Source organism: Lynx rufus, unplaced genomic scaffold (genome assembly GCF_022079265.1).
Source record: "Lynx rufus isolate CCGP_SWC_20201006 ecotype Redwood Valley unplaced genomic scaffold, mLynRuf1.p SCAF_4, whole genome shotgun sequence".
In the NCBI taxonomy this organism is placed as follows: Eukaryota; Metazoa; Chordata; class Mammalia; order Carnivora; family Felidae; genus Lynx; species Lynx rufus.
The window spans coordinates 223539-289889 of record NW_025814856.1 but is presented as its reverse complement, the minus strand read 5'-3'; the positions used below and the strand labels follow the sequence as shown (position 1 = coordinate 289889).

The following is a 66351-nucleotide window of genomic DNA, read 5'->3' as shown; positions in this document are numbered from 1 at the left end:
TAGTTTCCACTTTTTGGCTACTATGAAAAAAGATGCCATGATCATTTGCCTACAAGTCTGTGTATGGAAATGTGCCTTAATTTCTTCTGGGTAAATCCCTGTGAATTGCTGGTGCATATGGTAAATGTATCTTTAACTTTGTAACAAACCGCTAAGCCATGTTCCAGAGTGGTGGTGCCATTTTGTGTTTACTACAGCCATGCCTGAAAGTTCCAATCGCTAAGCATCTTTGCCAATACTTGGTGTTAATGGGCTTTTAAATTTATTCTTTCTAGGGGCGCCTGGGTGGCGCAGTCGGTTAAGCGTCCGACTTCAGCTCAGGTCACGATCTTGCGGTCCGTGAGTTCGAGCCCCGCGTCAGGCTCTGGGCTGATGGCTCAGAGCCTGGAACCTGTTTCTGATTCTGTGTCTCCCTCTCTCTCTGCCCCTCCCCCGTTCATGCTCTGTCTCTCTCTGTCCCAAAAATAAATAAACGTTGAAAAAAATTAAAAAAAAATAAATAAACGTTTAAAAAAATAAATAAATTTATTCTTTCTAATAGATATATTGTGATAACCCACTGGGGAACATTTCTCTAATGACTAATTCTGCCAAGTATCTTTTCATGTGCTTAAGGGATGGCTATCCATAATCTTCTTTGGTAAAAGCATGTGCTGTTCAAATCTAATTTATTTAAGAAATTGTGTGGCTTATTTTCTTATTATTTCTTAGTATTTTCTTTTCATTTGTCACATGTGTATTGTGAATACTTTCCCCAGGTGGTGCTTGTCTTATCACTTTTTAAACATTTTCTTGAATAGCATTTTTTTTTAATTTTGGTAAAGTCTACCTTATTGCTTTCAAAAAATGGTTTGTGCTTTTTGTATCCGAAAGAAAGAAAGAAAGAAAGAAAGAAAGAAAGAAAGAAAGAAAGAAAGAAAGAAAGAAAGAGAAAGGGAGAAAGGGAGAAAGAAAGAGAGAAAGAGAGAAAGGGAGAAAGGGAGAAAGGGAGAAAGAAAGAAAGAAAGAAAGAAAGAGAAAGAAAGAAAGAAATCCGTGCCCAATCAAAGTCATAAAAACTTTCTCTTATGTTTTCCTCCAGAAGTTTTAAACTTTTAGCCTTTACATTTAGGCCTGTGACCCATTCTGAGTTATATTTGTGTATGTACATTAAGAGTAAAAGGGCACTTGGGTGGCTCAGTTGGTTAAGCGTCCGACTTCAGCTCAGGTCATGATCTCACAGTCCGTGAGTTTGAGCCCCGTGTCGGGCTCTGTGCTGACAGCTCAGAGCCTGGAGCCTGCTTCGGATTCTCTGTCTCCCTTTCTCTCTGGCCTTCCCCTGCTCATGCTCTGTCTCCCTCTGTCTCAAAAATAAATTAAAAAAATAAAAATAAAAAAAATTTAAGAGTAGAGACGCGAGGGCGCCTGGGTGGCTCCGTCGGTCAAGCACCCGAGTTTGGCTCAGGTCATGATCTCATGGTTGGTTTGTGAGTTCGAGCGCCTCATTGGGCTCTGTGCTGACATCTCAGAGCCTGGAGCCTGCTACGGATCCTGCGCGTCCCTCTCTCTCTGCCCCTCCCCCTCTCATACTCTGTGTGTGTGTGTGTGTGTGTGTGTGTGTGTGTGTGTGTGTGTCTGTCTCAAAAATAAATTAATATTAAATCATTAAAAAAAAAAGAATAAAGATAGGGATGCCTGGCCAGCTCAGCCGGTAGAGCATGCAACTCTTCAGGTAGGTCATGAATTCAAGCCCCATGTTGGCTGTTGAGATTACTTACAAAAAAAAAAAAAAGATTAAGGACAACTTTCTTTCTATTTTGATATTCAGGTGTTACAGCAGCAATTGCTGAAAAGGCTATTGTTTCCCACACTGAGTTATTTGGCAGTTTTGTTGCAAATAAATTGACAATATAACTGTGAGTCTACTCCTTGGACTCTCTCTCTCTCTCTCTTTTTTTTTTTATTGTCTTGATTACTATAAGTTTACAATAAATCTAAAAACAGGTGGTCCTCCAGGGGCGCCTGGCTGGGTCCGGGGGTAGAGCATGAGACTTGGAGTCCTGTGTTGGGTGTACAGATCACTAAAAACAATAAATAAGCTTTAAGAAACTTCAGATAGTCCTTCAATCTTGTTCTTTTAAAAATTGTTTTTAAGGCTTTATATTTAAAGCCTTTATATTTAAGCCTTTATATTTAAAGGACAACCTATAGTTGGGGCCATGCGGCCAGTTTCTGTCCCTGGACTAGTGTTTAGACATTTATATTTAATAGAAGTATGGTTATGGCTAGGTTTATTTGTTTATTTTAATGTTTTATTTATTTTTGAGAGCAGAGGAGGGGCAGAGAGAGAGGGAGAGAGGGAGGCACAGAATCTGAAACAGGCTCTAGGCTCAGCTGTGAGCACAGAGCCGGACGTGGGGCTCGAACTCTGACTGCCAAGATCATGACCTGAGCCGAAGTCAGATGCTCAACCAACTGAGCCACCCAGGCACCCCAATATCAGTTTCATTTTTTACCTATAATTGCTTTGTTTTGTTTTATTTTATTTTATTTTATTTTATTTTATTTAAGTAGTTTTTTTTTTTTTTTTTGAGAGACAGAGAGCGAGAGCAGGGGAAGGCAGAGAGAGACAGAGACGGGAATCCAAGCAGTCTCTATGCAGCAGAGAGCCTGATGCAGGCCTTGAACTCATAAACCACAAGATCGTGACCTGAGCCAAAGTCCGATGCTTAACTAACTGAGTCACCCAGGAGCCCCTGTTTTATTTTATTTTAATTTTTTATTTAATCAATTTATTTTTTTAAGTAGTCTTCACCCCCAGCATGGAGCTCGACGCCGGGTTTGAACTCACAACCCCGGGATCAAGAGCTGAGCTGAGATCAGGAGTCAGATGCTCCGGGCACCTGGGTGGCTCAGTTGGTGACGCGACTGACTCTTGGTTTCAGTTCAGGTCATCATCTCACGGTCATGATCTCAGAATCGTGACATTGAACTGTGCTGGGCGCGGGGCCTGCTTGGGATTCTCTCTCTCTCCCTCTTCCTCTTCCCCTCCCCTGCTAGTGTTCTCATTTTCTCTCTAAATAAATAAATAAATAAATAAATAAACTTAAAAAAATGCTCTAGGGGCCCCTGGCTGGCTCAATCAGTTAAGTGTCTGACTCTTGATTTCGGCTCAGGTCATGATCTCACCACTCGTGAGTTCGAGCCCCACGTGGGGCTCTGTGCTGACAGTGCAGAGCCTGCTTGAGATTCTCTTCTCTCTCTCTCTCTCTCTCTCTCTCTCTGCCCCTCCCCACCTCTTATATGCTCTAGAATAAATCTCATGATACATTGCCGTTACTTTTTACGTAGAGTCAACGATCATTTAAAGGAATGAAGAACTAATCCTATTCCCCACGTTTTAAACATTTCTTAGGCTCTTCCTTCCTTTGCGTAGATCCACATTTCTGCTCGCTGTTATTTTCCTTCTGTCCAAAGAACATCCTTTGACATCATTTCTTTCAACGTCAATCCACTGGTCACAAACGTACTTGGCTTTTATCTGTCTGGGAATGTGTGTCGTCTTTGCTGCTAGGTAAAGAATTTTAGCGTTTTTGTTGTGATTGCTTTGTTTCTTTGGGCACATAAAAATATTGTGGCCCAATGTCCTCCAGTGTGAATTGTTTGTTAAAAATTTCAGTCATTCTGGGGCGCCTGGGTGGTTCAGTCGGTTCAGCGCCAGGCTTCGGCTCAGGTCATGATCTCACGGTTCATGAGTTTGAGCCCCGCGTTGGGCTCTGGGCTGACAGCTCAGAACCCGGAGCCTGCTTCGGATTCTGTGCCTCCCTCTCTCTCTGCCCCTCCCCTGCTCGGTCTTGCTCTGTTTCACAAAAATGAATAAATGTTAAAAATTGAAAAAAAAATTCAGTCATTCTTATTTTTGCTTCCATGTATGTAATGTGTCTTTTTCCTCTGATGTTTAAAAAATATTTTTTTCTGTATCTTTGGTTTCTGGTTTATTTTAGTTTTCTGAAATAATCTCCAAACCCCACATGGGACTGCAACGCATGACCCCGAGTCAGAAGTTGCACGCTCCAGGGCCTGAGCTAGACAGATGCCCCCCTAATACTTTTTTTTTAATTTATTTTTTAATTTACATCCAAGTTACTTAGCGTATAGTGCAATGATTTCAGGAGTAGATTCCAGTGAGTCACCCCCTACGTATAACACCCAGTGCTCATCCCAGCGAGTGTCCTCCCTAATGCCCCTTGCCCATTTAGCCCATCCCCCCACCCACAACTCCCCTCCAGCAACTGTTTGTTCTCTCTGTATTTAAGGGTCTCTTAGTGTTTGTCCCCCTCTGTTTTTATATTATTTTGGTTCCCTTCCCTTATGTTCATCTGTTTTGTCTCTTAAAGCCCTCATATGAGTGAAGTCATAGGATATTTGTCTTTCTCTAATTTCACTTAGCATAATACCCCCCAGTTCCATCCACATAGTTGCGAATGGCAAGATTTCATTCTTTTGATTGCCGAGTAATACTCCATTGTATATATATACCACATCTTCTTTATCCATTCCTCCATCGATGGACATCTGGGCTCTTTCCATACTTTGGCTCTTGTCGATAGTGCTGCTAGAAACACGGGGGTGCATGTGTCCCTTCGAAACAGCACACCTGTATCCCTTGGATAAATGCCTAGTAGTGCAATTGCTGGGTCGTAGGTAGTTCTATTTTTAGTTTTTTGAGGAACCTCCATACAGTTTTCCAGAGTGGCCGTACCAGCTTGCATTCCCACCAACAATGCAAAAGAGATCCTCTTTCTCCGCATCCTCGCCAACATCTGTTGTTGCCTGAATTACTGTTAGCCATTCTGACAGGTGTGAGGTGGTATCTCATTGTGGTTTTGATCTGCATTTCCCTGATGACGAGTGATGTTGAGCATGTTTTCATGTGTCGGTTGGCCATCTGGATGTCTTCTTTGGAGAAGACATGTCTATTCATAGCTTTTGCCCATTTCTTCACTGGATTATTTGTGTTTTGGGTGTTGAGCTTGAGAAGTTCTTTATAGATTTTGGATACTAACCCTTTATCTGACGTGTCATTTGCAAATATCTTCTCCCATTCTGTCGGTTGCCTTTTAGTTTTGCCGATTGTTTCCTTCGCTGTGCAGAAACTTTTTGTTTTGATCAGGTCCCAAGAGTTCATTTTTGCTTTTGTTTCACTTGCCTCTGGAGACGTGTTGAGGAAGAAGGTGCTGTGGCCAAGGTCAAAGAGGTTTTGCCCGCTTTCTCCTTGATTTGATGGCTTCCTGTCTTACGTTTAGGTCTGTCATCCATTTTGAGTTTATTTTTGTGTCTGGTGTAAGAAAGTGGTCTAGGTTCATTCTTTTGCATGTCGCTGTCCAGTTTTCCCAGCACCACTTGCTGAAGAGACTGTCTCTATTCCATTGGATATTCTTTCCTGCTTTGTTGGATTAGTTGGCCATATGTTTGTGGGTCCATTTCTGGGTTCTCTATTCTCTAATTCTTTAGTTATAACATGACTGGGTATGCTTTTCCCTATTTTTTAAAAAAAGAATAATACCTTTTTAAAAAATGTTTATTCATTTATTATTTTTTTATTTTTTATTTTATTTTTTTTTCAACGTTTATTTATTTTTCTTGGGACAGAGAGAGACAAAGCATGAACGGGGGAGGGGCAGAGAGAGAGGGAGACACAGAATCGGAAACAGGCTCCAGGCTCTGAGCCATCAGCCCAGAGCCTGACGCGGGGCTCGAACCCCCGGACCGCGAGATCGTGACCTGGCTGAAGTCAGACGCTTAACCGACTGCGCCACCCAGGCGCCCCTCATTTATTTATTTTTGAGAGAGAGACAGAGAACATGAGGGGGAGGGACAGAGAGAGAGAGAATCCAAAGCAGGCTCCAGGCTCCGATCTGTCAGCACAGAGCTTGATTCAGGACTTGAAGTCACCAACCATGAGATTATGACCTGAGCCGAAGTCGGGTGCTTAACCAACTGAACCACCCAGGTGCCCCTGCTTTTCTCTATTTTTTATTATTCTTGGCATTCATTGCGGTTCGTAGACCTGTGGGTTTATGGTTTTCATCAGATTTGGAAATTTTTGGCCATTTGGGTTTGTTTGTTTGTTTACAGAGAGACTGAGCGAGTGAGCCAGTGCTCAGGAAGGGGAAGGATACAGAGAGAAAGAATCCCAAGCAGTATCCACGTTCAGCATGGAGCCCCACTTGGGGCTCAATCCCACAACCATGAAACCACGACCTGAGCTAAAATCAAGGGTTGGATACTTAACCGACTGAGCCACCCAGGAGCCCCTTGTTTGTTTAGTTTCTTTTTCTTTCTTTCTTTCTTTTCTTTTTCTTTTCTTTTCTTTTCTTTTTTTTTTTTTTTTTTTTGGTCCTTCCTTTTCCTCTTTCCTTATGGGGCTCCAATTATATGTATGTTAGATCCTGATATTATCCTGTGGGTCACTGAGGTTCTGTTCATCCTGTAAGCTATTCTTTGTCCTCTGTGTGTTTCACTGTGGATAGTTTTATTATAAAATTTTCTTTTTTAAAAAAAATTTTTTTTAACGTTTATTTATTTTCGAGACAGAGAGACAGAGCATGAACAGGGGAGGGGCAGAGAGAGAGGGAGACACAGAATCTGAAATGGGCTCCAGGCTCTGAGCTGTCAGCACAGAGCCTGACGCGGGGCTCGAACTCACAGTCCGTGAGATCATGACCTGAGCCGAAGTCGGACGCCCAACCGACTGAGCCACCCAGGCGCCCCTAAAATTTTCAATGTCACTAGTGATCTACAATTCCCAATGTCTACTCTATCACTAAGTCCATTCAGGGAGCATTTTTCATACTGTACTTTTTGGATTAGAGGTTTATGTTTCATTCTCCCCCGTTTCTCAGCCGCTGGTTTTTGGCCTGGCCTGGTGGATCTTCACCATATGCACACGCAGTGACATTCAGCCAAAGACTCATGGGGACGCTTATGAAAATTTATAAGTTCTTTCTCGAGATAGCTCTCTGCTCTCTGCTACATTGCTCTGAAAATTCTAGCCACCTGGACCTCCCTCATCTCCCGTCTTTATCCCCTCACTTCATGAAACTGTTGTGCTCTGTTTGGGTTTTCCCGCCTAATCACAGTCTTGATGGTGCCTACAGTATTTTAGCCAGTTCTCCTGCTGTTTAGCGTGGCAGGGCAAGTCCCATAGCATTTACCTACTGTATTCTTTTAACAGTTGGTCAGGAATCTGTTGCATGTATATGCCAGAACTTACACATCCAGTCTCCAGTTCTTCTCTGTACAGTTGGGTAACCTCTAAGGAGTTATGTAATGCTTCTTACCATAGGCCGGTTTTGCCCGTAATTGAACTTGACGTTGATAGGATCATATCATGCACACTCCTTTGTGTTGGGCTGGTTTCCTTCCACATTGTGTCTGTGCAATTTATCCGTTTTGTTCTGTGTATTGGTGATCTGTCCTTTTTCACTGCTGCGCAGTACTCCATGGTGTGGTGGCCGCAAAGTTGTGCATCCATTTTCTGTTGATGGACATTTGGGCTGTTTTGGATTTTGGACTAATAGAAATACAGCTCCTCCCAGCCTTTGGTGGATGTATTTCTGCATTCTTGTTGGGAACAGTAGTGAAATTTCTGGGGCATAGGGTCTACACGTGTTATCTTTAAAACATACAGCCAGGAGTGCCTGGCCGGCTCAGTCTGTGGAGCAGGTGAATTTTGATCTCCTGCGCCCGAGTTCATGCTCCGCGGTGGGGGTAGAGTTTACTTAAAAACAAAACAAACACAGACAGCCAGGCAGATTTCCAAAGAAGCTGTGTAGTATTATATTCCTACCTGGACAGGAAGAGCAAAATTTCAGTTGCTCCACATCATTACAACTCTCGACAGTGTCATTCTTTCTGATTGTAGCCATTCTCATACCGGTACAGAGGCGTCTCACTGTCCTTTAAATTGGCGTTTCTCCGATGACCAGAGAGATAGAGCACCTTTTGCTTTTTATCTTTTGGCCACTGGGGTGTTGCCTTTTGTGAAATGCATGCCATATTTTAACTGGGTTGGTTTTCTCTTCGTGATTTGTAGAAATTTTTGTTTTGCTCTGCCTTTGTGGATTAAAGTCCTTAGTCGGATGTATGAACATTGCAACTATCTCATCCCAGCTGGTGGCTTGCCTTTTTGCTCTGGTAGGGGTGCACGCGGTGCACGCGGAGGGCGGGCGCCGCGTGTCTCGTCGCCTGGCACCCAGTAGGCCCCCACGAATGTGTGCGGAGCCAACCGGCCTCGCTGGACCTCCAGCTCCCGGCCTCCGTTCCTCCACGTGGACATGTTATTCCTGTCCTGCCCGTGTCACGGGGTTTTCAGAGACGCGCTGGAGGCACCGCATCCGCTCCCCGCTGCGTCGGGTTTGGGGCTTCTCGAGCAGTGTCAGCTTTTCGATTCAGGAAAGGCGGAGCTGGATTCCTTCCCAGGAACTTGCCTGAGAAGCTCCACGTGGGAGCCCCGCCCACAGCAGGCCCCACCCACTGCTGTCACTTGGTTCAGGGGCGGGGCAGGGAGGGCGCTCCTGGAGGGCGTGGTTAGAACCCGAAACAAGGAAGTGGGTGGAGTTATGGGGGCCGCTGGCCAATGACAGAGAAGAGTCCTGAGCCGGAGCGTGCGAAGCTAAGCGGACGGTGAGGGCGTTGTCTGCGTTTCCATTGGGCGGCAGGCGTCGCCAGGGAAACGTGGTGGCCTGGAGATGTAGGGGCGGGGCCCTTGGGGGAGGCGGGGCTTCCGGGGGCGGGTCGCCGGGCCTGGGCTCCTGTCGTCAGCTGACCCGCCGCCATCTTGTCCGCCATTTGCCAGCGGCGCGGCGCGGAGCCGGAGGGGAGCGGGAGTGCGAGCGCGGCCTGCGGAGCGGGTCGCCGCCGCCGCCGCCGCCGCCGCCCCGCGGACAGCCGCCGACCTGGCCTGGGAGCCCGCGCCACCGCGGCAGCCGGCAGCGCAGCGCTCCGCGGGCGGCAGGCGCGGCCCCCGGGCCCCCGCACGGTGCCCTGCCGCGGGCCTCCCGGGGCTCGAGCCCGGCGGCGTCCGCCGCGATGGCCCTCAAGATGGTCAAGGGCAGCATCGACCGCATGTTCGACAAGAACCTGCAGGACCTGGTGCGTGGCATCCGCAACCACAAAGAGGACGAGGTGAGCCGGCGCGCCGCACGGGGCCGGCCTGGCTCTGCCCGACCCCGACGCCAGTACCACCCGGGACCCCGACTCCGGCCTCCTGCTCGCCCCCGAGGCCTCGAGCCCCGCCTGCTTGCGACCCGGGCCGCCGCTCGCCTCTTTCTCCCTGAGCCTCAGTTTACCCCTGACAGACGCGAGCCGCGATTCTCAGGACCTCCCGTACCTCCCGTGTGTGTCGGATCACCTGGGGGCCCTGCCGCTGGGTGCCCTTCCCCCCCCCCCGTAGTCTCAGTTTACCCTCTGGGCGATGGAAGCCCGCCTCCCCGTCGCCGCAGGTGGCCCGGGAAGAGACTTTGGAGGGCTCTAACTCCGCTCCAGGCCTCTAGACTCTTGGTTGGGGGGCCCTCCTCTCCGCGGGCCGCTCCCGGAGGAACCCGTAATGGGATTGGTACGCGTCCGGGTGGCCCTCTGGGGCCCGGTCCGGGAATCGGGCCTTGCCTCCTGGGCCCGCGTCCCCGGGAAGGTGGAGCCGCCCCTCTCAGGGAGGGAGGGGAGCCCGCGGGAGCCCTGACTCAAAATAAGGAAGCCGCTGGGGGGTCCTGGAATGGGGAAGCCGGCTTCAACCAGAAAGCCGAAAGTCGGGGCGAGGAAAAGGCTGTCCACAAGTAAAATCGTAACTGTGGGCCCCGTTTCCTTCCCTGCACCCCTCCCCCCAGCCAGTGACCTAGATTTGAGAGGAACGGGGACGGTCAGTGGCCACCAGGCCGCCGGCTTCCTTGAGGAGGTGTCAGCCCACACTTGGCACAGGGGGTCAGGAAGACGCACCCCGCTTTCCCAGGTGGAGGGGGAGGCTGCCCGGTGGCGGGCGGTTGTTGCGTGCGGTGCGGGTCCCACGGGTCCCACTGCCCGACGCCATCCGCCCTCCTCACAATGGCGCCGGGGAAGTCGGGCACGCCAGGGTGGGAAGTGCAGGGAAGGGAGGGAATTTGCCCGAGGCACCCGCAGCCCCCGGGCCGAGTTCCTGCCGCCGGTGCACTTTTTCAGAACGGGCGTGACCTCGCTGGGCAGTCATTTGCAGCCTCCTATCCTTCCTTGGCTATCCCTGGTTTTGCACCGTTAGCCGCTCCCGCTCGCAGGGGTGGTTCCGGTGCGCGTCTCACTGGGTGCTGGCCTTCAGGTTCGGTGACGGGAGAGGGGCTGGTTGGCCTGGGTTTTGTCTCTCCCAGCTGGGAGGGGCCGAGTGAATCTGCAACCTGTTCACCCCGCACGTTTCTTTTGTGCGCTGGTTCTCCTCCTGATTTCCCTGGGTTAGCGGATGTTGCTGGGCCGCCTGTTCTGGGATTGCGAGGAGGCGCCGAGGCCGCTCCAGTTCGGGCGCCTGGTGTTTGGGGGAAGCACGCTGTCCCCGGGCAGTTCCCTGAGCCGTGGTTGATTCATTGAGAATCGCTGGCACCTTTCCGCGGGCTTGGAGCCCTTTCCACGGGGATGCTGGAGGGGGAAGAGTCTTCGAAGGCCGGTGTCTGTGTGGGTCCTGCCCTCCACCTGTGGGTGATTCCCAGAGGACGTGGTGTCTTGGCCCCCCCGGTTTCCTCGTCAACAGATCGGGGTGACCTGGAGGCTGGTTGCTGGGGTGTTCTCCAGTCGCCTCGCCGCTCGGCCGCTTCTGCACCCTCTGGCTGCGCTGGGTCCTCGCCTGCTTCCCCACCGCACCCCAGTGAGGACTCGGCACTAGGCGCTTTCTCCGCGGCAGTTTAGCGCACTCCAGCGTTGGCTTGATAATAGGTTTTAGCCGAAATCTTCGGTGCGGCATCCTACAAATGAGGCTCGACGGGGCCTTGAAAGGCCACGTGGAAACGCAGCGTGATCTGTGGTGATTCAGTCGTGTTGTTGGACATCGGGAGGCTTGCGTCCAAGTTCTCGGGCTTATTGACTGGGTGACGAGGGAAGTGCCTCTGATACAAAGTGGGGGTGACAGCGTCTGGGTGGCTCCGTCCGTTAAGCGTCCGACTTCGGCTAAGGTCGTGATCTCGAGGTCCATGGGTTCGAGCCCTGCATCGGGTCCAGCTCTGTGCTGACAGCTGGGAGCCTGGAGCCCGCTTCGGATCGTTTGTCTCCCTCTCTCTCTGCCCCTCTCCCGCTTGCACTCTGTGTCTCTCTCAAAACAAATAAGCATGAAAAAAATATTTTTGAGTCGGGTGACAGCCACCCCCTTCAAGTGCTTCTGAGGATGCCGTGGGTGACGTAATGCGGGTTTACACCGGGTCACCCATGAAGCTGTCTACTTGGCTATTTCCAGACCTCGGCCTCTGACCCCTTAGTGGGTTGTGAATTCAATTTAACGAGTTATGTTGAAAAAGAAGCTAGAAAATCCCAGTCCTGTGTGCACATAGAGTAACTGCTGTTCATTGAAGCCTATTTCAGCTAAGTGTGTGCATGCACGTGTATTGGGTTACTACGGAAATACGTTGCTCAAAATGAGTCCAAAAAGTTTGAAAACAATGGTTGAATTCATATGTGTCTGGGGTGCTTAGTTTATTTTTAATCCTTAAGATACAGCACGAATAATGTTGGCAGGGAGGGCAGAATCCACTTATGGATATCCTTGCTTCTAAACTTTGGATATGACGGGGGGGGGAACCCCAAATGACTTCTAAAGTTTGTGTTTAAATTTTTTTTAATGTTGATTGTGAGAGAGAGAGAGCAGGAGTGGGCAGGGAGAGAGGGAGAGAAAAAAGCCTAAGGACTTAGGCTCTGCACTGTCGGTTCAAAGCCCGACATGGGACTCAAACCTACAGTGAGGTCATGACCTGAGCCAAAGTTGGATGCTTAACCAAGTGAGCCACCCAGGCACCCCTAAGTTATTCTTCTGGGTACTCTTCATATTTGGGGGAAAGCTGCTTTTCAATCTTTTTAGGTTGTAAAATCACACCATACTTTTAAAAATATACTCGATGTTTATTAAAGAAACGGGGGAATGCTCCTTCCCTGTAAATCAGTTTGGAGTATGTGTTTCGAGTGTTTTTTCTGTGCTGAGAAATGGTGGGCATTTCCGAGTGTTGAGATTTCGTTCTGCATCCTGGGCGCCTGGCCACGCCCAGTGGTGGAGCGGTGACTCTTGATCTCAGAGTTGTGAGTTTGAGCCCCACTTGGGTGTAGAGATTACTTGAAAAAAAGGTTCTGTTGGGGGCGCCCGGGTGGCTCAGTTGGTTGAGGGTCTGACTTCGGCTTAGGTCATGATCTAACGGTTCATGAGTTCAAGCCCCACATCGGGCTCACTGCTGTCAGCACAGAGCCTGCTTTGGACCCTCTGTCCCCTCCCTCTCTCTGCCCCTCCCCTGCTCATTCCCTCTCCCTCCCTCTCTCTCAAAAATAAACAAACATTAAAAAAAAAAAGGTTCTGTGTGCATCTTGCTTGTAGTGTCATGGTCCTTACTGACTGCTTCCCAGGATGTAGTATATGAAGACGCCCCACGGTATTTTTAACATCTCCCTAGTCTGGATGTGCTTTAGTTTATTTGCTTGCCCCCCCCCCCCCATTGAAGTGACTTCACATTGTTAGGCACAGGCCCTGATTGGATCCACTAGTATCTGAGTAGTAGTGTTCTGGCTTGGGTATAAACATTTCCAAACCATTTAACTGGTGTTTCAGAACCTCAAAAATTCACTTTGTGTAGAGTAATATTTTGAAATGAGACGTAACCTAGGATTAAGATTGAGCTGTAGGGGCCTGGGGACTCCTGTCGGTTGAGCGTCTGACTTCAGCTCAGGTCGTGATCTCACAGTTTGTGGGTTCGAGCCTCGCGTCAGGCTCTGTGCTGACAGCTGGGAGCCTGGAGCCTGCTTCCAATTCTGTGTGTGTCTCTCTCTCTCTCTGCCCCTCCCCCGTTCACCCTGTGTCTCTCTCTCTCTCTCAAAAATAAATAAACATTAAAAAAAAAAAGGCTGGGGCGCCTGGGTGGCTCAGTCGGTTAAGTGGCCGACTTGGGCCCAGGTCATGGTCTCACGGTCTGTGAGTTCGAGCCCCGCATCGGGCTCTGTGCTGACAGCTCAGAGTCCGGAGTCTGTTTCAGATTCTGTGTCTCCCGCTCTCTGACCCTCCCCCGTTCATGCTCTGTCTCTCTCTGTCTCAAAAATAAGTAAACGTTAAAAAAAAAAAAAAAAGGCTGAACTGTATGCAAGAGCTCATATTCTGTTGTTTCTCATCTCAAAAATGGCAGTTTCCTGGGGTTCAGCCCAGGAGGTTTGTGGGACCCGTCAGGCTGTGAGGTGCATGTAGAACCAAGATGGGATCTGGTCTTGGGACTGTTGTTGAAGCACGTATCTCGTCTGGCCCAGGGCAGGCACTCCGTTTGTGAGAAATCCTTTTGTTTTAATGACTTGTAGGGAGAATAAAGATACGAAGTTTGAACTGAGTTCTTTTCCTGTTCTTTCTTTAAAAAAAAATTTTTTTTTTGATGTTTGTTTATTTTGGGGGGGTGGGGGAGAGAACAAGTGGGAGAGGCCCAGAGAGCAAGGGAGACACAGAATCCAAAGCAGGGTCCGGGCTCTGAGCTGTCAGCACAGAGCCCGACACGGAGCTCGAACCGACAAGCCATGAGATCATGAACTGAGCTGAAGTTGGATGCGTAACCGACGGAGCCACCCAGGTGCCCCAGTTTTTTTCCTTTTCTTTAATAACATTGGTCATTACCCTAAATCAGGATCTCTCCCTCGGCACTGCTGACATTCAGGACTGGATCATTTTCTGGGGGGCTGGCCCAGACTCTGTGGGGGTTGAGCAGCATCTCTGGCCCCGCCCACTCGAGGCCAGGAGCACCCTCAGTCTGACAACCACAGATGTCCCCAGACATTGCCCAGGAGAATCTCTGACCCAAACTGATAAGAAAAATCTCCCTGAATTCCCTAACGTTCTTCCCTTTTTCCGGGCATCCTGTGTTTCCCACATTGTCACCATGTTGTTGGACCTTGTGGTATTGTGATACAGGAGATCGGAGCTCCTGGGTGGCTCAGTCGGTTGAGCGTCCGACTTCAGCTCAGGTCATGATCTTGTGGTTTGTGGGTTCGAGCCCCGCGTTGGGTTCTGTGCTGACAGCTTGGAGCCTGGAGCCTGCTTCGGATTCTGTGTCTCCCCCCTTCTCTCTCTGCCCCTCCCCTGCTTGCATGCTGTGTGCAACTCTCTCTCTCTCTCAAAAATAAACGTTAAACAAAATTTAATTTAAAAAGAGGAAATATATATTTTGGTCCTCATCCCTGGCTCTAGGCAGAGCTTCTAAAATCTTTGTAATTTCGTAAGCAATAAAAGTACTGGGAACATCCTCGTTTATTTTTTGGTCTCTGACCCTGTTCCTGACCCTGAGCTCCTAGATCTCTCGGCATTTCCTGGGTGACAGGAGTGACTTTCGTCCTAATGAGATGACTTGGTGGCTCCCGGGTGGGCCATCTTCTGGGAGGGGAGATGGGCCAGGGATTGAATTAACGACCTATCCCGCCTGGGTGACGACGCCTCTGCAAACCTCTCCAGACTGTGTGTTGGGGGAGGGTCTTGGTGAAAGCATCCCCGTGCTGGGAGGGCGACGCGGCGGCTGGCCCACTCCTACACTCGGGACCCTCCTGGAGCCCTCCCTGTGTGTGTCTGTCGTTTGTCACACCCTCTGTTACGTACTCGACTGGTAGACGTGACCGTGACCCGGCCACGACCGGGTGCTTCCCTGGGTTCCCTGTGCCGCTTTGGCACCTTAGCCGGGCCCGAGAGGAAGGGGTCATTCAGAGTGCGGGTGACCACGTGGACGGGGTCTGTACTGACCAGGCGGTGTGGCCACCTGACGGCGTCACAGCCGGGTCCGGGTCGTGCGGGGACCCACCCTGCGTGTGGCAGTCGAGGAAGACTGTTCGCGGGCAGACGCAGAGGGTGTGCTTTCCAGATTTGCTTTGCTCCTCATCCTCGTAAGTTGCGGGGTGATGGCACATAGCACGTTACGCGGTTCAGTTAACGTAATTGCCTGAAGTTCTTTGAGTGAACTCTTTGCTGGTGAGTTATCACCTCAACTCGTGTCCCTGCCGGCGCTTGCTCCTGCCTGCACCGAGCTCCCTGCCGCCGGCTTCTGGCCGCTGCTCCGGCTCATCTCGGCTCAGGTCATGGTGTCGTGGTTGTGAGATCGAGCTCTGTGTCAGCCTCCACCCTGAGCGTGGATCCTCCTCTGCCTCTCTCTGTCTCTCTGTCGCCAAAAAACGGTGCATAGCTGTCAGCACAATGTCACTTTGGGACATTTCCGTCACACCCAAAAGAAACCGGTGTGCATCTACAGATACTTCCCCACCCCCTCCCCCAGCCTCCTGGATCTGCTTCTGTCTTCACGGATTTGCATCAAAGCGTTTTGAATAGCGTTCCTGCCCCTTAGGTGGACCTTGGTGCCCCTTGGTCGTCTGTCCTGTGTGAGAGCCGAGGGTGACGCGGGCCATGAAGGTGACAGGAATGACCATGATTGGCCGCCACGCACCACCTGTTGTGTGTGCAGGGTTGGGGGGGGGGTGCTGGGGGCTGGCTGTGGGGGAGGGGAGAGGGGTGGGGCTGGGAGGCTGCCGGAGTCACACTGTCTCCAGCTACTGGGACTGAGTGGGTCTGGGGCGTCGCGGGAGGCCTTCCCCGAGGTTGCCGCGGCTCCTCTTGGCCGCAGGGGCGTTGGAGCCCGTCCAGGGCAGAACGCTAGCGTGGCGTCCTGAGTTGTTGCTGACACGCGAGTGTGGTCGGTAGAACAGCTTCCTTCGTTTCCCAACCGACTTTTCCTACGTTTTGGGGTTAAAACGTATCGAAATGATGGTGATGGTGGTCAGCACCCTGGTTGTTCTTCATAAGGCGGAGAAAGTCGTCCCCACCCTGTCCCAGTTGTCGTGAGGACTTGACATTTTCTGCTCTGAGAAACTCGAGTGGCTCGGAACACTGATTTACACTCCGGCGGAGCATCCCGTGCATGCCAGGCTCTGGGGGTCTCAGCCAGTAAGGGGCCCGGGGCTCACGCTCGTGGACAGGGTGGTGTGGGCTCCAAGACCCTGAGCCGGGGAGCCAGTGGGGCCCGCGGACAGAGCTGACGTGTTTGGGACAGTCCAGAGAACCTTGTGAAAACGTCAAGGGCTGGAGCAAGTGTGCTGCCCCCTCAGCAGGTGAACGGATGGACGAACTGGTCCACGCAGGTGACAGACAGACCGTGGCCCATCCGGCACTAAAAACGGGCCATCGAGCCGCACAGAGACACGGAGGAGCCTCAGACGCACAGCACTGGGTGACAGAAGCCAGGCTGAGGAGGCGACACACGGGGTGGTTCCAAGTCCAGGATGTTCTGGACAAGGCAGGACCACGGAGGCACGGCTGCCGGGGTGGGGGAGGGTGAATGGGGGGAGCACAGGAATTTCGGGGCCGTGGGTCTACTCCGGACGACACCGTGGTGGTGGGCAGGTGTCCGTGACATTCGTCCGAACCCACGGGGTGTGCCGCACCAGGAGTGACCTCGTGTCCGCTGTGGACCGTGGTTCGTCACGTTCGGTGCTGGGTGGGGATGTCGATAATGGGGCCAGCAGTGCGTTTATGGGGAGAAAGTGCTGCAGGGAATCCTGCTAGGTGGCCAGGGTCGAAATGGCTACTTACAATAGACCTGAGGAGTCCTGTAGAAGGGAAGTTTGTGTCCTTTGTTGGAAATTAAATTCTCTAGCGAAGAAGGTGCAGAGAGGGCATCGTCCATTTCAGTGCTTGGTTTGCTGTTTGAGAGTCCGAATCATGCTCACCCCTCGGATTTCTTTCTTTTTTACTAAACGTCAAGGATACGTAGCTATTCGTACCTTAGGCTTTAAGCTCTTTCTAACGTATGTTTTTATTATTTTTTTTTAAATTTTTTTTTTAACGTTTATTTATTTTTTGAGACAGAGAGAGACAGAGCATGAACAGGGGAGGGGCAGAGAGAGAGGGAGACACAGAATCTGAAGCAGGCTCCAGGCTCCGGGCCATCAGCCCAGAGCCCGATGCGGGGCTCAAACCCATAGACGGCGAGATCATGACCTGAGCCGAAGTCCAACGTTTAACCGACCAAGCCACCCAGGCGCCCCTAACGTATGTTTTTAGTAGCGTTGTCTGGACGCAGATCCCGATCCGCCCGCCCACCCTGACCAGGCTGTTCCTTGTTAGTGATGTTGCGTGTAAATGAGAGATTAACGTGGCCACGGGGCTCCGCTTTCCTTCCTTCGGCTTGCTGCGACCCCGTTCGAGGTCAGTACTGAATCCTCCTGCGTGAGCACGTGCTCTCCGGTCCTTCGTCACCTCCCTGCCTTTCCCAGGTGCGCGGGCCGCGAGCCGGGCGCCTCCTCTGTGCCCACAGCTCCAGTTCAAGCAGGCTCACGTGTCCCTCCCCCCGGGAGTGCCCCGAGGTGCGGGGACAGATGTCATCGGCCTGGCCGGTTCAGCCAGTGCAGCACGTGGCTCTTGATCTGCGAGTTTGAGCCCCACGTTGGGCATGGAGATTACCTAAGTAAATAAAGAAATAAAGATGTTCTCCTCATTTTCAGCTTTTGGCCGTTTGACCTGGGGATGTGTGGGTGTGGTTTTCTTTTAGTTTTCTGTTGGTTGGTGCTGAACTTCTTGAACCTGTACGTGTACATCTCTCACTATGTGTGGGGGAGTTTCAGCCGTTCTCGTTTCAGATGTGTTCTCTGTCCCACCCTTCCTTTCCTGGGACACCGGTTACATGCCTGTCCTGCCGCGCGCTCTCGTCCCACAGACCTGGGGCTCTGCCTCTCTTTTCTCGAACTTTTCTCCCCTTCAGACCGGACGGTTACTATTGTCGCACCTCCAAATGCACTGACTTCTCTCTCCAGCTCCCATTTGCCCTTCAGTCCGTTCCGTGCATTCTTTGTTTCAGAAATTATCTTTCTAGAACCTCCGCTGGCTTATTTTATACCACTTGTGTTTGCTGAGATCTGTCCTCCTCCTCTTCTTTGTGAGTGCCTCCTTTTTTCTGGTTCCTGGGAGCACGGTCATAGTGGCCGAGTTGAAACCTTCGTGTGCTAATCCCATCCTTTGGGCTACCTCAAGGCCAGTGTTCGTGGATCGTCTCTTTTTCTTGGGTACAGGTAACATGGTCCTGTTTCTTGTTTTGAGTAGCTTCAGACCGAATCCTGGACGTTGTGACTGACACGTTTTTGGAGGCTCCAGACTGTGTTATCTTCTCAGAGGCGTGTTGATTGGGGGGCAGGGTTACTTTAAGGGGCAGTTAGCTTGTTGTCTGGGCTGAGACTCCAGCTCTGCCCTTCTCGCTGTGGGCAGGGGGCCGGTGCAGTGTGTTCGTTTCTTTTTGCTTTAGCTGGAACGTGCCGTGCGTGCCTAGCTCTGGGGTCAGCCTCGGATTCGGGCTGAGTTTCTATGTTAGCGTGTGGGCAGCGTCACCCCCCCACCAGTCCCCCTCCCCCTGGGATTTCCTTCCTTGAGTGGCAGCTGCCCTGTGTTCTGGTTCTGGAAGCCAGGAGCCCCAGGCCTTGGCTGCTCTGTGGGGTGCTTGAGATAAAAGCCAGGAGAGACATTACCCGGTGCTTTTGTCTCCAGATCGTCGTTTTAAAGCCGTACCTGGGGGAGCCTGGGACTGATGGCAGAAGTGGACTCTGGCAGAAGTGGACTCTGCCTGGCTCTCCCGAAAGCTGGGGCGGGGAGGTCCCTAGACTGTGTGCAAATGCGTCAGCAGCAGCAGAACATTTGAGTTCGTGCTTGGGGGCCGTCACGAGTCCTGCCACTGCACGGTCAGCCCCCCCGTTCTTGAGTGCGCGCCTGGGAGCGCTGCCGGGCCATCACCTGGCCCCGTCTTCCGTGCGTAAGCGTGAGTCCCCCCACACTTGTCACTGTCTGCCTGTCCTTTCCATTTTGTTCATTCGTTCATTCAGAGTAGGCTCCACACCCAGTGTGGGGCTTGAACTCTCGACCCTGGGATCGAGAGTTGGATGCCCCACCCATTCAGCCAGACAGCCCCCTATTTTTTCCCCTTTTAAATGGTTAACGGCCATGATCCAGGATGCAGGAAGGGCCATCTGCGTGCAGGGACAGCAAGTGAAGATTCCCAAGTGGGATTTAGTAACTGGAAGCCTGTTGGAAGGATACAGTGACATCTGCTCCATTGCACCAACTCTCATCGTGAAATATTCATGAGCTCTTCCCTGGCTGACAGAGGGCTCCGATGGCTCCTGTCCCCAGGAGCCCGTGCTTCAGGCAGAGGAGCGTCTCGGGGCCGAGCGGGGTGTGGCCTCGGGGGACGGGAGTGCAGGGTGCACGGCCAGCACACAGGACACTTGGAGCAGGAGTCCGCCATGGGCTTGCCACCCTGGTCTCTCGGGATGCGGTCACCCTGGGGACGGCATCCAGGGGCTGACCACTGAGTCCTGCCGGCAGGTGCCCAACTGGGCACATCCTAGCGGTGGTTGCTGCTGGCCATATAACAGACGGGAGGCTCCTCGTGCTGCATGGAGTGCTGGGCACGTGCGGGGCTGGGGCACTGACCCGACAAACTCGTTCCGAGCCCCGCGGTGGCCACTCGCTTCGTGGCACCTCTCTGAGGCCTCTTCGGGGCAGGGGTGAAAAGGAGCCTTGCACCCCCCCCCCCCCGGGGGGAACGCCAGTGGCTCTTGACTTCGTGTGTCAGTACTGCTTCGGGTCAAGCCCGTTTGAGTGGTAGACGTGCTGAATCAGCAAGGAAACCCAAGGGAGTCCTCAGACCGTGTCCCCACAACCCCTGCGGCGTGACTCCTGGAGTTGAAAAAGTGGGCAGTTTGCAAGTGTCCATCCTTCAAATGGATAAACACGAGGTGGCCTACGTGTGTGGGGGGGAGACAGAGCAAGGCACAGACCCTGTGCTACCGCGGGCACGAGCCCCGACATGGTGCCCGTTGAGAGAAGCCAGCGGGCGCCACGGAGACGCCCAGACGAGCTCGCTGCCGCCAGGGCAGGACCGGACGGGAGAGCTGGGTGTCGAGCAGCCGGCGTCAGCGGGTGGACGGCGGGACCTGGGGGTTACTTCCGGGCCTTGTGCGAGTCTCAGTGCGAGCTGTTAAAACTAGAGGACCCCGTGTCTTAATGTTGTTCTGTGTCGAAGTTCTTTTTTAACTTTTAAAGCGTGGCGACACAGAAAACCACCGCTAGGGGGCGCCTGGACGGCTCAATGAGAAGAGGGCATAGGATTCTTGGTCTCGGGGCTGTGAGTTAAGCCCCGCGTTGAGTGCAGACAGTGCTTAAAAAGAAAGAGAAGGGAAACGTCAGCTGTGCACACAAGTTGCGAAAATGGAATAACGTGTTGCGGCACCTGCTTCCGTGGCGGGGAGTCCGGCTCTCACCGTCGTCGTGTCCTCTCAGGACTGAGGGACCCCCGGGCGTCTTGCCGAAGCGGCTTCTTTAAGTGCCAGCTCTATTAGACGCTCGCGTGCGGTACGAGTCACCCGTGCAGTTTCTCGCCGGTGCGTTCAGGAGTCGGGCAGCCGTCACCGCAGTGAGCTTCAGAGCACTGTGTCACCCCAGCCCCCCTCCCCAGCCCCCGACACCCACCAGCCTGCTTCCTGTGTGTGTGGATGTGCCAGCTCGGGGTGTTTCACGGCAGCGGAATCGCACGGCGGGCGGCCTCTTGCGTTTGCCTGCTTTCTTGACCGTTGTAGACGCTTGCGATTTTCCAACGCTGTCTGCTTCCCTTGTAGGCAAAGTATATCTCTCAGTGCATTGATGAAATCAAGCAAGAGCTGAAGCAAGACAACATTGCAGTAAAAGCCAACGCGGTCTGCAAGCTGACCTACGTAAGTACCGCGGACCGTTTGCTCGGGCGGAGCCCCCCCAACCCCGACGCCGTCAGGCTGGTTGTAGACTCCACCATCCCTCCATCCGTCCTTCTGTCCACCCGTTTATCCGTCCACCGTCCGCTTCTACCCGCCTGCCAGACATGGACACCGTCAGCTCCAGGGGCCGGCCTTGGCACAAAGCTGAGGGAAGGCACGCCGCGACGACCCTGGGGCTCGGGGCATGGCGGGCCCCGCCTGGCCTGGGCCAGGCCCCCCTCTTCTGGCCCCTCTGCTGGTCAGAAGGGAGGTGGAAGGCTTGCCAGGGGCGCCTCGTCGCTTTGGGGGTGTGGGGAATTTTAACCAGTACTCCTGGACGCGAGTATTTCAACCACAGGCCCTCATCCTGTGTTTGTGATTAACGTGGTCCTGTGGTTTTCAATGGGAAGGCAAGCCCGTCAGAAGAAGAAATGAAATGCCCCGGGGTGTGTGCGTGGAGAGGCCCGCCTGTTCGGGAAGCGTGTGGCGGTCCTATAGGAGCTGAGACAGAATGTTGGACGTTGGGGCTCAAGCCTCGGCGTGTGAGTGAAAATCACTGCGCCTGTCTCTTAACAGTTACAAATGTTGGGCTATGACATCAGCTGGGCTGCCTTCAACATCATAGAAGTGATGAGCGCCTCCAAGTTCACGTTCAAGGTGAGGCGGGCGAGCTTGCTTTGAGACCCGAACCGCGTGGTGGCGGAGGGTGAGGGTGTCCGTGGCCGGGGGCCACGCAGAAACAGAGTGTGGGACACGAGCGGCCTGTTCCAATCACACCTCCACGCCTCAAACATCACTAGCTCACGTTTGTCACGTTATTTGTTAACGCCATTTGTGTGATTTCCTTTTTCAACTTCGAGGAATGTCAGTGAAATGAAGGGTCCGTAGGATTATGTCTGCGTATCTTATTTTTAGTGTTTATTTTTGAGAGAAAGCGTGTGCACGGGGGAGGGGCGGGCAGTGGATCTGAAGCAGGCTCTGAGCTGACAGCAGCCAGCCAGATGCGGGGCTCAAACCCATGACCGTGAGATCATGACCTCAGTTGAAGCCAGATGCTCGACTGACTCAGCCACCCTGGCGCCCTGTATTTTTTAACGCCAGTGAAGATAAATGTGTAACCGTCCAAAAAACGAGAAAGCGCTGACGGTCTTGCACAGAGGCCACCACTTGTCACCTGGCCCCAGGGCCTCATGGTCCTTTCTGAGCGTTTTCCTTCACCTCGCAGGGGTCCGGCTTGTGAGGGATCTGGAGCGCTGCCTCCTCACTCGATACCGTAACTCATAAATATTCTGAAAAACGATCGGCCGTCTGTGTGGCCCAGTTGAGGGCATTCCGTAGTTTTCCTGGGGTCTCACCAGCCGGGCAGCTGAGACCATTTCCAGGTCCCCCGGGCCTCGCGCCCGCCTAAGGGTCACTGCCTGGGTCAGCCCCGCGCTCCCTCTGAAGGACACCGTCATCCCGCCCACGGGTTACTCTCGGTGAAGAAACAACATGTTGTGTTGCCAAAATCGGGAGGCGCTCTGCACGTGTACGAGAGCATCTCGTCCGTGTGCCAGCGTGACGTAGGTGTCTGCGTCAGCCTGGCAGAGGGACCCGAGTGCTAGGAAAACCCAGTGCTTGTGATGACTTACGGATTCGAGCGTCAAGGGCGCTCCTGGCTGCCCAGGAGGCTGTCAGGACACGTGCTGGGGAGAGGACCAGCTGGTCTGGCCTGGTCTGGCCGACCTCATGAGAACTTGCATTTCAAAGGCCGGGTCTGGAACTCAGGAGCAGTTTCCTCCTCCCCCTCCTCCTCCTCCTCCTCCTCCTCCTCCTCCTCCTCCTAGAATGACTTTCTGGCACCCGCCCACCAGTGTTCCCGCGGCCAGCTGCAGGCTGTCACTGCCCGACCAGGGGGCTGCTTGGCACAGAGCTCGGGGGGCGGCCTGGGGGCTTCTGCCCAGGGCGCCCGGCCCCTGCCTCGTGTGTGACGCCCTGTGTCTGACTCACAGCGGATCGGCTACCTCGCTGCTTCCCAGTGCTTTCACGAGGGGACTGACGTCATCATGCTGACGACGAACCAGATCCGCAAGGTAGGCCGTCCTTGGCCCTCACCGAGTGCCCTCGAGTCACCCTGTCCCCGTAGTATCCTCCACGCTGGCTTTTCTGCTGCTCCGAACGAGCGGCGAGTCGAAAGCAGCGAGGCCCACAAGCTCTCGCTGTCGTGACCCCCTTCGCAAGCCCATGGCTCGTGAATGTGGCCACGGCATCGGCAGGAGACGCCCAGGAGTGGTGTGGCGGGCCCGTCTCCCTGCCCTCGGGCAGTGGCGAGGCTGGAGGTTGCCAGACGTCCCCCTTCCCTGCCCCAGTGGGGGGGGGGGGGCTCTGGGAGTTGGAGGGCTGTCTCAGGACCCTGTCCCTCTGGGAGTGCTCCTCGAGGCTGCACGCCCTTCCCGCGGGGGCCTCCCTGCCCGCGGGCCCTTTTAGTCACGCTGCGTACACATCTCAGTCATGTGTAAGTTTTTGTGTCTTAGTCTCGAAGATCACCGAGTGGTAACTTTCTTCCTCGGCCTCAGAGCTTCGAGCGTCTTTTGTGCAGTAGTGAGGGGGTGTCAGGGAGAGGCAGAGCTCACCGGCGGTGGGGTTTGCGGGCCGGACCCCGTGAGTTGCGGTCGCCCTCGCAGGGGCACCCAGTGACCCGGGCCGGGCTCCTGGCCGGGGTGTGTGTGGGCGCTTGGCGTGGGCCAGGCCACTAGTCTGAGCACGCGAGCCCGCGGTCGTGAGGAGGTAGCGGTGGTCAGGTTGCATGGCGGAAGCGGACGCCACGGGGCCTCGAGGGGCAAGCCCAGCTGGGAGCGGCCACTGGGGGAGCCTACGGGGGGGGGGGGGTGGCTCCGGCTGCTTGGAGCGCCAGGCGCCAGCCCGCCCGCCCGGCGAGAACGGTCTCTGGCCCAGTGCCAGGACGCAGCCGTGCCCCCACCCACCCCTTTGTAAGGACCTCCGTTCAGACATCTCCGCGTGGACATGTGCTAGAGGCGGGTCGCTTAGGTCTCTGCTGTCAGCACAGAGCCCGACATGGGGCCTGATCTCACAAACCCATGAGATCACAACCTGGGCCGAAATGAAGAGTTGGACATTGAACCGACTGAGCCCCCCTACGTGTGTCATTTAAATAAACCCGTGACTTCTGAAACACGGCTTCCGCAGACCGGCCCCACCCCCGTCCCCTCGGCTGGGGCTCCTCCCACTTAATGGTGACGCAGGCATCCTCCCCAGAAACTTCTATCTCTGAAAAGCCCCGCGTAAGTCTCGCTGAAGTAGGAGCCTGGCCGTCCAGGGCCTGGGCTCCCCCTTGGTTCCGTCCCGTCAGCCTGGGCTGGAGTGGGTTTCTGAAGTTGGCCTCTTCAGGTTGTCCTCACAGTCTGGAAGGTCAACTCCTAAAATGCTTCTCAGTCTGTTTTTACCACGTATAGATGGGGTTTGGGGGGTTCCTTAGGAAAGCATCCCCAGGGCAGGTTTCTGGCACAGACGATGCTTCCCTGGCGTGGAGGCCGGGCCCTTCTGCGCTGTGTAACCAGAGGCCTCTGGCGGCTGCCCGCCCGAAACACGAGCCTTGGGCCGTAGGTGCCGTGCCTTTGGGCGGGGCCGGAGGAGTGGCCCCTGGTTCTGCTCTGGGGACCCCCGCCGCAGGCCTGGGGGGCGGTTAGGGGCGGTTAGGGCCGGCCGGACGTGCCTTCCCCTCACGTCGGGGATCACGAACAGGCGGGCAGCTCGCGAGCCGGGCACTGGTACAGGCTCGGCCCCGCCTGTGGTCACGGCCCTGGGACGCCGGGCTGTGTCTGTGCGGAGGGCGGTGCCCGCCGTGGGCCTCTGTGCCCAGCGGGGCGGGGACGGCTCTCCCACCGTCCCAGCTCTTCGGGGACAGTCCCAGAATGGGCTGCTGCTCGCTACTCCTCAGACAGGCACAGCCCCAGACTGCGGGCCGGGAGCCCGTGATGCCCGGGTGGCACCTGCCCGCTGACCCTCCTCCTTCCCTTTCCAGGACCTGAGCAGCCCCAGCCAGTACGACACTGGCGTTGCACTGACTGGCCTGTCCTGTTTTGTTACCCCAGATCTTGCCAGAGACTTGGCCAACGACATCATGACACTGGTGAGTTTGCGAGAGTACCCGACCCCCCTTGGCCTTTGCCCCGTGACGTGACTTGGTCCGTCCAGGTGCCTGGAAAATGGAGGTTAACCGTCACATCAGGGACACTCGGGCACGTGGGAGTGGGCCGGGTTCCCCCGGAAGACACGGGGAACCGGGTTGCCGTGTCCCCCACCCCCTCACCGGTGGGGCCCCGGGCTCCGGCTGTGTCCACCCTCACATCCCTTCGTCACCTTCTTTCACCGGCCCTGCCCGGGGCCCGGGGCGAGCGCCCACGTCTTCCGGCGCGTCCCTGCCACTTAGCGCCTCCCTGCCCGGTGGTGGCAGTGGCGGTTGTGGCATCAGGCCCCGCACGTGGCTAGCGTGGTTCTTCCGACTCCACCCCTGATGCCGTGTTCTCCTCTGGCCACAACTTGACTTCCGGTGGTTTGGTCCACCTGAAGGGCCAGGACCCCACCCAGGGCTCCTCTCTAGGCTGTTGGAGCATCATTCCAAAACGTAGATGTCCTCTTAGAAATCGTGGTCCTCAGGGGCACCAGCCGTACACCTGAATCTTCAGCTAATTGGGAGGCCTTTTCCCATCCGGTTTTATCTGGGCAGAGCAGAAGGGCGGCTGCGTTCCCCCCGGACGGGTCCGTCCGTCCAGGTCAGCCTGTTTGCCGTGTGGATGGATCAGTCTCAGCCTGTGGTCTCAGACTGTGTGTGCCAGCAGCTTCTAGAACGGGGGCCGGTGCGCCTCGGCCCTGCCCCATGCAGCTGGCCCGGTCGTAACTGACTTTGCCCACACTCGGCCCCGCCCACTTGTTCACATCGTGTCCCTGGTGGCTCTCGAGAGCCGGAGCAAGAGTTCTGCCCTTCCGGCCCAGATGGTGCTGGGTCGTGGGGCTGGGAGCTCTCTCGGGGCAAGGTCGCCAGGGCCCGTGCGTGTCGCAGGCAGGAGGCCTTTCTGGCCAGAGCGGAGTCCCGAAAGGACGAGAGTCCGAGACGGTCACGTGTGGAGGGGGCCCTGCTGTGGGAACGGGCCTCGGCAGCTGGAGGCTCGTGAGGCAGAGGCTTGCTTTCCAGTTCAGGGCCCCGTCCCTCTGTCCCTCATCGGGTTCCAGCCAGTGTATGACAAGGGTCTCAGCCTCCGGAGGGCGGACCTGGGGTCACAGGCACAGGGAAGCAGGTTTCAGTTCTGTCCACGACACTATCATGTGACCCCTGGGCTGGGGGCAGTGGAGCAGGTGAGCAGGCCTGGCTTGGAGGCCAGAAACCAGATGAGCTGGAGAGAGGGCTTTCCTTCGGGTGATGGAGGGGAGACTCGGGCAGATGCGGGACAGGTGAGCAGGACAGGTGAGCTGGGTGGGTGCGGGGAGGGCGACAGGGGCAGCGGGGGAGGTGAGCAGGGCCGGCGCCGGGAGAGTAGCGGTGTGGCGGGGAGGCTGACCGGACCTGTGTCCCTGCAGATGTCGCACACCAAGCCGTACATTCGGAAGAAGGCTGTCCTGATCATGTACAAGGTGTTCCTGAAGTACCCCGAGTCCCTACGCCCCGCGTTCCCCCGCCTGAAGGAGAAGCTGGAGGACCCCGATCCCGGTTTGTCGAGTGGCGAGGGGGTGGCTGGGGGCGCGGGGTTCCGTGGCATCTGTGAGCCCCTGGTGCAGGAAGCTGCAGGGAAAGCGTTGAAGGGGCACTGGGTCCCGGTCTCGCGTCCTGGGATCTCTCCAGACGGCGCCTCCTTCCCTTCTGGCACCTGCTTCCCACGCTCTGGCCTGGAACCCGCCATTTCTCCAAGGAGCCTGGCCCCGTTTGTTGGTGTGGGGTTTAGGCGCCGAGCTCTGGGTGCTGCGGGTCCCCTTGCCGCCGGGCTGCCCTTTTTCCAGCCTCTCAGTAGACCCCCGCCGTCCCCACACTGGGGAGTGCCCGCTGTCTGTTCACACCTTAGCGCTCATGACTTGATGCCGGTGTCTTGGCCCCGGTCCCCACCACGGGGCTCGTGCCTACTTGTCCTCTACAAATCCTTCCCTCGTTGAGGACTCCCCAGGCTGAGCGGTGTCAGGTGGCTTCTGTGACACAAGGCGGGTCCCAGCTTGTCTCTCGGGAGAGCCTGCCTTGTCTTCAGGAGAATCACAGGCCGTGGAAAGTTTTGTCAGGAAAGTAGGAGCGAGGCGGCAGGCGTGGTGGGTGTCCTGAGCCCGGAGTTCCTTGGGACCTGCAGGGGAGCAGCCCACAGACTCAGGCGACGGGCCGTGTCTGTTGCCTTGGCCTTGGCCACTGGGAGCCTAACCCTGACGTGACTGGTACTTCAACCCGGCCCACAGGTGATGGGCAGTGTGCCAGGCACAGAGCAGGGCTCCCTGCGCTTGGGGGGACCAGCCTGAGGAGGACGCCCCTCCTCGAGAAGGCTGTACCTCCCCGTGTTGTTGAGACTCTTAACTGCTGCAGAGGGACTCCCTTGCTGATGGGACACCCCCTTATTTCACAGGGGTCCAGTCGGCCGCAGTCAACGTCATCTGTGAACTGGCCAGGCGTAACCCCAAAAACTACCTTTCCCTTGCCCCCCTGTTCTTCAAGCTGATGACCTCCTCAACCAACAACTGGGTCCTCATCAAGATTATCAAACTGGCAAGTATCCCTCCTGACCTTCCCTTCCTCGCCACACAAAACGGCCCCGGCGTGTCCTAGGAGTCCCCTGGGCGTATGGGCGCGGGTCGGAGTCCGCACGGTTCTGTTCCTGCCACGAGTGACCCCCCGGCTTCTGTCGTCCCTAGTTTGGTGCTCTGACCCCCTTGGAGCCACGGTTGGGCAAGAAGCTGATCGAGCCTCTCACCAACCTGATCCACAGGTGAGCCCTCGACCCCCACGTGACCTCGTCTGCGGCATGCAGCCCTGTGCCCCCTCTGGGCCCTCGGGGGGACCCGGGGAGAGTCTTGGTGGCAGGAAGCAAACACACGCCATGGGACTTGGCTCCGGACCGTGAGCTGTGCCACCGAGGCTCGTGCCGGCCCTCCCGGGACACTGGGGGCTGTGAATCCGTTTTGGAAACAGCACCAGTGAAAACAAAAGGAGGGAAGACCCCTAGCTCACCAGTAGGCCCTGGCCGTCTGGCTGGGTCTCTGGCCAGTTCCGGAATGTTGCAAGAGCTCCCACTCCACTCTGGGTGCCTGTGCTTGAATCACGGACGCTGAGTGGCAGATGGCACCAGAGATCTCTCCAGGGGACCTGGGAGGATGGGCGGCGGGAGGAACGGGGGTTTTGTGGCCACATCAGACCTAGCGCCACGTGCCCTGCGTGAGGCCTTGGGCTCAGAGCATCTTTGGTTTTAAACGACAGGCATCTTTGCATGTGGTGCGGCTCTGTGGTCTTCAGAGGGGATTAACAGGAAGCCATGAGTCTCGTGACGATGGTGTGGACGGGCTGATGGCCCCTGTTCTCTGGGACAGGTGGCGGCCACGCTGTCAGGTTTAGGTGACTCGGGATCAAGAGCGTCACCTCGGAGGATGTCAGAGTGGAGTAGACGCACCTGGTGCCTGCCCTTGGGTGTCACCCTGGGCCGTACTGGACGCCCCCAGGGGTAGCACTGGGGCCACGGACGTCTGTGCTGTGCCCACCTGTGTGTGGGCCCCTGAGGCGGGGCAGGGGGCCGTCCCAGGTCCGGAGAGACATTTAGGGCAGGTGGCATTCCCTCACGGACATCACAGAACGGGCTCTGGGGACATCAGAGGTCACCGCCGGCAGTTAGAAAGGGAGGCTAGTGTCCCCCAAGGACTGCCGCGGACCCAGGCGACGGGAGCGTGCGGGGCCACCAGGCCTGCCTCCGCCTCGGGCCTCCCAGTCCTCACCCTCTGCTCTTCCTCCGCCAGCACATCCGCCATGTCTCTTCTGTACGAGTGCGTGAACACCGTCATCGCAGGTGAGGGGCCCGCCCTCCCCCATCGGGACCCCCGGGGGCCACAACCGGCCGTGGGACACATGCGCCCAGGGCCCCTGCCCGCCTCCGGCCTCCAGTGCCGCGTCCTGCCGCCCTCGGCCATGCACCTCCCCTGCCAGCAAGACTCTCCTTCCTGAGTATTCTAGAGCGAGGCTCCGGCCCCGTGCCGTCCCCCGTGAACTCTCGAGCACAGAACCTACCACGGGAAGGTTTCACCGGGCGGGATCGGAAGGCGCTTCCCTGGCTGGAGTCCGGCTGCGGGCCACACAGAGCGCTGGGGGGTGCGTCTGCCCCTCCACCTGCTGTGTTTGGCGGAGCCAGAGTCGCCCCCAGCCCGGCTGGCCGTGTCCTAGTTTGCCGTCTGGGTCACTTGTTCCTGGATGTAGTGGCCCATGGGTTCACCTGCTCTCTGCCTGATTATCTGGCCAAAGCTTTTGGGAAGGCAGCCTTCTGGTCCCTCCTCACAGCCCCGGGGACAGCCTGAAATTCACTCACAGGAGGCTGGCCCGGGGTCCGCACTTTGTGATTGGAACTGCGTGGGCCGTGGGTGTTCAGAGGCTCAGTGACGCTAGTAGAAAGGGAGGGCGGGCGGGTGGGCATTGGGGTAGGCTGGCACCCAGAGGCAGCCAACGCAGAACGTGGAGAGGTTTCTCTGTGTCTGGAGGGGTCGACGGGGGAAACCGAGGTGTGGCAGGATCAGAGCTATCCTTGGTGACGGGCAGGAGATCGGGGAGGAGTAGGCCAGGGCGGGCCTGGCACGTTGCAGGGTCGTGGGTCTCAGGTGGGGGTGGAGCAGGCTCTGGAAATTTCCCTGGACGGGGGTGCCTGCCTCGGGGCTCTCTGTGTTCTTGGCCACAGAGACCCAGCGCCCAGGTTCTCACCGGGGGTCGGTCAGCAGGCGCCTCTGCCGGGCTCGGGCGGAGACCCCAGACCCCAGGAGGGGAGGAGGTCCTCGGCGCAAACCTCGTGTCTGCACAGACAGCCCCGGGACACGAGCCCCCTGCCGGCAAGGGCGGCGGGAGCCCCGGAGTCAGGTTCCAAACGCGGTCTCATCAGCCGGCCTGTCCTGGGAGAGTGCCAGGCGTGCCCGTGCTGTGTGGCGCCCCGACAACGCCCCCAGAGGACGTGGGGTGAGGACCGGCGAGTCCCTGAGACGAGGTTTTCTGTTTCAGTGCTCATCTCCCTGTCCTCCGGCATGCCGAACCATAGCGCCAGCATCCAGGTACGCCCCCCCACCCCCCTGACTATCCCGACGCGTCGTGCCCTGCGCCAGGCCCTGTGCAGCGCGCGTCTGTGGAGTTGACAAGGGAGCAAGGGGAGCACACGTTCGTGCCCCTGGAGTGTGTACGTGGGCGGTCCCCAAACTATGTCCCGGTTGGAGCCCACAGGCCGCCCTCCTGCCGCGTGGAGTGGAGCCGGGTGTCCCCCTGCCCCTCCTGGTCCCAGGACCTGTGAGCGGGACCAGGGCGCGAGGCAGGCCTGGGGTCATGGGTTCACTGTTGTCTCAGAGGCGTGACCACTGTCGCCTTCCCCTCTGCAGCTCTGTGTCCAGAAATTGAGGATATTGATAGAAGACTCCGACCAGAACCGTGAGTTCCTCTCTGTACCTCCACCCGGAGCCTGTGTGGCGCTGGGGCTCTCGATCCCGCACGAGCACAGGCGCTGGGACTCTTCCACTGTGCCCCCCAGTGTGCGCGGGGTGCCGCGGGCTTCGGCAGCGTTTTAAAGAAGCCAGTCTTTCTCCGCTTGGCCGCAGCCCCTGCCCGCTGCCCTCGTGCGCCGCCGTCTCAGTGTGTGACTCAGTGGTGACGGCCCCTCCCGCGTTCAGCTGGCGGAGTTTGAGACTGTGGGTCGTGTGCCCACGCCCCTGGGGAGGTGCGACCCGGGCGAGGTCCCTGAGCCCCAGTTCCAGCGTGGAGCTGAGGGGGCTGCTGGGGAGACGCAGTCGGGGGGTCAGAGGAGAGCTGCAGGATGAGGCCCGGACGGCACTGATGTCTCCTGCCTGAGGCCTCCCCGGGACCGTCCAGGGGGGCTGGCTCCCCCGTTGGCCTTGCTCGTGCGCCTGCGTGTTCTGTAGACATGCTCCATCAGGGCTTCTGGCCTGTCACGCGCCCCGGAGCCCGGACCGGAGCGTCAGAGGCTCCTGAGGGCCCGGGAGCACTGGCTCCACGTTTTCAGTCCAGATCTGTTGGCAGCAGGGGCTGCCGGACCTGTCCCGCGAAGGGCCAGACAGGGCCCCGTCGCCCCCACCGTCGTGACCACGGGCCACGTGCTCACGCGAGGCTTTTACAGAAACAGGCTCTGTTGGGACCTGGCCCGTGGAGGCCCGCGCTTCACTGCCCTGCTTCGGCGACCCCGTGTGTGGGTTGCTCAGGGGGAGACAGTGGCGCCCGGCGTGCAGGAGGTCACCTGGCCTGCAGCGCCCACTGTTGAGGACACCCGGGGGCCAGCGTGCGGCCCGTCCTGGCGGCGTCCACGTCGTCGCTGTCTCCGCACAGGCCCCGAGGGCTGTGAAGGCGCGTCCGTGCTAACGGTGTCTCGCCGTCTCCGCAGTGAAATACCTGGGCCTGCTGGCCATGTCCAAGATCCTCAGGACGCACCCCAAGTCCGTGCAGGCCCACAAGGACCTCGTCCTGCAGTGTCTGGACGACAAGGATGAGTCCATCCGCCTGCGGGCCCTCGACCTCCTGTACGGAATGGTGTGTGCCCCGCCCCGGTGTGTGCTCCCCGCTCCCCACACCCATCCCCGGGCTCCACCCTCACCGGCTCCTCCCCTCCCCCCAGGTGTCCAAGAAGAACCTGGTGGAGATCGTCAAAAAGCTGATGAGCCACGTGGACAAGGCCGAGGGCACGACCTACCGCGACGAGCTGCTCACCAAGATCATCGACATCTGCAGCCAGTGCAACTATCAGCACATCACCAACTTCCAGTGGTCCGTGCCCCACAGCCCCGGGGGGCGGGCGCCGGCGCGGGGCGCGCTCCTCAAGGGCTCCCTCCCGCAGGTACATCAGCGTCCTGGTGGAGCTGACCCGGCTGGAAGGCACCCGCCACGGCCACCTCATCGCCGCGCAGATGCTGGACGTGGCCATCCGCGTGAAGGCCATCCGCAAGTTCGCCGTGTCGCAGATGTCCGCGCTGCTCGACAGCGCCCACCTGGTGGCCAGCAGCACCCAGCGCAACGGCATCTGCGAGGTGCTCTACGCGGCCGCCTGGATCTGCGGGGAGTTCTCCGAGTGAGTGCGCTCCCCAGGGAGAGGCGTGCCGGTCGACCCGCGTCCCCGGTTCCCTGGCGGCTGCCCCAGGGCCCCCTTCCTGGGCCGCTGTCTCTGGGGACAGCGCGGCTTTAAGTGCACATTTCCGACCACGAGCCCCAGCGAGGAGCCAGTCACGGCGTGGCCCGGGGTGACGGGGTTTCTCTCCAGTGTCCTCTCCTCCCTGCCCGTCGCAGCCGCAGATGTTCTGTCGCTGCAACGATGCTGTCGAGCTGGTTTTGTTTTCTTTTCGTTTTGTTTTGTTTTGTTTTGGGTTTTTTTTTTTTTTTTTTTTTTTTTTTTTTTTTTTGTGCCGCTACTCCGTCGTCGTCCCGTCGTTGCTGTGGGTTCTTCCCTAGAGTCCTGTCCATCTGCCCTGGTGCCTGGGGATGGGGGAGCGCCCACGTGACCCCTGTGGCGGGGCGGCCCGCTCATCAGGCCCTTCTTGTCCGCAGGCACCTGCAGGAGCCCCAGCAGACCCTCGAGGCCATGCTGCGGCCTAAAGTCACCACCCTACCCGGCCACATCCAGGCCGTGTACGTGCAGAACGTGGTCAAGCTCTACGCGTCCATCCTGCAGCAGAAGGAGCAGACGGCGGAGCCGGAGGCGGCCCAGGACGTCACCCAGCTCATGGTGGAGCGGCTGCCCCAGTTTGTGCAGAGCGCGGACCTGGAGGTCCAGGAGCGGGTGAGCGTTTCTCGGGGGTCTGCCTCCGGAAGAGCCTGTGTCTCTCGTTTGTGGCCGCCTTCGCCTTTCCCAGAGGGCATCTTGGAGAAATCTGCTTTCCGGGGCTCCCTCCCGGCCCCGGGGATGTGGGCAGGTTCTGGGCCCCCGCGGCGGGGGAGGCCCCGGTTGGTCCTCCGCGGGTGGAGTGCAGCGAGAAGGGGGCAGGTCGTGAGAGAAAGAACGAGTGGGAGGTGCCGGCCTGCAAGGGAAGTATCGGAATCAAGCCGGTTGGCAGCAGGTTCCTGGGTGGGGTGGCGGGTGGCCGGGGACCGGGCTGCTTGCTGCGGGGAGACTGGTCTGGCACGTGCTGCATATGGCAGGCGGGTGGGAGGGAGCTCGGGGTGGCCGTTTCTGGTGCCCCGGGGGCAGCGGAGGGCTCTCAGTTATCCAGACCTCACAGAAGCGTTCAGTGCCCCGGCCTCGAGCCCTGCGTCAGGCTGGGAGCCGCACTCGAGCCGAGTCCCAGGTCGGAGTCCGCAGAGGACGGGCAGCACGGCGGCGCCCGGTGCCTCCTGGAAGCTGCCGTTTCGGGTTGTCTGGGTCTCGGAGGACGGTGCTGTCTCTGCTTGTGACTCCGTCTTGTTTGGGGGCCCGTTTCATTCTTTGTCTCCTGCAGACTGACACGGCGGCCAGGGCTGGTATCTTCCTCCCCGGGTGCTTCTTTGCGGCCCGTGGCTTCTCTTGGTGCCTTTGGTGTATACGTACACACGTGTATATTTTCTTAACGTTTATTTGTTTTGAGAGAGCGCATGCGCACAGCAGAGGGGCGCAGAGAGAGAGGGGACAGAGGTTGTAAAGCAGGCTCTATGTGGACAGCAGATAGCCCGATGTGGGGCTTGAACTCACCAGCCTTGAGATCAGGGCCTGAGCTGAAACTGGACACTTAACCGAGCCCACTCTTGTGCTGCTCTCGGTGCCTTCTAGATGTTCTCAGTAGGGTCAGACGAGAGGCAGCCACTCTCCTGGGCTGGGCAATGCATTAGGGTGCTAAGTGGCCTACAGGGCCAGTCCTCCGTGACCAAACTGTGACTCCCCTGTGGTCTCCTCAGGCGTCCTGCGTCTTGCAGCTGGTCAAGCACATCCAGAAGCTTCAGGCCAAGGACGTGCCGGTAGCAGAAGAAGTGAGTGCCCTCTTTGCTGGAGAGCTGAACCCAGTGGCTCCCAAGGCGCAGAAGAAGGTTCCAGTTCCTGAAGGGTGAGCTGCGCGGCCTGTCAGAGGACATGGGCCAGGATGGCAGGAAGAGCAGTGAGAGAACCCTAGTGGGGTCTTGACTGGTGTCCCTGTCCCAGCTGCCGCCCCCCGGAAGTAGACGGGGCAGCCCTTGCCTACAGATACCGGGTATGATGAGCCGGCACGGGGTCCCCAGAACACAAGGAGGGTCACGAGGGGCCCGTAGACTCTCACTGGGCAGCCATGATCTCAAGTGGCGGCCTAGCTTTTGCGTCCTCGTCTCCGAGAGGACAGGGGTGTCCCTGTCTCATCTGCCCCATGAGCGTGCGAGGCTGGCACTCGGGCTGGAGCTGCCTTGTGACCTCCCTGCATCTTATAGCCTGGACCTGGACGCTTGGATCAATGAGCCGCCCTCGGACAGCGAGTCTGAGGACGAGAAGCCCAAGGCCATCTTCCACGACGAGGAGCAGCGCCATGCCAAGCAGCGGCAGCCGGAGGCAGAGGAGGAGGAGCTGGCCCGGGTGAGCACCGGGTGCGGGGAGGCCGGGCTTTGTTCCCACTGGGGCCTCCGGGGCGGACGGCCTCGCTCAGAGCAGACCCTGGACCCTGAGCCCCCAGGTGGCTGAGCACGTTCCTGTCCTGTCCGATCTGAGCTTTGTCCCAGTACCCTCAGGGGAGCACTGAGCCAACCTGGGAGGTCTGGGTTGGGTTTTGTGTAAATGAGAAGTGGTTTCTCTTAAGACCTGAGCTTCTCAGAGAGAGTCATGGGGCCTGGTTTGGCATGCAGGGGGTTTCTCTCGTGCCTTCCGGGTAGAGGGTTTTATTGTCTTTTATTTAAAAAAAAACTGTTTTTAATGGTTATTTTGGGGGTAGAGAGAGAGAGAGTGCATGTGCTCATGTGCGTGAGCGGGGGAGGGCAGAGAGAAAGGGAGGCACAGACTCTGAAGCAGCTCCAGGCTCTGAGCTGTCAGCACAGAGCCCAACGTAGGGCTCGAACTCCCAGACCGTGATATCGTGAGCTGAGCCAAAGTTGGACGCTTAACCGACTGAGCCACCCAGGCCGCGCCCTTGGAAGATTTTATTTTACTTTAAAAAATGTTTTTTCTTGGGGCGCCTGGGTGGCTCAGTCGGTTAAGCGTCCGACTTCGGCTCAGGTCACGATCTCGCGGTCCGTGAGTTCGAGCCCCGCGTCCGGCTCTGTGCTGACAGCTGGGAGCCTGGAGCCTGCTTCCGATTCAGTGTCTCCCTCACTCTCTGCCCCTCCCCCATTCACGCTCTGTCTCTCTCTCTCTCTGTCTCAAAAATAAATAAAGCTTAAAAAAAAAAAGTTTCTTCTTAATGTTTATTATCCAGCTGGGAGAGAGAGACTGGGACAGCGTGAGTGGGGGAGGGGCAGAGAGAGAGAGAGAGAGAGAGACAGAATCTGAAACAGGTTCCAGGCTCTGAGCTGTCAGCACAGAGCCTGACACGGGGCTCGAACTCATGAATTGTGAGATCGTGAGCTGAGCCGAAGTCAGATGCTCAACGCACTGAGCCCCGCAGGCGCCCCTCTGGTGGAGGGTTTTATAACAACACGCAGCATTCAGACAGCTCAGGAAAGTCCAGAGATACTGCATGCCCTCAGCTCCCACCACACCATGCCTTATCGTCCTGAAATAAGGGGTCCCCTCGTGGCCTGTCCTGCTCTCCTCCTGCCCATCTGCAGGCTGAGCCTTCAGGCAGTGTGATCTGACCCCCAGCTCAGCTCTTCTTTGTTACTGAGCGACCTCAGACAGCTCACCCAACCTCTCTGAGCTCACATCCTTGAAACAGAAGGCCATCTCCACATCCAGGGGTCTTTTCTGAGCTCTTGCTGTCTCCCCACTTGTTCCTGCTGCGGTCTCCCTATTGGTCAAGGGCCACCAGTAAAGTACTGGGGCATTCCGGGCCCGCCTGGGGCCTGGAACATAGACGCAGTCCGTACCTGGAAGGGAGGGTCTGTTCCACGTGCATTCACTGACTTGCACTTCGAATCCTGTCCCTGCAGCGTCGAGAAGCCCGGAAGCAGGAACAGGCTAACAACCCTTTCTACATCAAAAGTTCCCCATCTCCCCAAAAGGTGAGGCTGGCCCCAAGTCGTCCTTGAGAGACACTCCCCTCCCCCCGAGCCCCACAGTGCCCCCATCCGCTCTCGAGAGGACACCAGGGGCCCCCAGCTCCAGGCCCGTGTTTGGTTGTCACAGTAGGTCCACGTGGCCCAACTGCCAGGTGGGTCTGAGCACCAAGGCCTGGGAGCAGGTGTGGATGTGGGGTGTTCCACATGACTAGAATGTTCTAGATCTTAATCCAGGTGGTGCCTGCTGCCTTCCTCCGTGTCCTCCCCCCGCTGGGCTCCCCCCGGTAGACGCGGCTCCATACGGGTGCTCCGTTGCCCTCCTGTGGGGATTGCCGGGTCACCTCGTGGCTCCGCTCAACTTTCTGAGGGGCCGAGGTGGCCCACACCCGGCGTGCACCCTCACCAGCGCCTGTGATGTCTGACTTTGATTTTAGCGCTCGCGGGGGGTTCGGGCTGCATTGCTTTTCTAACTCGAAGTAGGTGACCCAGACAGAAAGCTGTGCCTCGGCCCTGTGCCTGTTGGTGCTGACGGACCGTTCCCCAGTCTTTAGGGGGCTGTGCTCCCCAGGATGCCCCGTCGCATTTGCAGGGGTCCCGCACACCGCCAGCTGCGTGCGTGTGTCATCCTGGGCCGTGGCCCCACCTCAGGCGTCTCCGGCTGTCCGTGCGTCCTGCCCGGTAACGCTCACTGCTTGCTTCTCCAGCGGTACCAGGACATGCCCGGAGTGGAACACATCCCCGTGGTGCAGATAGACCTCTCGGTGCCCCTGAAAGTGCCAGGCAAGTATTTGCACAGGCGGTGTGAGCCCCGGGAACCCATGAGCGAGGGGGTGGGGGCCCGAGTCTGGGTCCCGGATGCTGCCGAGGGCCAGCCTTACCAGCCCCGGACCTGCCCCCTCCTGCATCCTTGGCTGGAGTAGGTTCCAGATTGGAGGGTGAGTGGTGGGGTACACGCCAAGGGCCCCAGCCTCTCCATGCTGGCGCCGCCTCGTTTCTCCCCGGACCCTGCCGCGCCCCCACCGCCGCCCCCACCGCCACCTCCACCCCCGCGCGCCCGCACGTCCGCACTCGGAAAGCCTCTGCCTGCTCCCGGGCAGCCACGGTGGCAGCCCCTGTGAGCTCCCTCGCCCCCTTTTAGCGCAGACCACGGTGGGCCGTGGGCCGCTCGCCCTGCTGAGCCCCCAGGGGCCACCCTCCCGCACGTGGCTCTCGGGGCCAGGGTGGCGCTGAGCACCGTGGGGCGCACGCCTGCAGGGATGCCCGTGTCGGACCAGTACGTGAAGCTGCAGGAGGAGAGGGAGCACCGGCAGAGGCTGGAGAAGGACAGGAGGCGGAGGAAGAAGAAGGACAAGGACAAGAGGGGCAAGCCGCGGCGCCACAGCTCGCTGCACACAGAGAGCGACGAGGACATCGCCCCGGCGCAGCGGGTGGACATCGTCACCGAGGAGATGCCTGAGGTCGGCCCGCTGGGGCCACGACGGGGGGGGGGAGCGGGTTCCCTCCACGGGCAGGTATCCCGCGGGCACCACCGCCGCTCCGGGGCCACGCTCGGGCGGGCCTTCCCGTCACTGGCGTTCTCGGGGGGCCCCTGGCGTCCCGACCTCTTGCCTGCGGAGTGCCCGTGGGGGCAGGGGGCTTCGCAGACTCCGGGGGGCTCAGGCCGGACGGACTGGATGCGCTTTCTCTCTCCCCTCAGAACGCTCTCCCCAGCGACGAGGACGACAAAGACCCCAACGACCCTTACAGGGCCCTGGACGTCGACCTGGACAGGTAAGCACGGGGGCGGAGCCGGGCCGTCCTGTTTCCTGTGTCCCCGTCAAGTGCTCGCCATGACGCACCCGCCTGCCCCCAGGCCCCTGGCCGACAGCGAGAGGCTGCCCGTCCAGAAACACAGAAACGCCGAGACTACCAAGTCCCCTGAAAAGGAGGACGTCCCTGTCGTGGAGAAGAAGACCAAAAAGCCCAGGAAGAAAGAGAAGAAGCACAGAGAGAAAGAGCGAGAGAAGAAGGAGAAGAGGAAGGAGGAGAAGGAGGTGGGCGCGGGCAGTCGGGTGCAGGGACCCCGCAGCCCCCCCACGCTGAACGCCACATCGCCCCGCACCGGCCCGCCGTGGTGCCGGTAGGGCGGGAGGTGCCGCCCGGTCTCCCCGTGCGCGGGTCCCCGCGGAGCCGGAGCGGCCGCGTCTGGTCAGGGCGGCGCCGCCCGTGCTCCTCTGGAGCCTGCGTTGCTGCCTCACCGAAGGCACGTCTTCCTGTGGTTCCAGGGCGAGGACTTCGATTTCTGGCTGTCCACCGCCCCGCTGCCCGCCGCGGCCCCGGCCCCGGCCCCGGTAAGAGCCCGGTGGCCTGTGCCGGCCCCACCCGGTCCTCCACTGGAGACACGGGTGCACGTCCGGGCTGTCCGCCCCAAGGTTGCGTGGGCGCACAGACCGGCGAGGTTGGGGCCGGCCCAGCCGGTGGCTGTAGGAACGGCCCCCGGCCCCGCCTGCAGCACCTCGGCCGGGCCCGGCCGCCTCTCCACCCTGGCGGCCTTGCGCTTCGGTGCCGACCGGATGCCCTGTGTGCTGAGGGAGGCCGGGCCGGGATGCGGGGCTGGGGGCGCAGAGGACACCCTGTCCCGGGTGCCAGTTGCCTCCTCGAGCCCCGCCGCCCGGCTTCCTGCAGGGAGAGCCTGGAGCGAACACCGTCACCGCTGCCCCTGAGGGAGGGGGCGAGGAGCCCAGGAGAGAGGAGCGAGGCGACGAGGACGAGGACAGAGACAATGAGCGGGACCCCGAGAAGGTGAGGGCGCGTGCCTTGGCTGCCCTCGTGGGGTGGCCGCGTGGCTGTGCAGGAGAGGGTCGTTCCCGAATCCCGCGAACGGGGGTCATTGGGGTCCTGGTGGCGGCTTCTCGTTTTTGCGTGTTATTCGGTAGTAACTCACCTACGGGAAGTCGCACCTTTTCACAGTCTGTGGTTCAGGGGCGTTCACCATGTTGTGTTACCATCACCAGTACCTAATTCCAGAACATTCCCTCTCCCCAAAAGAAACCACGTCCCCACCCGCGGTCACCCCCCACCCCCCTCCCCAGCCCTGGCCCCCACGAGCTCCTTTCCTGTCCCCGGATGAAACCGTTCTGGACATTTCACACACGCGGACTCACACCCCGCGTGGCCCCTCGTGTCTGGTCCCCTCCCTGAGCGTCGTGTGTTCGGGGTCCGTCCTCGGGCAGTGGGTGCGGACGCCTTGTTTCTGCTTGCGGCCGAGGGACGTGCGCGTGTGCGGTGGACAGGTGCGTGTCCGTTGACCCACTGAAGTTTTCACCTCTTGGCTGTCGTGAGTCGTGTTCCTGCGAGCGTGTGTGTGCGGGTTTTGGCGTGGACGTGTGTTCTCGTGCCTGCGCTGAGGAGCTGCCGGGCCACGTGTCCACGTGTGGGTTCTGGCTGGTCTCCCTGTGCGTTTTCACCCGTCGGCGGTGAGCCGCTAGGTCCTCTCGCCTGCTCCCCGCGGACCCGGGGGTTGCTGGTCTGTGCGCTCTGCCGTGCGGGCTGCCGAGTGGCCTCGGTGCGTGTCGTGCCTCGCTGGGCGGCGGCGGCCAGAGAGTGCCGAGGGTTGAGCCTGGTGTCTCTGCTCCAGAAGCCTTCAAAGCACAAGAAGAAGAAGCCCAAGAAGGAGAAGGAGGAGAGAGCCAAGGACAAGAAGAAACCCAAGAAGCAGCAGCCTCCAGGTGAAGAGGCGGCAGAGCCCGTGGAGAACGGCGCGCTCGCTGACGAGCCTCTCCCGGTGAGGGGTACTTCACTCGCCCCCCGCGGGCCGGAGGCGCCCCCACGGCCCGCCGAGGCCTCGACGCAGGGACAGACCCGGGCCGAGTCTAGGAGCCGCGTCTGCGGGCCGGCGGGCAGTGGGGCCTCGGTGGGCGCGGGCGGGTGACCCCGGGGCTGTGGGCGTCAGGGGGGTGGCGCTCTCGTGTGGCGGGACGTCCCCGAGGTGCAGGCGTGCGCTGCCCGGGACCCCCGGGGGCTCCCCGCACCCCGCTTCTCGTCGGTCCCGACGTTCCCACCGGAGCACTTGGCAGCTGGCGACGGGCCCGGCCCGGCCCGTGAGCCGCCGCCGCCGCCGCCGCCCTCGGGTTCTCGCCGGCCGAAGCTGAGCGTTTTCCTCTCTTCCCAGCCCATGTCCAGCTACTGCCTCCTGGCCGAGAACTCCTACATCAAGATGGTGAGTGCTGTGGGCGTTGCAGGGGGGCTGGGGCGGCCTTGGGCTCCTTTCTCGGGGCGTGAGGAGGGACGCGGTAGGGCTCGGGGGCAGTGAGCGAGCCTTTCTAGGGAGAGAGGCGCACGTGGGTGCTTGCCGCCACGCGGGCCCGCGGGGCCGGCTGGCTGTGGGGGCCCCGAGGGCCGACGTGATGGCCAGCGGCTCTCAGAGAAAGGGCGGGAGCGGCCGGGACCACGGATGGACCCGGAGTGGTTTCCCTCGCGTGAGGGTTCGAGTACTTTCCCCTCTCGGACGCGTCGTACGTTCCCACGGCGGGGTTGCCGGCACTCCCGGGCCCCTTGTGCGGGCCCCGGAGGCTGAGGCCGGCCTTGCCCTGCAGACCTACGACATCCAGGGCAGCCTGCAGAAGGACAGCCAGGTCACCGTGTCCATCGTCCTGGAGAATCAGAGCAGCAGCTTCCTGAAGGGCATGGAGTTCAACGTGCTGGACTCGCTCAACACCAGGCTGGCCCGGCCAGAGGGCTCCTCCGTCCACGACGGCGTCCCCGTGCCTTTCCAATTGCCCCCAGGTACGTGGGCCGTCAGGCAGGGCGTCGGGGCTCCCACCGACCCAGGTCCTCTCGGTCCCAGGAGCCCCCTTTCCTCCCGTCACCTGCTTCCCGACCGGGGCGGGCAGCGCTGAGGACAGGCCCCGGGCGGGGGCAGTGCCGGACCCCAGCTGGGCAGCGCCCCGTGCCGCTCTCGGGACCCACTCTTTGTCCCCTTGTCCTCTTCCAGGTATCTCCAACGAGGCCCAGTTTGTATTCACCATTCAGAGTATCGTCATGGCCCAGAAGCTCAAGGGGACCCTGTCCTTCATTGCCAAGGTAACGGGGCTGGAGGCGGGGCCCAGAGCCCACGGACGCGTCCCCGCTCCGCGGGCCCAGAGCACCCGGCCCCCTGCGCCCTCCTCACCCCGTGCCCCCACTCCCACAGAACGATGAAGGGTCGACCCACGAGAAGCTGGACTTCAAGCTGCACTTCAGCTGTACCTCGTACTTGGTCACGACGCCCTGCTACAGGTGCGTGGTGCCCACCTCCCTCCTGCTTCCGTTCGTCGCGCAGTTAGCCTGCAGACACCCTTGGCCTAAGGCAGGAGGGCCCCGTCTGCCGTTGGCGCAGAAGGTTGGCTCCGGCGAGCGTCCGCCAGCCCGGGCCAGTGGCAGATACACGCCTCGTGGCCCAGGCGGCAGACGGGTTCTCTCCTGGTGCCAGAGGCCAGAGGCCGCGACGGAGGGTCGGCAGGGCTAGCTGCTTTTGGTGCCACGCTTGTTGGCGTGCAGATGCCGTCTTCTCCGCGTGTCCTCACACGGTCGTCCCTCTGCGTGTCTGCGTCCTGGTCTCCTCTTTTTAGAAGGACGTTGGTCTTACTGGTTTAGGACCCTGTTTCCAAATACAGTCACATCCTGAGGTCCAGGGGTCGGGAGTCAACATAGGAATTTGGGGGACGCGGGTTAGCCCGTGACATCGTACAGGACCGTCAGAGACCTCGAGCCGCAGGCACACGAAGGGAGGTATCACGCCTGGGGCTGGGGGCCCACCGGTCGTCAGCCTCCCTGTCCTGTGTCCTTCTCACAGTGACGCCTTTGCCAAGTTGCTGGAGTCTGGGGACCTGAGCATGAGCTCAATCAAAGTCGACGGCATTAGTATGTCCTTCCAGAACCTTCTAGCAAAGATCTGTTTTCATCATCATTTTTCCGGTAAGGCCTCCGACGTGGCCGGCAGATGGGGCGGCTTCACGCGTGCGCGGTCAGCCCTCTGCCCCCGGCGGGCCGGCCCGGGCCTCAGCCTGCGCCCTCTGTTGCAGTGGTGGAGAGAGTGGACTCGTGCGCCTCCATGTACAGCCGCTCCATCCAGGGCCACCACGTCTGCCTCCTGGTGAAGAAGGTGAGCCCCGGCCCCCCGTGCTCTCGAGGCCCCGGGGCTTCTTGGGTTTCGGCGTCTCGCTGAGCTCAGCCCGCCTGTTTCGCTGAGGGCTCGTGAGCCTGCCTCCGAGAGGAGGCCGGCCACCCGCCTCCCCGGCCTGGTCTTGGCGTCAGGCCTGGCAGCCCGCCCGTCGGAGTCGGGAGGGGTGCCCGGTCCTGGGGCGCCTCCTCACCCGGTCCTCGGGCTCTCCAGGGGAGCCGTCTGGGCCTGGGGGCGGCCTCGGTGAAAGTTTCCATCGGGCGGTGTTGGGTCCTTTCCTCGGCAGCCGTGGGTCCTCGGTCCACGAGCCACGTCTCGGGACGGCCGCGGTGGCGTATGGTCCCTCTGCCCGAGGCGCCGAGTCCGCGTGGGTTGTCTTCCGTGGGTCTCTTCCGTGGCGCCCAGTGGGTCCCAGCGGCACCTTCCTTCGCTCCTGATGGTGACACTTTGTGTCTTTTCTCGTTATTCTTGGCCGTCCTGGCGGGAGGTTTATCGTTTTTCTTGATTTTTTTCAAAGGTAAATTTAAAAGCTACCCTTTTAGGAACTTTGTTTTTTTAAGGCAATAAATAAATTTTGTTCAGTTTTGTTCTGTCCCTCCTTTTTTCTGCCTGCTTTGGGCTTATTTTCTGTTTTGCATGTTTGTTCAGGTAGGAGCTGAGGTTTTCCTTCTTTCATGAAGACTTTAATGCTTCGTTTTCCTTGAAGCCGTGCTTTAGCTGAACGCCACGGGCGTTTAAATGTTTCGTGTTTATGTCTAAACGGTTCTAACGTTTTCTGATTCCTGCTCCCAGGTCCTGTAGAGTGCACGGGTCACTTAGAAGCGTGTTGTTTGGTTTCCCGTGTTTGGATGGCTTTTTGCTTCGGATTTGTAGCATGCTGCCGCCGTGGTTGAGGGACACGCCGCTTCTGATTTCGGTCCTTTGAAAGCATTGAGATTTGCGTTCTGGCCCTGGACGTGGTCATTCGTGGCAGGGGTGGCACTCGCGGATGCGTGGAGGCAGGGAGTGTTCTGCCGGTGGAGCGGGCCCCGCTGGTGGTGGTCTCGGTTCTTCTGGGCCCTTGGAGTCTGTGTTGCCGGCCCGGCGGCTGCCTGAGTGGGTGGTGTGAGGTTAGTGACAGTCAGGTTGTCTGTCCCCCCGGAGCTGTCGGGTTCGCTCTGTGTGTCTGCTGTTAGGTGTGTGGACCGAGAAAGTCGTGGCGTCTTGACATATGCACCTGTTTGTTTATCCGCGTCGACCTCCTTCTTTATCTCGGGTTGTTTTCTCTGCTGCGAAGTTCTCCGGTCTGATGTTGGACAAAAAGCCACTCTCGCTTTCTCACGATGGGTGCTGACGCGTGTGTCTTCTTGAGCGCATCCTTCCTGTGTTGGAAGGCGTTCTCACGGGTGGGTGCCGTCATCCCACTGACGACCCCGGGTCTCCTCCTCCGTCTGGTCTTCCGCTTCTCCCCTGCCCTCCCTCTCCTGCACACGCCATGCCACCGCTCCACACCTGCCTCCAGCCGCTTCTGGGACAGGCCTGGGGGCCGCGGAGCCTCGTCCAGGGCTAGTTTTGCTGGGCGCGTTAGCTTGGCGGATCTTTGTCTCAGTGCTTTAAAATCACGCCGCTTCTGGGGTGCCTTGGCGGGCTCAGTCAGTGGAGGGTGTGGCTTGATCTCGGGGCTCTAGAGTTGAAGCCCCACGCTGGGTATAGAGAGGACTCACTTTTTTTAATATTTATTTTTGAGAGAGAGAGACAGAGCGTGAACAGGGGAAGGGCAGAGAGAGGCAAAGAGAGACACGGAATCTCTCCAGGCTCCAGGCTCCAAGCTGTCAGCACAGAGCGTGACCAGGGGCTTGAACTTGTGAAGCACGAGATCCTGGCCTGAGCCAAAGTCGGACGCTTAACCGACTGAGCCACTCCGGTGCCTCGAGAGGACTTAAAAGTAAAATCTTCCAGAAGATTGTCACACTGCCTCGTTTCACAGTCACAGTTTCTGGACGAGAGCTGCACCCCGTTACTCTTGTCACAGGGAGGCGCCGTCTCCTCTCCAGGTTTTTCTTGGTTGTCAGCCTCCAGCAGGTCACAGCGTGTCTGGCGCGGACTTCTCCGGGTCTGTCAGGAGTGTGCTACGCCTCTTGAGTGTTTGCAAAATTCTGGAAGTTTCCCGCTGTTACTTAAGTCCTTTCTTAGCGCCGGGTTCTTCTTACAGCAGGGCCTGCCTGGCCCCGCCCTCTGCCGTGCTAGCCATTCTGCCCGTGGGCCCACCCGTGGGTGTCTCGTTTTGACGACTGCGTATTCCAGGTCTGGAACGTCCGCCGGGCGTTCTCGAGATCTTGCCTGTCTTGGCTGGGATGTTCCGTCTTCCTGTTGGGTTCAACAGTGCTCCTGACTGCGTGTTGGGGGGGTCTTACAGTAGGGACTTACAAGCCTGTGTCCTGTCGGAAGATGCCGCGTCCTCCTCGTCCTGGCCTGGCTGTTGGCTGCCTTTTCCACAGAGCTGAGCTGGGGTCTCCCGGGTCTCTGGGTGCTGAGTAACCGGGGCCTTGTTAGTCCCGCGGGGGACACGGCATGGGCTGCAGGTGCCTGACCTCTGGTCCCAGCGCCCGTCTGTCTCTGCGACCTTTGTCCCGCTTGTCGGAGCCGCCGCACGCGGGCACCGACCCTGGGACCAGGGGGACAGCGGCTCGCGGACACGTTTACAGGCCGCTTTCCCCGAGGCCCCCCAGCCAGAAGGCGGACCGTCGCTCACGTACCCCACTTTGGCAAGCGGTTGCCCAGATTGGGGCTCTCCGGTCCCGGCCTCGGTGGGGGCGTTGCAGGGTGGGGGGGGGCCTCCGGGGCACCTCCCTTGTCTGGATTCGCGAAGCACCAGCACCGAGGGAGGTGGTGACAGACACAAACGGCACATTCGGCCACGAGGTGGCCTCTGGGCGTCGCGTTCCACACCCTCCACGGTCCTGACGGCCGTTTCCCTTTCCCAGGGGGAGAAGTCCGTGTCGGTGGACGGGAAGTGCAGCGACGCGACACTGCTGAGCAACCTGCTGGCGGAGATGAAAGCGACGCTGGCCGAGTGCTGAGCCCGGCCCCCCGCCCCCACCCCGGCCCCCGCTCGGGCCGCGAGGTGACACGCTGTGCTGACGCGTCTTGTCGGCGTTCCTACTTTGCCGCTTCCCATCTCTTCAGCGAGGAGCCCCGAGGCTGCCCGAGGAGCCGGCTGCGGTGCCCGGTGGACCGTGCGGGGTGGCGCGCCCTGATCCCGCGAGGCCACCCGAGTGCCCCCCGGCCCCCACACTCCCTGCCTGGGGGCGCCTGCTCACCCTCCTCCCTCGCGGCCGCGGGCCGGGACACCCGGTGGCCCCCGGTGGCCCCGGGGCCGTGCAGGCTGCTGTCGTGTTCCCCGCGTCCCACCCACGTGTTCATGCGTTGCAACGGCTGCCACCCGGGGTGGGGTCTAGTCGGGATCCCTGACGGAGTGGGGCCTGGACCTTGTTGGTTTACATTTCTTTCCTGTCCAGTGAAATGTGTCTCGGTCGGTGGTGTTTGGCAAGCGGTGGGGACTGTTTGGGATTCCAGGTCCCTCCTGTCGCCGAACGCTCCCCAGGCTTTGTCCCACACCGTGCCCGCAGCTGCGGGGAAGGCCCGGTCCTGGGGGGGGGGGCCCCGGCCCCTGGAATGCACCTCACGGGGCGGGGCGGGGCAAGGGGACCCCGGACCACCCCGTCAGAGATGATGGTCCTCAATGACGTAACTTCCTTTTGACGAACACTGTCACTTTAGCATGTAGGGTAATCTATTACAGAATCCTGTGCAGTGATTCCAGAACCTCAGAACTGTATGATGTGTTCGATAAGAATTGATTTGCTATCGACATTCCCAGATAAAAGAGAGAGAGACATATCACGCTGCTGTAATGATTTTGTGTCGAGATGATCCAATAAACTTGTAACACAGACGTTTGTCTGTTGCACCTCCTGTCTGTGCCGGTGTGCACACCCGGTAACAAGAGGGACTCCGGACCATCCTCGAGCCGCCTGGGGCACCCTCGGGAGGTCACACAGCGTGCTGGGGATCCCTGTCCCCACCTGCGAGTGCGCCCTTTCCTTCGTGATGGAGGTGAGGTCATCCCCACACACGGGCCAAGCCCCAGCAGGGAGCCACGACCCCACCCACGGGAGGTCCACCAGCATCGCGGACCGCACCCTCCTTTCCCTTCCCAGGGAACCCCACTAGCGGCGGGTGTGTAGGTGAGCGGCAGAAGCAGGTGCTGGAAGGCAGGCCCTGCCCATGCTTCAATTTGCCACGTTGCCACTGCCTTTACTGGCGCCACGTGGCCAAGGGACGATTCAGGACCAGTAGGGCTGGGTCAGCAGACGGGAAGCCGTCCGACCACTACGTGGACCCGGTGCCGGGCAGCCCCCGCCTTCCACCAGCTTCTCTTCCCGATAATCACCCGCCCGAGCCAGACCCCTCGCGGGTCCCTCCGCTCCCTCACCAGCACTGGGGCAGCAGAGGCCACATTGACGCCTTGAGGCCATTGTTGGCCGGTAAGACCACCGGCCTGCACGGCCTGCCGGAGTGGTGTTCCACGCCCACCCGGCCCTGCGGACTCTTCTGACCTCCGTGTACCTGCTCCTGGCAGGACTAGTCCCCGACTTCTCGTCTGCCAGGCCCATCAAGCCATTTACCGTGGGTCTCGTAACGCACACGAGTGTTTGCGAAAGGAAACGACGTGCTAGGGACGCTTCCTGTGCTCCTTCGGCTGAGGTTCAGCCCGGCGTGGCGAGTCAAGAGCACCCGCTCGCGCCAAAGGCTTGGGTCTGTCAAGCCTGCCCGGCTGTGTTGAGACGGGTTGCGGTACAATTCGTATGGAAATCCCGGGGCCGTCAGCCCTGCCCCGGTGCCCATGACCAGGATGTGCCTTTCCTGGGGACCCAGCCCCGGTTGCCCCAACACGGATACTCTGTGATGAGAAACAGGGACGTTTAATCGTTGCCTCTAATAGCTCTGCGGCTCTGCCCGGCGGTGATGCACTCTATATACAAAGCCGCGCGCCCTTCCCGGCCCCGGTCCCAGCCTCTGATGGCAGTGCAGGGACTCAAGGCAGCAGTGAGCCTGCTCCGTGGGGTCAGGCTGGGGCGGTCCAGCTGAGTCCTGGCTCCACCTCGAGGCTAGGGCCAGTCTGGCGATGGCCGGTGGCCGTCAGTGCTGTGTCAGGCACTCGGAAGCATTCTCCAGAGTCAAGTTGGCCAGGTGTGGGGGCTCAAGACATGTGAAGCTTGGTGACATCAGACTGTTGGGGAGACATGGGTGCCCTCAGCTCTTCTCTCCCTGCTCCACCTCCTCCCCCCCCCTCCCCCAAACCAAGGTCTTTGCTACGGGCCTGGGGCATGTGACAGGGCTGCAGACAACCCTCAGAGCTCAACTTGGAGGTCTCGTGGCCTGTACCCATCCCCTAAACAGCATCGGGGTCGAGCCCAACTCTCTTGCAAGGGGCTGCAAAAAGGGGGTGGGAGGCTGCGGCAAGCTGGCCATTGGGTTCTGATCTCTGGCTTAGGCTCGACCCTGCCTACAGAGTCCACCCAGGTCCTCAGAGCCTCCCTCCTTTGCGCCACTCACAAAGCTGGAGTGGTTCTGTGCATCCAGGAGAGGGGAGGAAGATCCGATGTTTATTCGAAGTGATCACTTGGGTGTGGTTGCAGGGGTGACGTCCAGCTTGTCCCAGGTGCAGAGAGAGCCCTGCCGGCTGTGTCTCCCTAGCCAGCCCCTCCCCGTCCATCCCTGACTTAGAGGCCCCCATGCCACCCCTTTCCTGACTCCCTCGTGCTCCCCTCCAGAAGGCCAGGCCAGGGTTTTGGAGAGAACAGGCGGGGCGGGGGCCTTACCTTGTGTGGTCGTCCTGTCTGAAAGACATGACAGGGTCCCAGTTAGACCCAAGCTTTAGGGCTGTGCTGTGCCTGTGGCCCCCAAGTCCCTCCACTGGGGCACATCCATCATGGGCCGCCCCCACCCCCCACCCCAGCTCTGACCACAGCCCTGCCAGCTGCTTAGGGCAGGGGTAGGACCAGACTCTATGGAAACCTTTAACTTGGGTGTTGCGCCCCCTGGTGCCAGCTGAGCGCAGAGGAAGGGCGGGCTGGGGTCCTGAGCACTGGAGCAGGGGCCGCCTCCCGTGGCCGCCCTCCGCATACTCACCCGCAAGGGCACATAAGCACACCGCCTCTGATACAAGTCATGCTGGGTTTGGGGACAGGGGACTTACTTGTGCCACTTATTTCTACAACGACAGCAGGATTGGAATCAGAACGGCAGGCGTGGAGGGGAAGGTCCCCTCCCTGAGCCCAGGGGCCCCAACTCACATGTACCGGAGGAGGCCCTGCACAGCTGTTTCCCACTGTGCCGATGACCTGTGGGCACACGGGGCGTGCAGACGGGGCGCCCCAAATCCAGAACTCAGGGCCTGCCGAGGGGCTACCACCCCACCCGACCCCGGTGGAGACAGGCCAGGGAGGAACAGGGAGGGTCCCAGGAGAGCCTCAGACCCACGGGCACAGGGCCCTTGCTGGTCACCACCCGAGCCTGAGCCCTACTCGCAGTTGTAGCCAAAGCAGACGACGTGCGAGTCCGTGCAGTTGGTACAGGAGATGGTCTCGTACTGGAAGATGCCTGCAACACAGGAGAGGCGGCCGCAGGCTCCCCCCGCCTCGGCCTCCAGGGCTGCCGCCACCGCTGTGCCCCACGGACCGGGCAGGGGCTCGCTCACCACAGTGACGCTGACAGTCGATGCGGCCTGTGTGGGGACGAGGGCACTGACGGCACTTGTCCCCCGCCCCCACCTACCCTTTTTATTATTTTTAATTTTTTTTTTAGTGTTTGTTTTTGAGAGAGAGAGAGAGAGAGCACAAGTAGGGGAGGGACAGAGAGAGACGGAGACACAGAACCCGAAGCAGGCTCCAGGCTCCGAGCTGTCAGCACAGAGCCGGACGCGGGGCTCGAACTCACGAACCGTGAGATCATGGCCTGAGCCGAAGTCGACACCTAACCGACTGAGCCCCCCCAAGCGACCCCCGACCCAGCCTTCTTGCCCTACCAGAGGCTCACCTAGGGTTAGGCTGGCTCTCAGCCTGGGAGGAGGGTAGCGGCCCTACTCAGCCGCTTCTCCAGGGACTGGCTGGGGGAGGGCTGGGGTTTATCCAGGCCGCCTGCTGGTGCCCACGGGAAGGAAGGGCCCCTGCCTCGGGGAGCTGCCCTTCCTTCTCTCTGTTGGGAGCCGGCTGCACTGAGCCAGAAGCCCCAGTCCTGTCACGCCAGCCTCTGCCACCCCCTGGCCGGGGCCCCTGGCTCCGGAGGGACTTCTGAAATACCCCCGCGGCGCTCCCCAAGCCCTTCCTTTGCTCACTTTCGATGATTGCATTCTGGATGAGGTGCACCTGCTCCCGAAAGATGGCTCGCAGCTCGTTGGGGAAGTACCCTGTGGGGGTAGGCAGGAGGGAGGTCAGCCTCCGGCGCTGGGCGGAGGGGAGCTGTCTCGGTGTCCGCGCGCGCGCGCGGCGCCCGCCCCCTTACCGGGGAAATACATCTTCCCCTGGTACAGCTGATCCATCTTCTGGTACACGGCGTTCGCCACTTGGTTCAGCTTCTCCCGGGCTGGAGGCCGGAGAGGGAGGCCGATGAGCTGCGCGGGTCGGGGTCAGGCCGGGGTCTGGCGGGAGTCTGGCCGGGCCGGGGGGCGCGCCCGGGCGGGACCCAGCACTCACTGATCTCCGCGGGGATGGCCAGGTGCAGCTCCTTCATCGTGTCCTGGCTCCAGTCGCTGAGCAGCAAGCCCGACACGGGGATGTCGCCCACCCACCAGGACTTGAGATTCACGTGATGGCGGTAGAAGGAGAACTTCTCCGAGAAGTTGCCGTGACAGTGCAGGCAGCCGCGGGCCAGCGCCGCGGTCAGGCCGAGGCACAGCAGCAGAGCCATGGCCCGCCCCCGCCCGCCGCCCGCCAACCAACCAACGGCGCCTCCCGCGCCACGCCTCCAGCGCCGGCCTCGCCCGCGCAACGGACAACGGGCTGCACCGGCCCCGCCTCCGGCCCCGCCCCCACGCCGCGCCCCATGCCCGCGCGCACGGCACGCGCACGCGCACGCTCTTCCTTCTGGGCTGGCCCTGTCTCGCGGACCCGCTCGCGCTCCTGGCACTGCGCCAGCTCCACCGGTCGGCCTTGAGCCCCTGGCCCGGGCCAGTGACGTCACCGCCCGTTTCCGGTTGCCCGGCAACAGAGAGCGCAGCGGCGGGGAGCATTCCCCTCCCCCCGCTCTAGGCCTCGCCCCCTTCGGCTCCGCTTCCGGGGAGGCCTAGGCCGGTAGCGGAAGTGGGCCTGGCTGGGCGGGGCGGCGGGGGCGGGCCGTGGGCGCTGTTCCTCCTGGGCGGCGGAGGGGACCGGACGGAAGACGCCGGACGCGGGGCAGGCGCGAGACCCGCCCGACCGGTGGGGGCGTGAGACCGCAGGTGGGTCCTCCGAGGGACGGACGCGGGCGGCGGGGAGGCCGGGTCCCTGGGGAGCGGCGGACGCGGGCGGTGGGGAGGCCGGGTCCCTGGGGAGCGGCGGACGCGGGCGGCGGGGAGGCCGGGTCCCCGGGGAGCGGCGGATGGGAGAGGTACGATGGGCGTGAACTTTTGCCTATCGCACACCCCGCGAGTCCACTTGCACTTTCTGGTTGTGGACTTGATTCTGGACACATGGTCCCAGCCAGCTGCTTCCTCATTCCTGCCTTCTTCCACCCCACATAAAGTTCGGGGGCTCCTATTGGCCCGGTTACAGGTTTAGCGGGGAGTGGTAACAAAGGTCCCAGGCCTGGCCAACGTCAGGACAGGGCCCTGCAGTCTCCCCCAGGTCCTGACCCCCGTGCTTCCGAGTTGACACGCTCAAGACTGCTCAACCCTTGCGTGTTTGGGGTCGCCTGGGGGTGGTCTGTAATCTACAGATTCCCAGTGGGGTGCAGCAAGTGGAAGTGCCCGCTGCCCCTGCCCCATTCGGGCGCCCGCCTCCTCCCCTCCCTGCTGGGGGCACCCACCTCAGACAACAGCCATGCATCACTCCAGTCTCCCCACACGTGGCTTCCTCTCTCATTCACCCCTCCAGAGCTGAGCTGTCCCGTGCCACAGCCGCTGGCCATGTGTGGCCAGTGTGCACTTGGAACGTACCTCGTGCAAACTGGGGTGTGCCGCACGTGCCAAATACAAGTCTTGGAGACAAAGTCTGTTTAACAACAAAAAGCAAAATGGGTCTGTGACGTTTTGTGTCTGCTAGGTGTCGAGATGGTATTTGGCATTTTGGGGCTAAATGCCATACGGTATTAACAGCGACTTCACCTGCTTCCTTTCACTTTTTCGCTTTTCACTGAGGCTCCTGGAAAATTTGAAACTATGCCTGTGGCAGATGTCACATTTCTAGTGCTTTTTCTGACATCCTGTCCGCGGATGTGTATCCAACTCCTGTTTCCCAGGATTCGTTGTCCTCTGCGGCTTTAGGTGTTTCCTAAATAGAGTAAACTATTGGAAGATTTAACCAAATGCTTGGTGGATCATAATTGAATCAACCTTACTCATAATTTTAAGTCGAGTTTATTTTTTTAGAGCAGCTTTAGGCTCACAACAAAACTGAGTGGAAGGTACAGGAAATTCCCATAGACTCCCTTTCCCCATACACGCACTGCTGGCCCCATTATCGACATCCCCACCCAGCACCGAACGTGACGAACCACGGTCCACAGCGGACACGAGGTCACTCCTGGTGCGGCACACCCCGTGGGTCCGGACGAATGTCACAGACACCTGCCCACCACCACGGTGTCGTCCGGAGTAGACCCACGGCCCCGAAATTCCTGTGCTCCCCCCATTCACCCTCCCCCACCCGGGCAGCCGTGCCTCCGTGGTCCTGCCTTGTCCAGAACATCCTGGACTTGGAACCACCCCGTGTGTCGCCTCCTCAGCCTGGCTTCTGTCACCCAGTGCTGTGCGTCTGAGGCTCCTCCGTGTCTCTGTGCGGCTCGATGGCTTACTTTTTACTTGAACTTTCGTAAAGGAGAGAGCGCCGTTACCATCTTTACCCCGCACACCGTTGAGCATGGCGTTCGAGTACCAGACGCCCTTAGTAACCTGATGGGTTGAATTCTGGGTACGCCCCCCTCTGTCTCAGCAGAAGCAAAAGTGGTTATTTTAGTCCCTCAGGGGCTTCTCAGAAATGCCAGTGCAGTTCCCGAATCTTTTCTTAACAGTTTTAAGTCTCTTTGTTTCGTACGTACAAATGCCCCAAAGCCAAGACAGCTCAGCGAAAAGTCAGCCTTTAATCATGTTTCCGGGTGCTGTTCTCCCTTCCCCAGCACTTCATAAAGTGGGGGTTTTACAAAAATTCCCCAGGCAGCCGGCTTAGAAGTTGGGCTTTTACTCTGGGAAGTTTTAGACACGCCCCAGCTGGAGGGCCCCTTTCCTGATTTCCTAGAATTTCGAGGTCCGGATTGCTTAAGCGAAAAAGGGGAATCCGACGTCAGAAACCCGATTCTGGGAAGGAGACGGGCGTTTCTGTGTCTCCTGAGTTCAAAATAAGACATCTGTGACTGGGTCACTCTGGGGGTGCGCGGGCGCCGTGGGGGCTGAGCACCGTCCCAGGCCCCCGTGCTCGATGCCAGGAACACCCCAGTCGTGACGGCCACAGACGTCCCCAGACATGGCCCGCTGTCCCTGGAGACGGAGCGGCCCCAGGCGAGACCCTGGCACAGCTGGGAGCTAGGCACAGCACCCTGGAGAGAGCGCCATCTGTGAACGGATGGGCCTGGCCTGCTGTGGCCGCACTGTGTCCGTTTCAGACCAGGGTCTTCTCAGAGTCCAGTCCACATCCTGAGCATCCTGACGTTAAAAGGAAGCTTGGTCAGCCAGCTAGTGGAGTCTGCGTCGGGACGGGAGCGGAGCGGCTTCCCCTGCTGACCTGCGGGCCTCTGCTCAATGAAAGGGCCCCTTGAAACCTCAGGCGGAGGCCTAGAAGGAAGAGGCGCGGCTCCTGAGCAGACAGCCACCCCTGGTCTCTGTCACACGGTGCTTTCTGTCCCCAGGGGACACGGTTTCGTCACAGTCCTTGTATATCTGCCTCTGTGGCGGGAGGGGCCCGGCGTCCGCGGCGGCCCCAGTGCACCCAGCACCCCCTTGAAGCCCAGGCAGTGGGTGCGGGAGTCCTGGGCTCACATCCCCGGCCCGCCCCCTACTTGCCCTACGATCTGCCCCTCAAAGCTCCAGGGAGGGCCCTTCCTGCCTCTCCCAGCTCCTGGGGGTCACAGGCCATCCCGGGCATCCCTCGGCTTGCGACGCATCCACGGTCACATGGCCGACCTCTCCGAGTGTTTGTCCGGATTTCCCGGTTCTCATAAAGATGTGTGTCCTTGGATTTAGGGCCACCCTCTCCGGTGTGACTTCATCTTGACATCTGCAAAGATTCCAGTTTCCCAACAAGGGCTCACTCACAGGTGCCAGTGGTTAGGGCTCGAACATCCGTTTGGGGGGGACACGATTCCACCCATGGTAGACGGATGGGGAGTGACTGCTGATGGGCAGTCTTTTGAGGTGATGAGAATGTTCTGGAATTAGTGGTGATGATTGCACTCTTCTACGATCTTACTAAAAACGGTTGAATTGTGTACCTTAAGTTACTTACGTGTGAACTGTATCACAATTGGTTAAAACATAAAAGAACTACCAGGAGGGCGGGAGTATATAGAACCCCTCAATGGCACCCGGCCTGGAGTGATCTCTGCAAACCACTTCCTGCAGGACAAGTTGGGGAACTTGGCTCTGAAAACAAAGACATGAGGGCTGGATGCCAGCAAAGCCGCGCACCCTGGGGGGGGGGGGGCTGGGGGCTGGGGCCACCTTTGTGTGAGTCCCACAGGACGGCAGGTGGCCTTCCCACTCAGCCAGCGGTGGAGACACTGAGAAGACAGCGCCGGGGGGTGTGGCCTTTGACAGGACAGAGCCTGGGCTTCCAGCACCTTCCAGCCGAACCTCAGCCGCTAGGCCAGGAGCCGGGGTTTGCTGATCTGGAACATACGGGACCGACCTCTGAGGCTGGGGCTTGTTTGTCTGGAGCCCCAGCTCCAGGGCAGGGTCCCCTTAGCGGCAGCATGTCAGGGCCAGGGCCAGGGCAGGGTGTGGGGGCACCGGAAGGAAGCGGCAGCCGCAGCTCTGGGCCTCTCGGGGGGGGGGGAGGGGGAAGGGGGTGCTTAGAGGGACTGTGTTGTGTTTGGTTTTCAGAAAAAAAGGGGGGGGTGAGGAGGGTGTGGGTAGGGGCGGGGGAGTTTGTCGGCTTACCTTCCTCAGTCTAGAAGTTTCTGAGCGCCGCCACATCTCGTCTGTGGGAAGCACCAGGACAGCCCCCCGGAGCCCTTAGCACCGAATCCCCTGCCCCACCCTCCCCTGCGCCAACCGCGGAGGTGTTCCAGGAAGAGCTGGTAATGGGACCAGGGGCGGCGGTGGGGGGGCTTCCCGGGCACCCTGGGCTCCTGCCGCCCCTCAAGGCAAAGGCACCTTCTGGGGGCTGCCGCCCCTCGTCCGGGGGTCGGGAGGGGGGTGCATGTGTTCCTGAGAGAAAGCTGTTTGCTTTTGAGGGGAATTCTACCATCAGGGAAGTTTTTTAGGAAATCGTTGCTTCCACTTAAAAAACCTTCCCACTTCCTGAGAAGAGACCGAAAGCAGGCAGGAGCCCTGTAAGCCCCCTACTGCCCTGCCCCGCCCCACCTTCCAGAACCATCCCCGTGTGCGTCTGGTCCGTGGCACGAAGGCGTGCAGACAGACCACCGCCCTGCGGTACCCCTGAGGCCGCGCTCCCATGTCACACGGCGTGCTTCTGTCCTGTGTCCCCAGGTGACAGGGTCTCAGCTTAAACTCCCAGAGCCATCCCCGGGAGGCCCCAGGTAAAAAGCGACAGCAGGGCACTGGCGGGCTGTGTTTCTCTCGCCCCGGGATTGCTGTCCGGGGCGTAGCTTAGCCGCGGTGAATAAGGAGCCGGGGAATCAGGCGACCCACAGGAGGGGCTGCGGTGGCCCCCGTCTGGCTGGACATAACCCCCACCCTGTCTCCTCAAGCGGAAGGGAGTCTGCAGGTTGAAGACAGACCTCGAACAAGGAAGTATCTAAGCCGCGTCGTCGGAGGAGCAGAAGGTGGCCCACAGGGGATTCTTGTCCCTTGACCTGTCCCCAGAGGGGCCTGAGAGCGGCCAGGTTTGCAGCGCGACCCCCCGGGCAGGTGTGCAGGCCGCTTGGGCGTTACTGGGCGTAGGCGGGGAGCGGGTTCCGCACCGGTGTGTCCAGCACGGGCCCACCAGGGGCGCACGGCCGATCTGACAGAGGGTCGGGGTGGGTGTGGCTGCGCCCCGTCCTCTGAGGCGCCACCTTCCCACCGCTCAGGCCCTCCCGCTGGAACCAGGGAGGGTCGGCTGCCCCGGCCACACCGGTTCTGTGCAGGCTTCACAGGGCCGCAGGGGGGACCGGCCCCGGCCCGGAGGGGGGCTGGCACTGGCTTTGGGTTAGGCCGGCAGAGGGCCGAATAACGGAGAGGGGGCCCGCCGTGGCGGCACGCGGCCGGGCAGAAAGGGTGGTGGCTTCACCCACAGCCCAGGGGTCCCGCTCTGGCCCCTCCCCCTACCCGCCGCCAGGATGGAAACTCCGATCTAAGTAATCGTTAACCAGGCAGTACGGAGACATGGTCTTCTAATCCAGGGTCTCGCCCGAGGTGACTCGGCCCCCAGGGGACCCTGGTCACGACGGGGGGCGGGGATGCCACCCCACAGTGCCCCGGGGAGACCCGGTCGGCCCGCTGTTGGTGCCGCACTGCTTGGGGGTGACCGTAAAGCCGAATCCACCAAGGCGGCCGGGAGCGTCAATGGTGCCAGAGCCCCCGGGCCGCCCTGGGGAGGGAAGCAGACGCGCTTCTCTCTGTTGTCGCCCCGTGTCCTCATCAGAGCACAGGCGCCTCGAGCCACCGGCTGGGGGTCATCACGGGACCTCCCTCCTTCCAGTCGTCCGGCACCGTCTACTCTCTGTGCCTCTCGGTGGCTGCTCCAGGGCCCCGTGAGCGGGGGTTACAAGCCGTGCCGGCCTCGGTGCAAGCGAACAGGGACGCTTCAGCCGTTTAGGGCCCCGGATAGAGGCCTGCCCGTGCCCCCCCCTTTCTCAGATAACATCCGCGTGCCTTACGCCCACTCATCGACAGCGCACAGCCCTGTGTCTTCAGTTCACAAGGCTGTGCAGTCACCTCCTCTGGTTCCAGAACATTCCATCACCCCATAGGAAACCCGGTCCCCATCAGCCGTCACCCCCACTCCTCCCCCAGCCCCCACGAGTCCCCTTCCTGTCCCTGGATGGGCCTGTTCTGGACGTTTCACACCCGCGGACTCACACCCCGCGTGGCCTCTCGTGTCGGGTTCCCTCCCTGAGCGTCGTGTGTTCGGGGTCCATCCGCGGGGCGGCGGGGGTGGGCGCCTCGTTCCTGCTCGCAGCCGAGGGACGTGTGCGTGTGCGGCGGACCCAGCTGGTTCACGTGGTCACCTGTTGATGGACGTTTGGGTTGTTTCCACTTTTTGGTGAACGTTATGAATCGCGCTGCCGCGAACACGCGTGTATGTTTCGTGTGCACGTGTGTTGTCGCCTCTCTTGCCTGTGGATCTGAGAGGCATCGCTAGGCTCCGGGGTAGCCCCGTGATGGGCCGTTGTCCCCAGTGGTCGCTGCCTTTTACGCGCACACTGGCCAGGCCCGAGGGTTCCGGTCTGCCTGTCCTCGCTGGCGCTGGTGACGGGCTTTGTGGTGACGGCTGTTGTCGTGGGAGCGCTGGTTTTCCCGTCCCTCTGACCCCGCCGTCTCCGGTCAGCTCTTCCGACCCTGATGCTCACCTTCTGTGTTTTGTGTGGTTCCTGCGCCTTGAGCACAGCTCAGCTGGGCCCAGAGGAGTGGTGGGGCTTTGCCTGTCCACGCAGAGGGCGGGAGGCCTCGCCAGCCACGCCGCAGGCAGGAAGGGCCCGGGCCCACGGGTAGCCAGGCTGGGCTGCCGCAGTGTCGTCCGCAGCGAGTCACTGTGCCCAGGCTCGTTATGAAACTCCGCAGGGCCTGTTAACTGGTGGCTCCTGAGTCTCCTGGGGCCCCTGCGGCAAGTGACCACAGATTCCGTGGCCTGGAGCCACACACCTCTGTCACCTCACAGTTCTGGAGGTCATGAGTTCAAAGTGGAGTGGGCAGGGCTGGGCTGGAAAGTCCTAACACCCAGGCGTGGGCAGGGGTGCCCCCCCCGGGGCCCCAGGGAGCCCCCTTTCCCCCCTTTTCTGGCTTTCAGAGGCCCCGCATCCTGGGCCCGCGGCCCCTCCTCGTCCTCCCGGCCAGCAGCACGGGGTCTGCCCATCTCTCTGCCTCCCTCTCATGAGGACCTCGCCAGGACGCTGGGCCCCTGGGGCACCCAGGGTCACCCCGCCTCAGGGGCCTTGACAGGGTCCTCTCTGCCACGTGAAGTGACAGGTTCCCGGTCGCAGAACCAGGACGGGGATGCTTTTGGAGGCCCTTATCCTTCCCACCGCCTCCTGCCCACTCACCAGGGCAGGGAGCCTGCTTCACACTCTTGCACGTCAGGTGCTGCCTCAGCCCCGGGAGCAGGCCCTGGGGACACACCGAGGACCAGGCCGACGCTGGCCGGGTGGGGCAGCTGCGAGCAGGTGGGAGGGTGGCAGCGGGGTCCCTCCATGTCTGCCGCCACCTCCCATTTGGCCCCCGGTGGCCGCAGAAGGACCAGCTCTCGAGGCTCTGCTTGGGTGCTGGTGCCCTTCAGCCGCGAGCCATCTCTCTTTAAGTCTCGTGGCCGAGAGTCCACACGGCCCACACCGCTCAGCTGGGGCTCCCAGCTCGGCCACAGCGGGCGCAGAGTCGGCCCAGTGCTGGCGAGGCAGGTGCGCAGGCCGCACGTGGCCCCAGAAATGCAATCGCCGGCTCTGGGGGCGCCTTGTCAGGGCCCAGGGTCCCGGGAGGCCTCTTCTTCCCACGTCCCGGCAACAGAGGGCCACAGGCCGGGGTGGAGCCGTGACAGCTCTAAGTGTTTGCTGGGAGCCCAGGTGCCCCCGTTGCCAGCCCGCCGTCTGGGTCACCCTCCCTGCATCCCGGGCCGCCGTGTGCACTCATCTCCAAGAGTCTGGGGACCCCTGCACCCGGACAGGTAGCGCCTGTGGTGCACGTTCTCTGCGGGGGCCGCCGTGGGGGCTGGGGGGTGAGTGGGGTCCCTGCAGAAGGGGGCTTGATGAGGGAAGCAGAGGCCAGAGCCATGTGGGCTGATGGCCAAAGATGTGACGCCCTGGAAGCCGGGAAAGGCGAGGACTCCCAGGAGGGCCGTCTCGGAGCTGGAGCCTCTAGAACTTTCTGATACCACGGTTGGGCTGTTAGGAGCCCTGAGTCTGTGGTACTTTCCTAGAGCCACGTGCTGGGTCTTGAGGGCTGGAGTCAGAGGAATGAGCCCCCCCCCCCCCCCCCCCCCCCCGCCCACAGTTTAAGTAAAGGAGAAGCTGGCCGGGGTGGGCATTTGCGGTGAAGTCCTAAACGGTTACTTGTTGTAGGCAGCAAATGGAGGAGGGCCGCGGGGCGGGGCCGCGGGGCGGGGCCGCGGGGCGGGGCCGCGGGGCGGGGCCGCGGGGCGGGGCCGCGGGGCGGGGCCGCGGGGCGGGGCCTGGCACTTCCGCCTCTCCCCGCGCTTCCCCTTCTGAGCCTTCTGTCTGTGAACTCCCGAGACCCCGGCCCCGCCTGCCACTCTGGCACCCGGCCCCTCCCATCGCAGCCCGGCCTTCGCTCCCGCGACAGTGTGGGGTGATGGGCAGTGCCAGGCACAGCATGGTGACTGTGTCCCGCCTGAGCACCCGGCCTCACGTGCTCCATTGCGCTCTCTCCCACTCCCTGACGTGGGGCGTGTCCTGTCCCAGGTAACAGGACACGGAGCACAGAGAGAGGCTGGAAGAGTAGGGGGAGATAGGGCCCTCACCGCCCTGGGCAGGGCCGCGTCCCCAGAAGCCAGTGGGCGCCCATCCTGGTCCCAGCTTGGACAGACAGGACCCAGACGGGCTCGTCCGGGCCTCTTAGGCAGGCCCCGTGGGGCAGCGTGTCCCCCCAGAATTCCCGTCCGTCCATTGGGAGCGCGGTTTCTGCGCATGTCCTCAGGGTGGTGAGGTCTGCTCCCGGCCCTCTCCTGGCCCTGGCGGTGCTGGCCATCCTTGGTGCCCCCCCTTGACCTCCATCCTCATGCAGCCTTCTCCTGTGTGTCTGCGTGTCCTTCTGCGAGGACAGCCGTCATCGGACCAGGGACACCTGGATAATCCGGGAGGAGCACGTCCCGAGATGCTCAGTCACCTCCGCCAAGCACCTTTTTCCAAATAAGGTCCATTTGCAGGTCCCAGGGATGGAGACCTCCCTTCGCCCTTGGCCGCCACTGACCTGCTGCGGTCGCCGTTGGCCGCTGCGCGGCTTTGCACACGACCCCTCCCGCTGTACAGCGGGGGCTCCGCCAGCTCTGGCTCGTCGGGGGCTTTGCCTCAGCGCCTTCTGCCGAGGTGGCGGACCGTTGTGTCCACCGGCGCCCTCTCCGTGAAACTGAAAGCCACGAGTCTCGGGGGCCTCCCGATCCAGCCCCGTGTGCTTCCGAAAGAGGGTTTCCAGAAACAGGTGACCCTTCTCCCCTTTCTGTGTTCCAGATCTCGGGGGAGGCCGGGGACGCCGCGAATCTCCGGTCCCCCGTCCCCGCGGCTGACCGCAGCGCCCTGCCCGGGGCCACTCTGCAGAGGCCTCGCCGGGGAGCACGGGCCGGGCACGGGGCCACCATGTCCAACCCCTTTCTGAAGCAAGTTTTCAACAAGGACAAGACTTTCCGGCCGAAGCGCAAGTTCGAGCCGGGCACCCAGCGGTTCGAGCTGCACAAGAAGGCGCAGGCGTCGCTGAACGCGGGGCTCGACCTGAAGCTGGCCGTGCAGCTGCCCCCCGGCGAGGAGCTCAGCGACTGGGTGGCCGTGCACGTGGTGGACTTCTTCAACCGCGTCAACCTCATCTACGGCACCATCGGCGACGAGTGCACGGAGCAGTCCTGCCCGGTCATGTCCGGCGGCCCCAAGTACGAGTACCGCTGGCAAGACGAGCACCAGTTCCGCAAGCCCACGGCGCTGTCGGCCCCCCGCTACATGGACCTGCTCATGGACTGGATCGAGGTGCAGATCAACAACGAGGAGCTCTTTCCCACCCACGTGGGTGAGTCGGGGCGGCCGGGCCGGGCGGGTAGGACTCGCGTTCGTACGGTCGGCCCGTCTCGAGCGGGCAGTTCGGGGGCGTTTAGCAATACGTTCACAGATTTATGCAAGTGCCACAACTGGTTCTGGAACATTCCACCACCCTGAAAGAAGCCCCCTCCCCCAGCACCCCCTCCCCCAGCACCCATGAGCCCCCTTCCTGTCCGTGGATGAGCCTGTTCTGGACGTTTCACACGCGTGGCCTCTCGTGTCTGGTTCCCACCCTGAGCGTCGTGTTCAGGGTCCGTCCGCGGGGCAGCGGGGGTGGGCGCCTCGCTCCTGCTCGCGGCCGAGGGATGTGCACGTGCGCGGGGGACATGGTCGTCTGTGGACGTGCGCGTGCGCGGTGGGCATGTTGTTCTTTAAGTTAAGGACCCTGAGATGGGAGATGACTCTGGATCGTCCTGCTGTGGCCTGAGTGTCGTCACAAGGGCCCTTGTGAGAAGGACGCAGAGTGAGATCCGACCTGAGAGAGAAGGTGGCGCGGCAGCCGGGAAGGGGGGAGGGGTCGTGGGCTTCCAGAGGCAGCAAGGACACGGACTGACCCCGGAGCCTCCGGAGGGAACAGTGCCTCCAGCACCTTGACCAACAGCAGGCCAGCGACAGACTCGGAACTTGTGGCTTCCGGCATTTAAGCCGCCAGGCCGGTGATAGTTTGTTACAGTGGCACCGGGAGACTCCCTGGGACACGGCTTCGACTGTCCCCGCCGGTGTTGACACGGCATCCCCGAGCAGCAGCAGGGCAGACAGGTCTCAGGCCCGGCCCCCGGGACCCCCTCCGCGTGTGCACTCTGTCCGTCACTGTGGCCGCCAGCCCTGCTGGGACCCCAACAGGTTCCACCCGCTCCTGGGGGGGGGGGCGGCACCCTAGAGCTTGAGGCCCCAAGCCTGCCCCTCACCACGGAAGGTGACTCCTAAGCTTACCGAACAGGACACCGACGAGAGGCAGAGAAAAGTAACTTGGCAGGTGCCTCGCAGCCGTCCAGTGGGACCCTGAGGCCTCACGCAGGCCCTTGTGCTTCAGGCTCTCGGGGCCCCAGGCCCGTCCCACACGGTCACATCGGGTGGGGGTTCCGGCCTGGCCAGCGTCACCCTGAGGCTTGCAAGGCCCTGGCCAGGCAGGCAGAGGAAATGCTTCACGCGGAGTGGGGTCCCGTGTGCCGGGCTACACCTGGGGCTGGGTTTGTGGCTTCGCAAGGGAAGGACGAGGTCCGCGCTTCATCCCGGCTCCCGTGTGGGTTCCGTTCACGCTTGTGCGTCCGCTTGGGTCTCGAGCCACCAGCCTGTGCTCTTAATGTCGGACCAGGGGTTGCGCACTTTTCCTCGTGGGGACCAGTTGGTAAATCTCTCCGGCTTGGCCGGCCACACGGTGTGTGTCTTGACGGCTCACATCTGCGTCATAGACCGAAAGCTGCTGTAGGCGGTTCATAAACAGACGGGTGCACCTGTGTCCCAGTGTCACTTTATTTCTAAGAGCGGACGGGGCCGGGTTCGCACCCCGCGGGAGAGCCCTCAGGAGCGTGTGCGGCTTAGTCCTGGGAGATTCTGTGTCGGGCCCATCCAGACCAGGCTACTTTAAACTGCCCCCTTCACCCAGGAGCGCCCTTGGCGGCTCCCGTCCTAGGACAGAGGCACAGCGGGGGCCGGGGCGGCCTCACACCCGGGCCCCGTGTGGGTTCAGTGCCGAGCCGGGCTCCCCGGGGCTCCGTTTGTCCGCTTGCTGTGGGCCTGATGTTCCTTCTGAGCTTAAAGCCTCTTTCCACTACGAGGGGCCCCAGCACGTGGGGACTGCCAGCCCTCGAGGTGACCATCCCACCGCGTGGCTTCCAGGGGCTTTCAAGGAAAGCATCTGCTCCGCAGGGACCCACAGACCGTTCGGTTTCACGTCCAGAGTCGAGGGACGGGGAACGTGCACAGGCCTCAGTGAGCCTGAGCAAAGCCTCCACAGAGTCGGCCGGGAACGGCCCGTTCACCACACTCGGACGCTTGCCCATGACCGAGGCCCATCGTTCCCCTGTCCCGAGAGGCCACCTGGGCCCAGATACAGGGGAGGGAGCAGGGCGGCACCCGGGACGCGCAGGGTCAGGCTGCACCGGTCACAGTCCGCTCGTAGAGAGCCTTCTCCCTCCCACTTGCCTCCGGGTAGAGGACAGACAGCCCCGTGGGCCGTCCCGCTCTCGCTGCGGCGCCGTCCTGAGAGCTTTCCCGCACCCGCATCCCGCACGCGCCGGTGTGTCCACCTGGGGGACGTGCGCCCGGCACACGGGGGCTTCCCGCAGGGCGCGGCGTCTCTGTGCGTCCTCTCCCTGGGCTGCTAGCCCCTCACGTCGGGGACGGGGGCCCCTCGCTCTTTCCGGTCCCGGGCACGCACCTGCCCGTGCTTGCTGCACCCCGTCCGTGCCGCGGGACGGAGGGGCGTGAACGGATGAGGGTGGAAGGGGCACGCGGGGGCGCCTGACGCGACCCACCGCGGCCCAAGGAAGCGTCGGTGACGGCAAGCGAGAGGACGTGGTAAAGACGAACCGGGGGTGGGGGCAGGAGGACCGGGAGCCCATCAGGGAGTCTGCTAAGGACAAGAAGCCTCACCGGAAACCGCGCGGCGCCCACGGGCGGGAACCCAAGTGGGGTCGGGAAGGGGGGAGGTGGGCCCCCCGCCCCCCTGAGCCTCTCGCCCCGCCCACAGGCACGCCGTTCCCCAAGAACTTCCTGCAGGTGGTGAGGAAGATCCTGTCGCGACTGTTCCGCGTGTTCGTGCACGTCTACATCCACCACTTCGACCGCATCGCGCAGATGGGCTCCGAGGCGCACGTCAACACCTGCTACAAGCACTTTTACTACTTCGTCAAGGAGTTCGGCCTCATCGACACCAAGGAGCTCGAGCCGCTGGTGAGCGGGCCGGGACTGGTGGGCGGGGGGACGCTGGGGTCCCGGGCTGGTCCGCAGGGCCCAGACCCCCGGCTTGGCGGCGGCCCCCGCGGCTCCACGGCCCGAAGTCAGCGGAGGGGAGCGGAGGGGGGTTCTCTGGGCCTGGGCCCAAATTTGTGACGCAGTGACGCTCGAGTGGGCCGTTCGGGTTCCTGGCAGGCACACGGGACACCCCCCCCCACCCCCCCGGGCTTACTTTTGGTTCTGGCTGCTCCGGTCCCCCCACTAGCGGGCATGGCGGGGATGCGGCTGCCATGCCCTCGGGGACCCTGGGGAGGTGACCCTGCAAACACCAGCGGCCCGGTGGCCGGGCCCGGACATCCCAGTGTCCCCCACCCTTGTCCTCACTGCCTGGCTGGAGACCAAGCAATGATTTCTTTTTTTCTTTTTTTTTTTTTTAATGTTTATTCATTTTGAGTTCGAGGCAGAGCTGGAACGGGGGAGGGGCAGAGAGAGAGGGAGACACAGAATCCAAAACAGGCTCCGGGCTCCGAGCCGTCAGCACGGAGCCTGACATGGGGCTCGAACCCACAGACCGTGAGATCGTGACCTGAGGTGAAGTCAGACGCTTAAAGGAGGCTCAGTTTGTTTGTTTGCTTGTTCATTTTAATGTTTACATATTTATTTTGAGAGAGAGAGGAACTGGGGGAGGGGCAGACAGAGGATCCCAAGTAGGCTCTGCCCGGTCAGCCCAGAGCCCAGTGTGGGGTTCGATTTCACGACCACGAGACGCTCACGACCTGAGCTGAAATCAAGAGTCGGATGCTCAACCGAGTGAGCCACCCAGGTGCCCCGATACCCTCATCATTTCTCCCGTATCCATGCTTCCAGTTCTTTCTGGGGCCAGCGAGACTTCCCCAGGCTGTGTGTAAAGGACGTGGGCTGGTGCTGATCTGCCCGCTGCTCCTGCACACCGAGGCTCCCGGGGTCTTGCCGTGGTGCAGAACGTGGCAAGATGTCTTCGTGCCTTAGCGTTTACGCATTGCCGCAGCCGCTCTCCCTCGACAACACTGCCTTTTTGGCCCTTCACAGAATGGCTTGGGCCCCCCCCCCCCCAACCCGGTTATCTGTTCCGTTGTTCGTAAGGTTTGGTGTGAAATGAAGCCTGCGGGTCCCTTGAGACCGGATCTGCTTTTCTGGGGTGTGGTTTCTGTCCTTCTCGTCTCGATACCTGACGTCCCTCTCGTTCTTAACAGAAAGAAATGACTGCACGGATGTGCCACTGAGCGCCGCTCGGCCCTGCGGCCACCGAGGCAGTGCCCAGGGGACACTCTAGCCTGAGGGCCACGTCTCCGGAACATGGGCCCGTGCTTTCTAGAAAGCCCAGCAAGTGATCGGAGCTCCATGCTGTCGCGGCTACGCTGAGCGCTGGGGTCGAGTCCTCCCCGATCCCAGATGCAGCAGCCGTGGGTCTGGCCACCCTGAGCCCGTCTCCTCGGCCGGCATTGAACTTGGACTCTGTGGTTGTATGTGTCGGGCACCTGGGAAAACCCACTGTGTTTGTAAGGCACTTGCATTTGCTCAGTGGGCCCGCACGGACCTGTGCCCTGCGGGCAGCCGGCGCCTGGGAGCCCCGTGTCTGCTTCACGACAGGTACGACAGGGACCCCACAGCCTGCCTCCCGGCCCCCCCGGGCCCCTTCGTGGATCATGAAAGATACGATTTTTCTTTTCCTACACGTGAGCCTGCCTTCCCCTTTAGAAGAATATCCCCTCTCCCGTGTGGACAACACAGGATGAGTCCCCTGGAACCGCTCTCCTGGGCGGGATCTTTGAGTCTTGCCAGATGTTAGCTGTGGCCGTGTGGCTGTGGGATCCGAATCCCACCACTGTCTCCCACGGGCCCTGGGAGGGGTGGCCAGGGCCCCGTCGGGGGCTGCACCGAAGTGACCACGGGAAGCCCCGTTCTGCCCCGAGTTCGTGCCTCTGCCTGCCCACACATCCTCCGTGGCCTCTCGCCGTGGCTGCCCTTCCAGTGTGGACCGTGCCGACTCAGTACCTCTGGGTGTCTGGGATGCTCGCAGACGTGAGGGGCACCGTCACCCAACACCGAACAAGTGCAATTAACATGAGCTCGGGCCTCGGTCCTTCCGGAAGCCTCCGGGGCCCAGCTCAGGGGGGGTCCTGGCAAGACAGCCTCCCAGGACGAGGAGACTGTCCAGTCGAATGTCGCCCCTTCACATGCAAGACCACAGCCAAACCGCAGAACCACTGTGCGCCCCAGGGTTCCCAGCTGCTCCCGCCATGAAGCCAGGCCGGGGACGGTGGCAGGGACCCTCTGCATCCTCCCCGCCCACGGGTGTTCCCACCCGAGCATCAGAATAAATTGTGCCATTTTTGTACCCGCGGCTGCTGGTGGTCATTTCCATTTTCCTGGCGGGGGGGGGAGCCGGTGTTGGGACACATCACGGCCACTGTCCCCAGGGTGCCCTCATCCCCAAGGGGCGAGGGATCCTAGATGGCCGGTGGCCCGCCAGAGTGCCCCAGATAGGTAAACAGACGCACAGGCTATGGGTGAAGTTAGGATTTCGTGGGGTGGTGAGGATGGAAGTCCCCGGAAAGCAGGCTGAGAACCGTGGGGAAGGCACGTGCTCTGTCCCGTTTCTGTTTCGTCAGTTGTCGCCAGTGCTTAGGCACAATTTTAACTCTGCCTTTCTGTGCGGGAGAAGGAGCCAGAAAATGTTGAACCCGCTGCAGCGTGATAGGGCAGAACCAGCCAG

The 66351-nt window shown here is 60.3% G+C and overlaps 3 protein-coding genes across 17 annotated transcripts; 2 read left to right on the top strand and 1 right to left on the bottom strand.

Annotated features, from left to right (window-relative positions):
- The first annotated feature begins 9052 nt into the window (after positions 1-9052).
- On the top strand, positions 9053-46329 carry AP3D1 (adaptor related protein complex 3 subunit delta 1). Of its 4 annotated transcripts, none has more exons than XM_047094826.1 (33): positions 9053-9168; positions 20860-20955; positions 21550-21630; positions 22965-23045; positions 24995-25102; positions 26548-26677; positions 27567-27706; positions 27853-27926; positions 28945-28994; positions 30185-30234; positions 30553-30601; positions 31566-31711; positions 31797-31945; positions 32016-32246; positions 32720-32951; positions 34040-34185; positions 34541-34682; positions 36188-36259; positions 36961-37036; positions 37511-37713; positions 37953-38026; positions 38109-38289; positions 38521-38586; positions 38921-39037; positions 39328-39528; positions 39876-40019; positions 40407-40454; positions 40831-41020; positions 41229-41317; positions 41427-41512; positions 42069-42190; positions 42298-42377; positions 45359-46329. In XM_047094826.1, the coding sequence occupies exons 1-33, from the start codon at positions 9073-9075 to the stop codon at positions 45452-45454; spliced, it is 3846 nt and encodes a 1281-aa protein (XP_046950782.1). In that variant the 5' UTR covers positions 9053-9072; the 3' UTR covers positions 45455-46329. The 4 variants fall into 4 exon arrangements, with proteins under 4 accessions (XP_046950782.1, XP_046950781.1, XP_046950784.1 ...); XM_047094825.1 differs by having other exon boundaries at positions 39873-40019; XM_047094828.1 differs by lacking the exon at positions 39328-39528 and having other exon boundaries at positions 9054-9168.
- A 1011-nt stretch (positions 46330-47340) lies between these two features.
- On the bottom strand, positions 47341-50366 carry IZUMO4 (IZUMO family member 4). 8 transcript variants are annotated; one of them, XM_047094835.1, is made up of 10 exons: positions 50132-50366; positions 49941-50021; positions 49774-49845; positions 49138-49164; positions 48965-49040; positions 48734-48781; positions 48637-48651; positions 48260-48277; positions 47994-48008; positions 47341-47667 (listed from the first exon to the last, which is right to left on the bottom strand). In XM_047094835.1, the coding sequence occupies exons 1-10, from the start codon at positions 50343-50345 to the stop codon at positions 47577-47579; spliced, it is 657 nt and encodes a 218-aa protein (XP_046950791.1). In that variant the 5' UTR covers positions 50346-50366; the 3' UTR covers positions 47341-47576. The 8 variants fall into 8 exon arrangements, 7 of the variants coding, with proteins under 7 accessions (XP_046950791.1, XP_046950786.1, XP_046950790.1 ...); XM_047094830.1 differs by having other exon boundaries at positions 48570-48781; positions 49941-50049; positions 50132-50348; XM_047094834.1 differs by lacking the exon at positions 48734-48781 and having other exon boundaries at positions 50132-50348.
- Positions 50367-50773: 407 nt separating this feature from the next.
- MOB3A (MOB kinase activator 3A) lies at positions 50774-65973 on the top strand. 5 transcript variants are annotated; one of them, XM_047094582.1, is made up of 5 exons: positions 54711-54863; positions 55497-55656; positions 60123-60669; positions 63391-63593; positions 64829-65973. In XM_047094582.1, the coding sequence occupies exons 3-5, from the start codon at positions 60249-60251 to the stop codon at positions 64856-64858; spliced, it is 654 nt and encodes a 217-aa protein (XP_046950538.1). In that variant the 5' UTR covers positions 54711-54863; positions 55497-55656; positions 60123-60248; the 3' UTR covers positions 64859-65973. The 5 variants fall into 5 exon arrangements, with proteins under 5 accessions (XP_046950537.1, XP_046950538.1, XP_046950534.1 ...); XM_047094583.1 differs by lacking the exon at positions 54711-54863 and adding an exon at positions 55310-55325; XM_047094581.1 differs by lacking the exons at positions 54711-54863; positions 55497-55656 and adding an exon at positions 50774-50874.
- The last annotated feature ends 378 nt before the right edge of the window (positions 65974-66351 follow it).

Bases quoted from the DNA above. Each gene is read 5' to 3' on its own strand.
- AP3D1 (XM_047094825.1), top strand. From the start codon at position 9,073: ATGGCCCTCAAGATGGTCAAGGGCAGCATCGACCGCATGTTCGACAAG. The intron at 27,707-27,852 runs GCAAGTATCCCT...TGTCGTCCCTAG, and splicing joins TCATCAAGATTATCAAACTG to TTTGGTGCTCTGACCCCCTT. The intron at 30,602-31,565 runs GTGAGTTCCTCT...CCGTCTCCGCAG, and splicing joins AGAAGACTCCGACCAGAACC to TGAAATACCTGGGCCTGCTG.
- MOB3A (XM_047094581.1), top strand. From the start codon at position 60,249: ATGTCCAACCCCTTTCTGAAGCAAGTTTTCAACAAGGACAAGACTTTC. The intron at 60,670-63,390 runs GTGAGTCGGGGC...CCCCGCCCACAG, and splicing joins GCTCTTTCCCACCCACGTGG to GCACGCCGTTCCCCAAGAAC. The intron at 63,594-64,828 runs GTGAGCGGGCCG...CGTTCTTAACAG, and splicing joins CCAAGGAGCTCGAGCCGCTG to AAAGAAATGACTGCACGGAT.
- IZUMO4 (XM_047094829.1), bottom strand. From the start codon at position 50,345: ATGGCTCTGCTGCTGTGCCTCGGCCTGACCGCGGCGCTGGCCCGCGGC. The intron at 50,022-50,131 runs GTGAGTGCTGGG...TCCGGCCTCCAG, and splicing joins GGCCATCCCCGCGGAGATCA to CCCGGGAGAAGCTGAACCAA. The intron at 49,165-49,773 runs GTGAGCAAAGGA...GTCCCCACACAG, and splicing joins CCAGAATGCAATCATCGAAA to GCCGCATCGACTGTCAGCGT.